The sequence below is a fragment of the Pygocentrus nattereri genome, chromosome 5 (assembly GCF_015220715.1).
Source record: "Pygocentrus nattereri isolate fPygNat1 chromosome 5, fPygNat1.pri, whole genome shotgun sequence".
Taxonomy (NCBI): domain Eukaryota; kingdom Metazoa; phylum Chordata; class Actinopteri; order Characiformes; family Serrasalmidae; genus Pygocentrus; species Pygocentrus nattereri.
In genome coordinates this window covers 18,998,144-19,059,228 of record NC_051215.1, presented here as the reverse complement: position 1 = coordinate 19,059,228, position 61,085 = coordinate 18,998,144, and the positions used below count along the sequence as shown (strand labels likewise).

At 39.4% G+C, this 61,085-nt stretch overlaps 1 protein-coding gene, 1 long non-coding RNA gene and 1 pseudogene across 2 annotated transcripts; all 3 read right to left on the bottom strand.

The window, feature by feature from the left end:
* Positions 1 to 10,247: 10,247 nt before the first annotated feature.
* On the bottom strand, positions 10,248 to 20,731 carry LOC108442652 (annotated as a pseudogene).
* A 4,199-nt stretch (positions 20,732 to 24,930) lies between these two features.
* LOC119263463 lies at positions 24,931 to 25,742 on the bottom strand. The gene is made up of 3 exons (XR_005130285.1): positions 25,637 to 25,742; positions 25,295 to 25,356; positions 24,931 to 24,963 (listed from the first exon to the last, which is right to left on the bottom strand). It is a non-coding gene; the product is annotated as an uncharacterized LOC119263463 (long non-coding RNA).
* An 11,567-nt stretch (positions 25,743 to 37,309) lies between these two features.
* LOC108442659 (protein FAM83H-like) lies at positions 37,310 to 56,625 on the bottom strand. Its single transcript, XM_017722816.2, has 6 exons — positions 56,475 to 56,625; positions 55,268 to 55,718; positions 54,942 to 55,106; positions 42,845 to 42,969; positions 38,197 to 42,772; positions 37,310 to 37,446 (listed from the first exon to the last, which is right to left on the bottom strand). The coding sequence occupies exons 2-6, from the start codon at positions 55,709 to 55,711 to the stop codon at positions 37,438 to 37,440; spliced, it is 5,319 nt and encodes a 1,772-aa protein (XP_017578305.1). The 5' UTR covers positions 55,712 to 55,718; positions 56,475 to 56,625; the 3' UTR covers positions 37,310 to 37,437.
* Between the last annotated feature and the right edge of the window lie 4,460 nt (positions 56,626 to 61,085).

Sequence of the window (61,085 nt, the reverse complement as noted above, 5' to 3'; positions counted from 1 at the left end):
CCTCAAGCACAGGCCAGGCAGCATCTTTAGAAACATTTGCAACTGTGGCAAGTGGCAATTTAGCATTTAAAGTTTTAAAGGGGAATTTCACAGACATTTCTGAATAATTAAATTGGAAAGATATTCATCTTTAAACAAAGTTATCAGACTGGTTTGATGTGAAACAGTGCATTCTAGAAAATCTTACAGAGTCAGAATACTTTACAGCAATGGTAAGGCACACCAGACGTCTGAACAATTTAATGTCTCTAAAAGCTATAATATGTTACTGCACAAAATGGTTACAGATACACTGGCTAAAGCCTAAGACATCGTTTTGCATAGTTTTGCAAGAACGTTTTGGCTTAAAACTTATTTTTTAATCAGTTCATACTGGAAATGTACATGCAGGGCTTTGTGAAGCTAAATAGTCTCCAAAGAAAATTTAATTATAATTTACTTATATTTTATCTTCATTACATAGAAAAGCTTAGAAGAAATGTGAAAGTTCACTGGTGGTTGTAAATATCTATAATTGTGTTATAGACATTGTGACCCCTGGTGTGTTTCTACAATGAAACACTTCATATCAAACCACTCTGAATGGCTCTGTTTACATCTCAACACCTGAAATATGCAGGGATGTTAGTGGAATTTCTCTGTGGGTCAACCTGAAAACAAAATTGAATGTTTTCTCCTGGATGGTTCATGTCTAGTCATAGTTAAGCATGATTCACCATATCATATAATTTAAAAGATAAAATGATTGTTTTCTGATCTTCCCTGAAAATGTAATGCCTTTTTGTGCATGTTCCATGCCTTCAGCAGTTTAAAGTATTAACCAATAGTATTATATCTTCCACCTATCTTTTAATATATTTGTTTTTATTTTATTAAACATATATTTTGATTCACTGGGTTCCACCAATGTCCATAAGCTATAAAGGAAGCAGGAACTGTTCACTGGTTAAAAAATGAACAATAGCCTATATCGTTCAACTTAGCCAATAATCTTGTTGGAATATGCACATGCAATGCTTTATACAAACCAATGCCAAAAACTACATGAGTGTTTTTTGCCAGAATTCACCAGTGTTTTCAAATATGCTTTTGAAATGATAACATGGTTTTCAGGTAGACGTATTTAGGTTTCTGCCCATTTAAAGAGATAGGTGCCTCATTTTTATTGAGCGAAAATACCTTCCCCCTTATAATGCCTTTGGTTAGTAGCTAAATGGACAGTGCAAATTGACTGAGTTATAGGAGTGAGGAATATAAGTCTGGACCCGCTATCAGTTTGTTGGAATGTTGGACTAGAAACAACACTTTTGATTCATGAATAAATTAAAAACAATCTATTGATAAGTTTAAGGAAGGCTTCACTCAAAAAAAAAACTTTTCCAGTTGTAATTTTGTAGATGTTTAACAGTGCATCTTAAAGCCCTTTCACTGCTTACCGGATGTTCCTGTCAAATTCTCCAAGATTTCCAGATAATCAACACTTTGTGTTAGTTAGCAAGCAATACTGTCTGTATTTCTAGCAGATAGTACAAACATTATAAAACTACTTGGAAAATTGTTGTTTCATTTGGTGTTGAAAATAAAACCTAATATATAAAATGCAAAAAAATGTTTTTTTACAATCATTTACAGCCAAAGTACATACTTTGGCAAAGGCAAAATGCACCAGTTTTATATTTTTTTTAGCTTTTATTTCTTTTTCATTACAACATTTATACATAGTTCACTTTCAGTTTATACTGTTGATATAAAGTCAAAGCTTATATTTTTATGTAAAAGTGTGAATACAGGTTAATATAAGTAGTCACTTACATAAAGTCTATAATGTAGGACAGAAGCATAATCATTACACAGCATATTATAATTATAAAGAAACAGACAGGGTACACATTAAAGGACATGTCTGAAGTGAGAAACATAGTGCAGATGCTACCAGCCATAATACAATTAAGCAATCAACATCCTACCATGCTCTAAAGACATGCATGTCTAAAATGTTGAGCAAGCCCAGTTGACCTCGATTTTGGAGAAAGATAGCAGGAGAAAAACATCTCAAACAGCTTTATATGAGGATCCATTATTGGTGCACGGATGGCAGGAGCTTCAGTCACAAAGTCTGTGATTCAATCCAAAATTATTCTTACTGATCACATTTATCTCAGGATGAAACAGCTCTATCCTGATTGAAGTGGTCTGTTCTAGGATGATGATGTCCCCATCTGCAGGACATGAGGTGTGAGTATGAAAATGATATCAATCATAAATTATACGGTCTTCACCATCACCTGATTGTAACTCAAATTAACACTTATGAGAGACTTTAGAGTGATTTGTTAGACAGGAATCATTTAAATACTAATTGAGGGAATATCTTTTGGAAGAATGATGCTTCTCCCCCCCCAATACAATTACAGAGAGTAGATGTCAAGGCACACTGAAGCTATCCTGGCGTTACCCTTTATGTTGGCTTTTGCTTTAACTTATAGGGGATAAGTGGAGCAATGCAAATCACTTGTACTATGTAAACATAAACTTGAACATTTTCCTAAGTTAGTCGATACAAGCTGCATTTATGATGGTAGTTTCAGTGCTTTCTTATCTTCAAGTGGGAAATTATATATTGGGAAAATGCAACCATGAATATTTGTCTGGGTAAACAATTAATAGAGCATTGTTTTTATTGGTTTCTGTTTTTACAGTGGTAGGCATTATTCAGCATTGTGCATGGGCATGCTAGTGTGCGTTACTCTGGTATGAGTGTGTCAGGCACAGCAGCGATAGTGCAGTAACTGCTAACCTTTCATCAGTGGTCATTTTCTGACCACAGTACCAGTGTTGGACACACGCACACACACACAAAACACACAAAGAATCTGTGCTTTCTAGGAGAATCCTATACATTTCCATAGGAAACCACTCTGTATTGCTACAACTGAATGTTTCCTGGCGGCACGGTGGCATGGTGGGTAGCACTGTCGCCTCACAGCAAGGAGGGCCTGGGTTCGATTCCCCTGCCGGGTGACCAGGGTCCTCTCTGTGTGGAGTTTGCATGTTCTCCCTGTGTCTGCGTGGGTTTCCTCCCACAGTCCTAAGACATGCAGTCAGGCCAGTTGGGCATGCTAAATTGCCCCTAGGTGTGAATGTGTGAGTGACTGTCTGTGTCTGTCTGCCCTGCGATGGACTGGCGACCTGTCCAGGGTGTGTCCTGCCTTTCACCCGAAGACTGCTGGGATAGGCTCCAGCACCCCCCCGCGGTTTGGAAAATGGATGTATGGATGAATGTTTCCTTAAACTGTCGTTTTTGATGTGCCTTTCACACTTACCTTTAAACTCACACACATACACATGCATGACCGCACAGACAAAAACACACATACACGCACAAGCCATAGATTAATCTCAAGATTTTTTCCCTCTAGGTTGAACCATTTTCTCCTGTTTTTTAATGTTACCTCCTGAGAAAAAACCCTCAGATTTTGGGTCTTAAGAGCACAATTTTGGACAACTTTTGAGAACAACGTCAAACCCCCTGTGGTACAACTTCACCCCCATTAGCACAGGTACATTTATTTCTGGCCATGTTCATAGATTACAGCTCAGCATTCAGCACAATCATCCCTGCCAAACTCATTCCTAAGCTCACAGACTTGGGTTTGAACTCTCATCTGTGCAACTGGATACTGGACTTCATAATGAGCAGACACCAGGTGGTGAAAGTTGGGAACAGCTTCTCTTCCACACTGACTCTGAGCACAGTGGCTCCCCAGGGATGTGTGCTCAGCCCCCTCCTGTACTCCCTGTATGCTGCATAGCCAAACACCACCATCCTAGGCCTCATCACTGATGGAGATGAAACAGCCTACAGAGACGAGGTCAGCGCTCTGTCAGTGTGGTGCCATGACAACAATCTCTGTCTCAACATCAGCAAAACGAAGGAGATAATTGTGGACTACAGGAAACTGCAGAGGGGTGGTCACTCTCCCCTATCCATCAATGGAGCCGAAGTGGAGAGAGTCAGCAGTGTGAAGTTTCTCGGCATACAACTCGCTGATGACCTCACCTGGTCCCACCACACCAACATTGTGAGATCTGCCCATCAGCGTCTCTTCTTCCTGTGTAGGCTCAGGAAGTTTGGTCTGCCTCCTCAGATCCTCACCAACTTCTACAGGTGCACCATAGAGAGCATCCTCACGGGCTGCATTACTGTCTGGTACAGCAGCTGCACTGCCTGTGACCGCAAGGCTTTAGAGGAGTGGTGAGAACAGCAGAAGCCATCATGGACAACAAACTACCAGCCTTACAGGATGTCTACCAGTCCCGCTGCCTCAGGAAAATCAAAAAGATCCGGTCAGACAGAAGCCACCCAGCACACGGCCTGTTCACCATCCTGCCATCAGGCAGGAGATTCCATAGCATCCAGGCTAGAACAACCCGGATAGTAAACAATATCTACCCACAGGTTGTCAGGCTTCTGAATAAGCTATGAAGCTGTGGGTCTGTCCTCAACTACCATTTTCACTCAGTCACTTTGTCAGCATTATTATTGTATCATATCATCTCTGCTATGGACAATAACACCTTAACACTAAACCACTTTAAAGAACAATAACACTGTCACATAAGTCACTTTAAATGTATACTGTCTCTATGTCTTGTGTATATTGTGTCTATATTTTGTGTATATTTCACTATATTTTGTGTATAATTTTATAATTTCTCTAGATTTTTTGTATATTTAATTATTATTATTTTTTAAATATTATTATATTTTACTTTGCTTATTTACTTTCTGTAGAGTGATTACCTGAGCCTCACCACATGTGAAAATGACAAATAAACTTGAAACTTGAAACTAAATTGTGAATCAAACGGTTGACATATCAATGTGGCCCTTACCAGGTTATTGATTATGTGGATGGTGATGAAAACACAAAGAATTGTTTGCCACAACTAGGGCTGAACAATCACATTTTTATTTTCAAACCACAAGAGCCACAACTTCAATTATATATTACATTGTTTACATTGATTGTCTTACCATGTTTTTGTAAACATGTAAAAGTATGGAAATTTAACAAAATAATACAGAAAACAATCATATTCAAAATGCATTCACAGTATCTATCAGAAAAACGTTTAGCCCTAGCCACAGCCCCTCATGCCAACAGTGTGAGCTTGCATCTTGTTTTTAGATTTACCTTATAATCATGGAAATAGGGCGCATACACTATTAAAAATAAATCATGGGACTTCCGGTTCCGGCGTGGTATGGAGTAGTTGGGTGTTTGGTAGCCTACGCGGAGAAATTTTTACATTTCTATCCTTACTGCACCTTTTTCTTTCCTACTATACTGAATATTTACGTGACTTTATTTTTCAATAAGTGCAAACTCCGAAATGCCTCCTAAGTCGAGCAAATTGACAACCTCCACGCAGTCGCTTATTCAGCCTATGGCGAGCGCTGCATCGTCTCCAGCACGTGCTGCATCACCTATGGCGGGTGCGTCTGCTTCGGCAGGTACTGCCTCTGTGGACATTTCAGCTCTGAAATACGAGCTGATTCGGGCTGTCATCACCGAAATGCAGACAATTCTAGATGACCACCACTCTAAGCTCAGATCTGAGCTTACGGTCATGAAAGCTGAAATAATGTGGGACTTTGCAGCATTAAAAACGGAATTCGGCGGCATTAAAAATACAGTGTACATTGAGCATGCTCTGTCCGCATGCACCGACGAAACGTCTGCGCTTCGGGCTACAGTCGAGACCCTGACCAAGGATGTGACCCGGCTCGAGGATAGATGTGAGGATTTGGAAGCCAGGTCCCGCCGCCAAAACCTTCGGACCTTCGGATTATGGGAATCCCGGAGGACGGCTCTTTTTCACTGACCAACGCGGCAGTTTCTAAGCTTCTTATGGAAGCGTTTAACTTAGAAAAAACTCCTCTTGTGGAAAGAGCCCACCGTTCTCTGGCACCCAAACCGAAACCTGGTGGAACGCCGCGGCCCATCATCGCGAGGCTTCACAACTATGCATACTGTGCCGACATCCTTTCGAAAGCCAGGAGGGGTCAACAGCGAGCTGCAGCCAATAACATTGAATTCTGTTTTTCCGGATTTTACACAAAAAACTGCGAGGGCTCGGCAGCTTTCAACGAAGCTCGTAAACAGCTTCGGGGCATCGAGGGAGTTCGGTACGGACTGTTTTATCCTGCACGTCTCCGGATAACAAGCGATGGGAGGCATCATGACTTCACTTCTCCTGACGAGGCCATTAAGTTCATCTCCAAACTAAAGAAGTAAAGTCGATATGGCATTAGTATAACATCCTGTTTTGGTGACTTTCCATGTTTCATTCTTGTTTATGGTTTTGCTAGTGTTTAGCTAGAATTCATCTTCAATATTTGTGGTTACAGTTTAATTCTATTACTGCTGTGCACCATCATTTTCGTCTGTTCGTTATTTTATACTGGGTGCAGTAACTATTACTACAGTTCCGCGGATACTGCCTGTTGTTCCATACCATGTCTCGGGGCTTGGCTTGTTCAGGGTTGGCTCCTGGTGGAGTCTTGCTGGTCCTCTGTTTTGTTTGGGTCGAGGACATTGGGTGGGTTCTGTTTGTGGGCGGATTTACTCTCTGTGTTTGTGTGTGTGTCTGTGTGTTGGTCCTGTTATGTGTCCTTTCTCCTTCCCCAGCCGGCCGGTTTTATTCTATTCAAACGTTTATTTTCTAACTGTTCTTAGTTAAATGATACGCAAAACGAATGAAAACGGTACCTCTGTCAGATTTCTGAGTTGGAACGTTAGAGGGTTGAATAAGCCAGTTAAACGTTTAAGAGTTTCCACTCATCTGAAACGTTTAAATGCAGACATCGTTTTTTTACAAGAAACACACATGGATAAATCTGACCATCCTAAATTAAACTTTCCCTGGGTTTCAGAGGTTTTTCATTCCAAATATAATTCTAGGGCTAGAGGGGTCGCAATACTGATTAAAAACGGGATCCAACTTAGTATTGATAAAACTATTTCGGATGCTAACGGTAGATATGTGATTGTCCTGGGTTCGTTATACAACACTCCTGTGCTTTTAGTAAATATTTATGCCCCCAACTACGATGACCCAAGCTTTATGAATGGTCTATTTAGCTCTATCCCTTCCATTAACACCTACTATTTGATTATGGGTGGGGACTTCAACTGTATTATGGACCCTATCTTGGATCATTCTAATCCCCGAGTTCTCTCCCAGTCTCTATCCTCACGGTCAATCTCAGACTTCATTACAAAAAATAATGTTAGATCCCTGGCGATATCTCAATCCAAAAATCAAACAATTTTCCTTTTACTCACACCCGCACCAGACCTATTCACGTATTGATTATTTTTTTATTGATAACTTTTTTACTCCACAAATAGACTCCACAGAATATCACCCCATCGTAATCTCAGACCATTCTCCGCTCACCCTAAATTTAAAGTTTTCCTGCCGCCCAACTGTTTTGCCAGCTTGGAAATTCGATTCCTTACTCCTATCAGATGAGACTTTTAATACATTCATCTTTTCCACCACTGATGAATTTTTACTTAACAATAAGAAAAGTACAACCTCGCCTTCGCTTCTTTGGGAGACTCTCAAAGCATACTTACGTGGACAAATTATTTCCTACACTGCCTTTTCTAAAAAACAACAGAGACTAAAACTTCAGGCCCTGATGTTGGAGATTGCCGAGTTGGACAGGCTTAACGCTCTCTCCCCATCACCCGCTTTGTTTAAAAACAGAGTTGCTCTACAAACTGAATACGACCTAATAACAACTACAGAAGCAGAGCGCTTAATACTTCCAAATTTTTCAAAAAATTTGAGAAAAAGCTTGGGCCTCTCCTTCTGGCAGTTTTTGAGGAGTCGCTGGGGGTTGGGTCACTGCCACAGTCTATGACACAAGCTTCAATATCTTTGTTATTGAAAAAAGACAAGGACCCTACATCTTGTGCTTCCTACAGGCCTCTGTCGCTATTAAACACAGACATTAAAATTTTAGCTAAAGCTCTGGCTCTACGTTTGGAAGCTGTTCTCCCCAATATAATATCTTCTGCTCAAAATGGCTTCATTAAAGGGCGACAGCTTTTCTTTAACACACGAACACTTCTTAATGTTATTTTCACAAAGGGATCAACCCTTACTCCTGAGGTTCTTGTCTCTTTGGATGCTGAAAAGGCATTTGATAGAGTGGAATGGAATTACTTATTCAATGTGTTGTATAAATTCGGATTCAAGGACAATTTCATATCCTGGATAAAATTGTTATACTCCTCTTCTAAAGTTAGCATGTGTACTAACGGGGTCAGGTCAGATTTTTTCCCTCTGTTTCGTGGAACGAGACAGGGCTGTCCTCTGTCTCCTCTACTTTTTGCACTTGCTATAGAGCCCCTCTCCATTGCATTGAACTCTCTTGATTCTTTCCGGGGAATTTCCCGTTTTGGTTCCGAAATTAAATTATCCTTATATGCGGATGATTTATTACTATATGTCACAGATCTAGAGAGTTGTTTTCCTTCCATCTTGGTATTGCTTAACAGATTTAGCTCTTTTTCTGGATACAAATTGAATCTGCAGAAAAGCGAATGCTTCCCGATTAACCCAGCAGCAAGGTCTCTTTCACAGGCCTCCACACCCTTTAAATTTTCTCCTTCCGGGTTCAAGTATCTTGGTGTAAATATAACTCGTACTTTTCCCTCCCTCTTTGATGCTAACTACTCCCTGCTCATGGATAAGCTTAAGTTGGACTTTCAAAGATGGAGAGCTCTCCCCTTGACATTAATAGCTAAAATCAATGTAATTAAAATGAGTGTATTTCCTCGCTTTCTTTTTCTATTCCAGACTATCCCACTATTTTTACCTGAAAAATTTTTCAAAGCGCTCGACCAGTTAATTGCATCATTTATTTGGGATGGAAATCCCCCCAGGGTCAGAAAATCTGTGTTACAAAATTTTGTTTCTGATGGTGGCCTTTCCCTTCCAAACTTTTTATTTTACTACTGGGCAACAAATATTCAAAAATTGCTTTATTGGTTTCAGGCTACTGGGCGGGGTTGGTGGGAGTTGGAGTCTCGTTCCTGTCCCTCTTCCTCCCTACTCGTATTACTTACCTCTCCGCTACCAATTAGATATGTTAATCATTCCTCCAACCCCCTGGTAATCGCTACTCTCCAAATTTGGGGTCAATTTAGGCAATATTTTAAATTCTTAGCTCCATCCCATAGGATGCCTATATTGAATAATCATTTATTTCCCCAGAGTTTGCATGATGCTGCTTTCAGAATCTGGCATGATAAAGGTATTAGATCCCTCAGGGGGGATCACATTATGGCTTTGGACAATCACTCCAATGATAAGGTCAAAAGCGCCTGGGAACAGGAGCTGGGTATTACACTTTCTCAGCAGCGTTGGGACGAAGCCTTAAGACAAATTCGCACCTGCGCACCCTGTGCAAAACTCCAGTTAATACAGTTTAAGGTTTTGCATAGAGTTCACCGATCTAAATCTCAATTGGCGAGGTTTTACCCCAATTCGTTCGCTGTGACAAATGCGGCACCTCACCATGCAACTTAAGTCATATGTTTTTTCTCTGCCCATCATTATTTAATTTTTGGTCCCGTTATTTTGACACAATGTCTCAAGTTTTAAAACTGTGGATTGCTCCCTGTCCCTTTATTGCTATCTTTGGCCTAACAACTGGCTTCCCCTCCCTGTCCCGACTTCAACTGACTGTCCTCACCTTCACATCCTTATTGGCAAGACGTCGGATTCTATTAGCATGGAAATCACCAATCTCTCCATCTTTTTCGTTTTTGCTCCAAGATGTTTTACATTTTCTAAGATTAGAGAAAATAAGGTTTGCTGTCAGAGGTAATACTACAGCATTTTACTTGGAATGGAATCCATTTCTAGAATATTTTAATGCACTTCCATTTATGCCGACTGGTTAGTACCCCCCCCCCCGAGTGTTTGTGTTTGTGTAATGTTTGTCTGTTTTTTGTTAGTCTTGGTTTGGTTGAGAATAAACATAAAACTGAGGAGTATATTCTTCTTTTAATATTCTACAAATGTTGGATGTATGTATTTCGCACAATTCTGTATGGGATTTGTTGAATGTGATATTTGATATTACTTCTCAATTAAAAAAATAAAAATAAAAAAAAAAATCATAACACATATATTGTTTCCCACCAGTTCCTCATTCTGTGTTAACGATGCTTACCCCAGATTTTGAAGTTCAAAGTTTGTCCCAAGAAGTACAGCATAATCACTACACATATGTGGGATACGAAGAAGACTATCAAGCCAGTTGTACTGAACAGACCAAGTAAGGGATACACCCAAATGCCAACACTCATGTACACCCATATTACCCTGTGGGAAAAGAAAAATAAACCATAAGCCTGCAGACCAGCTCTATCATATATACAATTTGCCTCTTTACAATTATAGTCTGTAAGTGAGCAAAATGTTCAGGGGTGCTGGTGTGATGGCATTACAGAACCATAGGATGTTATTTTATAGTTACAGTGTTATATGTTTAAAATATCAGAAAACACCAAGTTATCCAATACTTAAAACATGTATTCCTTTTAGGCGACATGGTGGCGTGGTGGGTAGTGCTGTCGCCTCACAGCGAGGAGGGCCTGGGCTCGATTCCCCGGCTGGGTGACTGGGGTTCTCTCTGTGTGGAGTTTGCATGTTGTCTGCGTGGGTTTCCTCCCACATTCCAAAGACATGCAGTCAGGGCAACTGGACATGCTAAATTGCCCCTGGGTGTGAGTGTGTGAGCAACTGTCTGTGTCTGTCTGCACTGTGATGGCGACCTGTCCAGGGTGTACCCTGCCTTCCGCCCGATGACCGCTGGGATAGGCTCCAGCACGAAAGGTGGCTACTCATACAGTGATCGCAAAAAAATACAGTCTAATATACTTGTTGATTTCTTAACAATGTAAGCTACATGATACTATACCATAAATATGCTGTTTAACAGTGAAATTTCTCATGCCAGTTGTAGTATGTAATGTGTAGGTAACAAAATACAGCCTTTCTCACGTAATCACTGTTGATATCACCTACTATGCCTGTAGCCTGAACTGAATGTAACAATATTAAATGTGTTTTACTGAGTAACTGCTACTACTATCCAATATGTAACTTCAGAAGAGAAACAAAGTGCACTTACCAGCTTGAGTAAAGAAATCCAACAACACTGAGGGCAGCTAAACCATTTCTGGTTTTTGGGTAGATGTGTTGCTCAAGCATGACCTCACCAAGCAAAATCGGAAGAACCAGGGTATGCTGTCATACAAGGTAACTGATATCAGTTTTTGATGCTTATCAAATCATATCAACACAAATATATAAAGCAGACTAGATGAACTTGGCAACACAAACCATAGCGTGGTTTGCCCATGGCAGAAAGAAACCATCCAGTGAAGTTGGGTAAATAATTTGCCGATCATAGATAAATATCCCCCAAAACAACAGAACCAGCAACTAAAAAGGGAAAAAAATAATAATAAAAAAACAACCATTATTTTCAGTTTCCTTTAGTGCTTTCAGAAGCTTTACTTTTATTTTTAATAATAAAATAATCATGTTGTGCCTTTTGTCTTTTATCATTTGTGTGTGCTTCTCTGTATTGATAGAGTGTTTGAGGCACTCATGTGTAAGCTGAAGATCCAGCAATAAGACAACAATAACAACAATGTTTCCATAGCATTGCTTTCAGGACAAAACCTTGTATTTCCAAAACAGTAACTTTACATGAGAAGGAAAAAACATCACTAACTTTAAACTAGTAAACTGAACAAGGATATTTGTTATGAAATTTTGAGATGATGTTTGGGGAAACTAGCATTTTACAGTTGTGTGAAAAAAAAGGACAAAAATGGAGATGCGTTCTGATAATGATGAACAACACTGAGCAGAATATGGCCCGGGGGGTTTGTTTTAGGGTGGCATTTCCATTATCATTTTATATTTGTTTTAATATATTTTCAAAATTTACACCACGGTTATAACGTTTATATATGGTATTGCCTATTGTCTCAGTGCTGTGTTTTTTTAATGTAATCTGGTATGTATTTTTGTGCCTCATATCTTTTTGGACTATTGTGTAAAACATGCAGCTCTTTGGTTATCTCTGAATTTGCTTAAAAAGTAGCTTAATATTGTACTTATCTTTCATCACTGTTCTTGTGAGGGCAAAAGAATGACTGTCATTTTAGTAAGTAATGATTAACCTGTGCTTTTTTGTTAGCTTTTAATCAGGAATAAAGTGTGACTGGTTCATCACTTTACTTTAGGGGGCACAAACATTATGAGTATATCATGAAAAAAAACATTATTTAATCCATAATATAGAGTGAATAGTTGATCACTTTCAGAATGTTTCACAAACATTCTAAATTTATCATGGAAAATTAGTAGTTAATCAGTAATGAAGTGTCTGCTTCATTACCTTTCTTGAGGGAGCACAAATACTATGAATTCAGTGCTTTCTTTTTAATGAACAGAGAACTGACTGCATGGTGTGTTATGTTCCTTAATCTGACAAACATCAGTCAGCACAACAGGAGCTTGTAAAGCAGTTGAGTTCAGTCAGGTGTACCAGATGAGGGAAAGCATAAAAATATACATAGAATTAAGGATTCCCAGGAGACCTTAGGACAAAGGCACTGCACTTTCCCTAACAACTATTGCCTAATCACCCCTGGCTTGCTCACCTGGGTTTTTTTTACATACAGGTTAAAACTTTTTCTTTTCTGGAATTCTGTAAAGCTGCTTTGTGACAACATCAGTTGACTTGACCAATTTTCAAATTTATTGGTAAGTGTAGGATAAACCATTCCCTCATGAGGCATTGTCCATCAACAGGAGTTAAAATGTGTCATTGTAAAGTGGATTGAGGTAGCGGATGCGTGTGTGGAGGTAAGTGACTTATTGAGGGCAAATACAAAATCTGGGTCATAATGGTCCAGGGTCACAGAGCCAATACAGATAGATTGTGGGGCAGACATGACAAACCAGAATCAAACCAACTACACAGAGATTGAAACAAAGCAAACATCAAACAAAGACTAATACACCAAACAGAGATTCAAACACAGCAAACAAAGACCAGCAAACACAAGGGGCAAACACAGGGCTTAAATACACAGGAATAACGAGGGATCAACAATCAGGGGCAAAGTCATGAAAGGGAAAGGACATGAATCAAAACAAATGCACATGGAAGACGAAAACAAAAAAAAAGCACAAGGAGTGGGAGGATTTGAGAATTTGGGCTGTGGACAGCTGCGCCAACCTGGAGGAAAAAACAGATATAGAACCCACTCGGCCGTTCTCAAAGCCCACTCAAGGGATTGGCATCTCGCAGTAGCGCTTGAAGATGAGCTGAGTACTACAGTACGGGTTTTCTGCTTGTTCAGTCCGTCTAACCTCGACTTGCGCTGCAGGTCGCGCCTCACTGTTCAAGCCGGGTGGACCAAAGGTGCTTACCTGAGCGCTCGTCGTACAAACAGAAGACAGGATGGTCCTTCGCCTTCTTACGGGACCGACGAGACGCTTGTGTTCCCTCAATCCCAGGGGATTTGCTCTCACTGGCAGGGCGCGTTGGGATGCGGGTAACTCGGGCTGCGTGGAAACAACCGGAGTGTCGTCCCAATGGAACAGCCACAAACCAGTGCATCGCTTACCTGCTGTGTCCTGTGGTGGCTGGTCTTTATGTAACGTGGAGCGAGGTAGCGGACGCATGTGCGGAGGTAAGCGACTTTTATTGAGGGCAAATCCAAAATCAGGGACCTCTGCATTTAACCCATCCGTGCAGTGAAACGCCCACATACATGCACACTAGTGATCACACCACACACCAGAGAACACACCTGCCAGGAGCAGTGGGCAGCACTACACAAGCACAATATTGAGGACAGGTCTTCCGAACACCTGACCACTTAGGATGAACCATCCACAGCTATAAGTGCAGCATTTCACTGGCATATGTAACATTCTGAGCAATGTTTGTTATATTCCTTCAAATTATTAATGTTACACAGGTTTAGGGTGCTGTGCCAACCCAGGTAAAATGAAATAACTTATTTTGGGCATTGAAAAATAAACATAGTTGTTTATGATTGAATGAAATTGCACAACCTTTCAAGTTTTGAGATGTTAGCACTAACTAGCCTAGCAGTGTTCTCTAGGGTTAACTAGAGAACCTGTTTAGTTATGCTGATAATGGAACAAAATTGCTTAAATATCTTAAGTTAGATTACTGTATTAATGTGAAGAAAGTGATTTGGAGCAAAAGCATTCTGTAAACTAGCATGGTGAAAGAGTCTGTTCCAGTAACCAACACCAGCTTTCTGTGAGTATAATATTTTTTTCTTTCTGAACATAGCAATTATTTACTTATACTCAGTGATGGTAAAATATTAATGTGGTTTACATTTAAAAAATGTATCTGAATTTCCTGATGATAATTTTTTAAAAACATACCTTCTGTAAAGCTGTCATGGTCTTACTGACACTCAGAGCTGTGGTAAAGTTTGTTTGATGAAAGTGAATGAGGACGAGAGAGCAAAAAAGTGTGGAGGACTTGGCATCAAAGTTCAGTGGAACCACTTTTTAATGTAGAAAATACAATTGATTTTGCCATGCTTTGCTAAAGGCTAGACAAAACCATATAACACACTCTGCTATGTCTCTCTTTCTCGCTCTCACTTGCTCCACCCCACCACATAAATGTTACAAAAATATCTCTTTTGATCTTTTTTTTTAACAGCAGCCTTAATGACTAGAACAATACAATTATAACAATTGCGAATTGTTGGTCTTACATTACAAACAGACGTACACTGAAATAAGTAACCAGACATTTTTGATTTTGATATTTAATGTACTTTCTGGTCATATATGCACTTTACATTAGTGTTCAAGTTAAGCATAAATGAGATTTCACACAGTAGCAATCATGGCATGTGTGTGTTCATGAGCATAAACAAAGATGTGTTAATTGGTAAGGAAAAAATACACAAATTAATAACAGTAGTCATTTATTGCAAAGTCATTGTTAGCTATTACAGCTTTGAGATGTCTATGGTAAGAAGTAATAAGCGATGAGCTAGCATATATGCACATTCACCTTGTTTTTTTTTTTAGAAACCTTGAGTTATACACTCACTGGTCAATTTGCTAGTAAAAGGTTGGACTCCATTTTTCCTTCAGAACTGCCTTAATTCTTCATGGCTTCATACTTTCAACAAGGTGTTGTAAACATTCCTTAGTTGTAACAAGTGGTTATTTGAGTTACTGTTGCCTTTCTATCATTTCTGCCTACTCACCTCTGACCTCTCACATCAACACGGCATTTTTGTCCACACAACTGCCGCTCACTGGATATTTTCTCTTTTTTGGACAATTCTCTTTGAACCCTAGAGATTGTTGTGCATGAAAATCCCAGTAGATCAGCAGTTTCTGAAATACTCAGACCAGCCCGTCTGGTACCAACAACCATGCCACACTCAAAGTCACTTAAATCACCTTTCTTCCCCATTCTGATGCTCGGTTTGCACTTCAGCAAGTTGTCTTGACCACCTCTACATGAATAAATGCATAGAGTTGCGGTCATGTGATTGGCTTATTATCTATTTGAGTTAACAAGCAACTGAACATTGTACCTAATAAAAGTGGCCGGTGAGTGTATTTGGCTGTATGTTCAGGGTCACTGTCTTACAGAAATGTCCATCTTCTCCTTGCCCTTCTCCTTGATTGTTATTTGCTGTATATTTTTTTCAAGCCAATGACAACATTGTAATTATTTTTTTTATTTATTGTTTTTGCAGCATTAATGTGTAGAACTTTTTAATCAGTGTTGGGAAGAATGGCTGAATACTGAATATACTGCCTTCAGTGGTTTTACTAGCATATTCCACTAAAACATATGAAAAGTAGCATATTCATAATACATAAAAAATGCCTATTTTGAGAAGGCTCGTGGAAAAAAAAACTCGGTGGTGGTCATGTTTCTTTAATTTTCGCTCCTCGCTGTTACTGATTAACATTTTTTTGTGTAATTTCTCTGAAATATGTTGCATGAAAAATGTACTTTGATCAAAGTTACAAAAGTCTTAACTAAGCAAACAATTCACCATATTCCAATAACAAAATCTTGCATAAAGTGGGTAGCTTTGAGATGTTTAACAACATGTGTGCTCAAGTCCAGTACAACACCTATACAAAAGCTCATCACTCATGAATATGTTCAGTACTGAGGAGATCAGTGTTCCCATTCCTCAAAAGAGTTCAGTAATGCCTGGATTAACAGCTAGTTTATAACATTGGTTTATCAGTCTACTCAGACTTATATTATTGAGCTCCAAGCCGTCAGCAACATTTCACCACAGTGGCGATAACTGCGCAACTAGAGCCACTGCTGGAAACTTCAAAAGGATACAAAAAGCTTGGTGGCCAGCAGGCTAACGCGCTCACTCACCACAGAGCACGTTCGTTGCCTCTCTCACAGGAGTTTCAAGGTTAAACACAGAAATCTGAGGGATAGATGTCGAGTGACTGGTTCAGTTAAAGTATTAGTTTAATAAGGTGAAAAGACAGTGATAGTGAATAGCCAATGAAGTGGCCTGCAAAAACCTAGTGGCGTGCAGGCTGTGGAAAATACACTCCAGATGAACACACTGTCATTTTTCTTTCTCATGTATGGTCTCCACCCTTATTCAATGATTAACCCTTCACATACAGTATAAACAGGAGGGAGATGTTAGAAAAATCAGTGTTACACTCTATGTTAATGAGCAAATCAGTATTATACTCTATGTTAATGATCAGCATCATATCAATGTTGTAACCACTTACTAACAATAGTATAATGATCTTTACTGCTTCCCTATTCTAGCCATGCACTTTGTTTCCACAACATTTTGATGGCATTAAGGTGAGGACTTTCACTTGGCCATTTCAAAACATTAAATGTATTCTTCTTTAACCATTCTGTGGTAGAATGACTTGTGTGCTTAGGGTCATATGTCTTGCTGCATGACCCACCTTCTCTTGAGATTCGGTTCATGGACAGATGTCCTGACATTTTCCTTTACAATTCTCTGATATAATTCAGATTTCGTTGTTCAATCAATGATGGCAAGCCTGGCCCAGATGCAGCAAAACAGGCCCAAACCATGATACTACCACCTCCATGTTTCAGAGATGGGATAAGGTTCTTATGCAAGAATGCAGTTTTCCTTTCTCCAAACATAACGCTTTTCATTTAAACCAAAAAGTTCTATTTTGGTCTCATCCGTCCATAAAACATTTTTTTAATGGCCTTCTGGCTTGTCCACGTGATCTTTAGCAAACTGCAAATGAGCAGCAATGTTCTTTTTGGAGAACAGTGGTTTTCTCCTTGCAACCCTGCCATGCACACCATTGTTGCTCCTGATGGTACACTCATGAACATTAACATTAGTCAATGTGACAGAGGCCTTCAGTTGCTTAGAACTGTTACACGCCTTGCTCCCTGACTCTTTTTCTGAGGTCCTCAGAAAATCTTTGTTGGGCCATGATACATTTCCATAAACATGTGTTGTAAAGAGCATACTTTGATAGGTCCCTGTTCTTTAAATAAAACAGGGTGCCCATTCATACCTAATTGTCATCCCATTGATTGAAAACACCTGACTTACTTTGTAGATTTATTTTTGATGCTGTTTACTGTTTGTTCAGGACTCTTTATCCTTATTTTTTGTATGGTGAGTTTATTACTAATTTTGCTCATTTATTTATACATTTTACATGCAGTCATGAGGAGTCAGTCTTTACTTTTATACATCCAAAGGCATAGCCTACCTTACCTCACCCATTAAGTTTTCAAGTTCAAGTTTTAAAGCTTGGGGCTTTTAAAGGTTGCCACAGTCAGGACTGAGTCATGGTTTCTAAAAACTTTACAAGACTGACTGACTTTAGTGATGTAGTAGATGTAAAATATTGAATAAAATGTTGTTCTGCATGACTGGCTTTAGCATGACAGTCTGGTCCAGTTATTCAGTTCGATTGCCTTAACAACGTTTGCCCCGCTGTCTGTTGTCACACACACTTGTTTCTCCTCTTTGAGACACCACGACTGGTGAAACTCCCTTAAACCATCTGCTATAAAAGAAGCTCGTCTCAAGACAGGAGCTGCACAGCTTCCATTCACTGTTAATGTAGTGCACTATTAGGCTAAGATAAGGCTCTGTAGCTCTGCTTGACCATATGTCCATGATCGAGGCGTAGGACTCTGCACATGACAGTGAAGCTGCTACCTTATCATGGCATTTTTCATGCATGTCTGGGAGTGCTGTCCTTGAAAAATATTGCCTTCACCACAGAGCTGTTTTCCACCATACTTCTTCATGTTCCAAAATGACTCGCGTAACGAATGTACGCCATGCGCATGACGTCATTACATCAACAAGTCAGAGTATCACGATATGGATTTTTTTATCGTTTAAAAATTATACCGGTATTATCGTGAATGATACGATATGCTACACCCTTAGACTCTATCCTATGTTGAGCACCTTCTTCGGTTGAGTCTAGACTCAGTGACTCATTATTCTTGATCAGCCAGGGCATGTGACTGATGATTTTCATGATCTTTATTCATTCCACCGTGGATTATCCGTTATATATATATGCTGTATTTTCATCATCTCAACATAGCATTGTGAGCATTCTGGACAAGTTCATCAATATAGTCTGTACCTTGGATTGTAGTGGGTGGTGTTGTTTCCTTTGTAATTTACCATAAGCAGTTGTTGACTGTTAAATCTGTGCTAACTCATTGTAATTCCTTATGGGTTGTACTCTAATTTTCGCAATGAAATTCTAGCAACGACAGCTGCCGGTAATTTACTGTAAAATTTAACTTTGCAATAAAATACTGTAATATGTCATACGGTTGTACTGTGTTTATCACTGATAGACTGTCTTCTTCTTCTTCTTTCGGCTGCTCTCTTCAGAGGTTGCCACAGCGGATCATCTGCCTCCATCTTGCCCTATCCACTGCCTCCTCTACTTTTACACCAACCATCTCCATGTCCACCTTCACTACATCCATAAACCTTCTCTGAGGTCTACCTCTTCTCCTTCTGCCTGGCAGCTCCATCTCCAACATTCTTTGACCAATATATCCACTATTCCTCCTCAACACATGTCCAAACCATCTCAACCTGGCCTCTCTGGCTTTATCTCCAAACTGCTCCACCTTCACTGTCCCTCTGATCTGCTCATTTCTAATCTTATCCATCCTTGTCACTCCCAACGAAAATCTCAGCATCTTCATCTCCGCCACCTCCAGCTCAGCCTCCTGTCTTTTAGACAGAGCCACAGTCTCCAAACCATACATCATAGCAAGACGCACTACTGTCTTGTAAAGCTTCCCTTTCACTCTTTCTGCTATCCTTTTGTCACACATCAGCACTGACATCTGTCTCCACCCACTCCATCCTGCCTGCACCCTCTTTTTCACCTCTTTTCTACACTGCCCATTGCTCTGGATGGTTGACCCAAGATATTTGAAGTCATCCACCTTTACGACCATTACTCCTTGCATCTTCACCTTTCCACCTGCCTTCCTCTCATTCACACACATGTATTCCGTCTTGTCTCTAGTGACCTTCATTCCTCTGCTCTCCAGTGCAAACCTCCACCTCTCCCGATTCTCTTCCACCTGCTCTCTAATCTCACCACAGATTACAATGTCATCTGCAAACATCATGGTCCATGGATCCTCCTGTCTGACCTCATCTGTCAACTTTTCCATCACCATTGCAAACAAGAAGGGGCACAAAGCTGATCCCTGATGTAACCCTGCCTTCACCTTGAAACCATTTAACACTGATAGACTGTAATTATGTTAATAGTATATCTGATGTTTTCTAAATAATTTATTGTATACAGATTTACAATATATGCTTTTTTCACACTAATTAACCATAAACAAACAACAGTTCTCAACAGAGAAATTTATGCTGGCAAAAAGCAAACCTAATGTCTAGTACTTAATGTTTACTTAATTTCTTTTTGCTTAAATTAACTTATTTAATGCATTTTAATCAAAGTTAAGGTAAGTAAAATCTATTGAATTATATTAGGTGTTGCCATATTTTTAATCACATTTTTACAGTGTACTGGAGTTTTTAAGTTATATTAAAAAGTTTTTTGCGACATTTATGATATTAAATATCTAAAACAAAAGTGTCACTCCTCACTGTACATACATACACAGTCCTCACTCCTCACTTATGTACATACATACATTCTGAATAAGGTTGTGGGTCTATTATAGAAAAGTGCCATCCTACCATTCCTAAGGGAAAAGCAAAGACTGAGAAGACCAAGTCCTTTTTGGCAAAGTAGTGTTACTTTTGAGCCTTTTTGCGGTGTCTGTAGATCTTTCAAAGCAGCCAATCCAAAGAACACCATCTATACAATCTAAACACACAATGTTACTCAACAATGTACAGTTTTGAAGAGGCATAATAAAGATTAGACAAACAACTCCATCTTACCAGATTTATGAAAGTGAGAAATTTCCATGGTCCACCATAGAGAAATATTCCATCTGGTAGATCTCAACAAACTCATACCAACCAAAGGCAGCAACATGATAAAATCTCTTTACAATGAGAGCCATATCTTCTGCTCCTTTTTACAGAAAAGATACAAGTCAATTTCACATTTCCACTGAGTGGTCAATTTCCTGTTTGTACTGTGTTTATGATGTTGTTTCTTTGTTCTCGTTTTTGGATTCCCCATTTTGGTACTGCTGTTTCAGACTGTTTGCTGTACTGGCTTTGGCTCACATGTTTTTTACGTACTCTCTTTGACTAGTGCCGATGTGTGTCTTTTTGCACTTCGTTGGTCTGATTTTGCCTGGTTTTAATCACTCTATTGTAAATTCGCTTCTGGTTAATAAATATGCTTCAAACTCCTACATCTGAGAGCATCTGGTTAGTTTGCCAAACATTAACATATGGCCTTTGCAGAAGTTATGGCACAAATAGAAATTGTGTACTAAAATGTGTATTTTATATACTTAGGTTTATTCCCTGTAGAGAATGTGATAAATGAAAGTTCTGCAACGGAGACTCCAATGCTATGTCTCTCATTATGTCGACCAATCACAAAATAACTTCCCACTTTGTTTCCACTGTTTTAATGTTTTATCATTGATTCTTTTGCCAGATTTCATGGTTAGGATTTAGATACTAAGGATTCTGCTTGATGTACTATTTTAATACTCAGGGCTGTGATAGCTACTGAAAAATTTGTAGTTAGCTACTTTGTAGCTACTTTCCCAAAATTTGTAGCTAGCTGCAATTTAGCTACTTTTCCAGAAAAAGTAGTGGCTACATTTGAAAAGTAGTTCGCTACTTTTTAACTATTTTCAAAGCAAAATTGTCAGAATGTTTGTCAATCTCCAGCTGACACACCAAAACAAGCCCAACTGATAGTGTGTACAATACACTGCATTTAATTATTTTCCAGAAAGAAACATACAATTGAAAAGCTGCAAAGATGATATACTAATTGTAATAATGTAATAATAATGGTATAATGATATAAAAGATGATCACCAAAAAGTGTAAGGAACTATCAGACATACACATCCAAAGGTGCAATATCCAACAAAAATTTAGACTAAACTCAGTCATTCCAAGTTTTTCCTAACAAAAATGAACAGAAATAACCGAATACAAACCAAACAATTTTGTGCAAAACATTGTCAACTGTTGAAATGAAACAACTCCAATTTAAACATTTCAGCAAGATATACAGACATGACATTCAGAGTCCTTTATTAAACGTCAGCAACACTTTAGCCTTAAAATTTTCATCAGTGACCCTGGCTCTGCATAGTACCAATAATAATAGTCTATTATGTTTTTTCTGCTTTAGCTAAGTCAGTGATTGGCAATGCATGGCTCTTTTACTACTGCCCTGTTGTGGCACCACTTAAGAACTAGATTTTTAGGTAAAATAACATAATCCTCCTTTGCTATAAAATAAAGCTCTGCTGATCCTTATAACACAGTTTTAACACACTATAAATGTCTTAAATGCTGGAGTTAATGTCTATCCCATGTCCAAAAAAGTTGGGATGCTGTGCAAAATGTAAATGAAAACAAAATGCAATGATGTGCAGATCCTTTACATCCTATATTTGATGATAATAGTACAAAGACAACAAAGTTAAATGTTGAAATTGAGAAATGTTTTTGTTTTTTGAAAAATTTATGGGCATTTTGAATTTGATGCCAATAACACGTTTCAAAAAAGTTGGGATGAAGCAACAAATGGCTGGTGCAGTTACTTAAAAAACACCAGTAACTTGATTGGGTATAAAAAAGTATCCCAGAGAGGCTGAGACTTTTAGAAATAAAGATGAGGAGCCACTCTATGACTGCACAAGCAGCAATTCAAGAATAACATTTCTCAACATAAAATAGCAAAGAACTTTTTGCTTTTCATCATCTATGGTACATAATATCAATAAAAGCTTCAGAGGATCTGGATAAATCTCTAAGCAAGGGACAAGGCTGAAAACCAGTATTTGCTGGCCATGATCTATGGGCCCTAATGCAGCACTGCATTAAAAATGCATATGATTCTATAGTAGAAATCACTGCATGTGATTTGTGTCCTGTGGTCTGACAAATCAACATTTGAATTTATTTTTGGAAATCATGTTCTCTAGACTAATCAGCTTGTTATCAGTGCACAGTTCAAAAGCCAGTATTCATGATGGTATGGGGGCACATTGCATGAGTGACATACCTATCTGTGAAGGCACCATTAATGCTGAATACATGTTTTGGTAGCAAATGCTGCTATCTAGACAACATCTTTTTCAGGGAAGGCCTTGTTTAATGACAATGTCAAACCACATTCTGCATGTATAACAACAGCTTTACTTCGTATTAAAAGAGTCCAGGCACTAAACTGTCCTGCCTGCGGTACAGACCTGTCAACCACTGCAAACATTTGGCACGTTATAAAATTAAAAATGCGACAAAGGAGACCCTGAACTGAAATCCTATAAGCAAAACAAAGGAAACATTTCACTGTTTGTTCTCCTCAGTTCCCAAATGCTTACAAAGTGTTGTTAAAAGAGGTGATGAAACACAGTAGTAAACGTACCCCCAGTCCCTACTTTTTGGAATGTGTTGAATGTATTCAAAATGGACATATATTAAAAAAAAAACAATAAAAATTTCTCAGTTTCAATATTTATTGTCTTTGTACTATTTTCAAGGAAATATTTGGTGTAAATTATTTGTTGATTATTACATTTTTCATAACATCCCAACGTTTTTGGAAATGGGGTTGTATAACTGCTAATTCACTAACCTTTAATGCTGAAGATTGATGCACATACGGCTGGTCACACAGCAGTGCAGAATCTTGCGTAGTAGTTTACAAAAAGGCAAAGAGAAAGATTTAAGAGGAACATGGGTAATTTGGAGACAAACAGACTTTGCATTTATGAGCGCTCCAGCTTGTTAACAAGGGTTAACAATATGCATGTAGATAACACAGGTGAGAACAATCAAGAGTCAAGAAATAAGGTGGCAGGACAGAGAAGAATCAAAACAAAGAAACCACATGGAAAAGACCAAAACAAAACAAAAGCGCATGGAGTACTGGGAGGGGCCAATAGTCACAGGGGGATCTTAAGTTATGTAGTAGTTATTTACTCACAATGATGGTTAATGCTTTGTAGCCAAGTAAGTTATAGAATTTCTTAATCTGTGTAATTATTCATAATAGATTCACATTAGCACCTTACACAAACTTTAGATTCTAAGTTAGATTCTTATTTGCTAGCTTCTTGTTCTAATTTTCCCGTTCCATCTTAAATGGTGCATCAGCCAACTTCAGGCACCAGAAATTGATTGATGCACCATTTAAGGTGGAAGAGGAAAACTCCAACAAGAAGCTGGTAAATAGAAAGCCAACTTAGGCTTTGTTCTTTTTATTGTGTTTTGAGGGGTTTATTTTATCTTTATGTGATTAGAAGTAATTCACACATTGATGGATTTGCTAATGTGTGTTTGATTTTTACTGACTGAATACTAGATTGATATATATCTGATCAAAAGGCAAAATGTATACACCTAGATATGTATATGTATATATATTGTAACAGTGGCAGATGGAACCAGACGCTCACAGCAGAGGCTTGAGTTCAGCAAACACAAGAAAACAAGGATAAGGTGGAAATGATAAGTAATCCAGTGATGCTGAACAGTGATGGATGGATCTGTGTGAGTCTTGGATCATGTGTTCCAGCAAGGGGTTCTGGAAAACGTAGTCTCGAGCAGCAAGGTTGGCTGTAGGCTCAGACAGGTCTGAAGGAGGTGTGACAGTGGTAATCTTTGTTGGAAGCAAAGGTTCTTGATTAATTTAATAATGTTTATAGTTTTGGAGTTTTTCAGGTTCAGTGATCTTGGTTTTCTTCATTAAAAAAGCTAAGATTTTCTTTTTGCTCTCTGTCAAGACTGTATATCCTTTTCATTTACTGAAATGGAAAAAATGGTGCAGATGACAGAAAAACTTAAGGTTACGGTCTCCTGCATATGCCTCAGATACCAAATTCTGCTATACATATACATATCTAGGTGTATACATATTGCCTGTTGATCAGACATCTGACAGACGTGATGCTAGTGTCCCCCATTCCGTATGTATAACACGGTTATACAACATAATTTAATTACTCAAAACAGATACGGGTGAGTGGGTTTCAAGCATTTTTTCAATGTATCACTATGGGATATCCTAAATCCTATACTGCTAGTGTAACGACCACTGTTCGGTCATCAACCAGTCGGACACAAGGGCTCGCTTTCCACTCTGTTTATTCTGAAACGGATTTTACAGTGTATTAATCCTCTCTTGCCTTAGACGGCTGCAGACATCGCAAGCGTCCATCTCAGAGCTCTCACTCGTCTGATGGAGCTCATAGCATTTCTTCCCAAAAGAGCACTCTTCACATTACAATAGCATACATGTGATCGTATAGTTTGTTCATATCATACAAATCCCAAAATGACACAGAAAAGCGTTTTCTTTTTCCTCTTATGGCAAAACAAAGTGAACTTACTGCAGAACAAATACAAAACTAACGCTGCTTAGCTAGCATCAGCGAATTGCACTGCACATTTCAGGAGGGAACAGACTGGGGAGCACATACCTGAAACGGATTTTACAGTGTATTAATCCTCTCTTGCCTTAGACGGCTGCAGACATCGCAAGCTGAACATATGAATATAAAGTAAGAAGGAATTATAAGTTTTTATATTGGAACTTTGCTTCTGAGGGCGAATTTTAGCTGGCCATATAGCTAGCTACCGAGGCTCAGCTAGCTGAAGCACATGTCTGAGCAATAATTCAACAAAATAGCATTTCTAATCAAAACTACACTCTAAGATTGCCACATGCTCATATAATGTGTTAGAACAATGTTTCAAAGTTTTTTCCTCTATATGAACTGAATTAAACTATATATCAATGAGGAACCACAGCAGTTACACACCGTCCATCTCAGAGCTCTCACTCGTCTGATGGAGGTACGGCAGCAGCAGAGGGACATGGTCTGCAGTGATGTCACAGCAAGAAAAGAATAGCTCCCTAAAAATATTTGTAAGGTTTTTTTTCTTTTTATATAAAAATATAAATAACTTTTTACAATTGTTCTTAACCCTTTTTACAAAGATGGAGTCATTTTGGTGAAACTCAATATTTTATCAACTGTTTAATTTCAACTCCGTTACACCAGATGAGCCTTTCTCAAAAATCTGCCACAAACAAACTATGTCTGTGGGCTGAGTTTTCTCATTCCCAGATCTAGCCACCTTGCACAGTGTGTGTAACTGTCAGTACTGTTACATCCAACTTATAAAAGCTGGCAAACGTGAAGTGAGGACCAACTTGTGGGAAGATTCTTCAGAAGACCATCCAAGAGATTACCTCTTCTCTCGTTGAACATGCACATATATGCCAGCTGGAACTGTCAGACCTTTGCTGGAGTATGCAAAAGCAATCAAATCTGTAATCCAGTGCAATAGCTGTTGTTAAGTGATTGCTTTTCCTGTGTATGGCTTGGACCACTACATAAGTAGATGATCACTTTCGCTGAAATGTTTAGCTCTCTCTACATAAATGCACATAACGCATTCAGTTGCTGCTGGTCTGGTGATGTAAAAGGCATAGCATAAAAGGCCTGGAGTTCCAAAGGGAGACAAGACTGGTCTTACCATAACATTTAAAGCTCAATTTGCTCTAGTGGTTCAAAGGGTTCAGCTGCCTTTGTACCCAGCACCAGGGATAAATTCCAAGGTGGGAGCACCCACCAAGTCCTTTTTAACGAAATGGCAGCCCAAGGGGGGCTGTTCTAATGTTATTGCCTAAAAGTCTATATGACATAATGCAGTAGCTGCCAGTTTCCTTATATATCAAGTCCTTTAGGAACAAAAATATCACCGCCACACAACACTGAAAGAGAAGTTCACAGTTATTCTTGCACTACTGTTCAAAAACTTGCCACTTGTATGTATAAAAGGATCTAGTAGAAGAGGCTCTTGTGTTTTGGATAGTTTCTATTACTTAGATGGTAACCCAGTTATGTTCAAGTTAAACCATCCACGGGCCAAGCCCACATAGCCAGATGCTCTGAATGGGGATGATAAATCACTCCACCCTCCACACCTCCATACAGTAGGTCAGTAGGTCCCTGTGCAATTGGAGAAGCTAAGAAGTGCTATGGAGGACCTAGATCAGAAATCACTAATAAGCAGACCGCGGACTGAGTCCGGACCCAGACTCTGTCCTATGCGGACCTGGACCTATAACCAATAAACTATTATTTAATTTTGACAGGGTTTTACTATTTTAAGTCCGGGAGACGCACAGATCAATCACATGCGTTGTAAATATTACACGTCAAATATTACAATCAGATCTGTGCATTACAATAAGACTCGAATGAGTGATGTAAACACAGGGGGACAAGGTGTCAAAGAAGAAAGTGAGACAGGGAAGTTACACTTTATTTCCAAAAGTATTTGGTCGTCTGCCTTCATATGCATATGAACTTGAGTGACATTCCATTCTTAATCCGTAGGGTTTAATATGATGTCAGCCCACTCTTTGCAGATATAATAGCTTCAACTCTTCTGGGAAGGCTCGCCACAAGGTTTAGGAGTGTGTTTATGGGAATTTTAGATCATTTTTCCAGAAGCGCATTTGTGAGGTCAGACACTGATATTGAGAGTATTAAGAGTTCCTTTCACTGGAACAAAGGGATTGAGCCCAACTCCTGAAAAACAACCCCAAACCATAATGCCCCCTCCACCAAATTTACACTTGGCACACAGCAGTCAGACAAGTACTGTTCTGGTAACCGCCAAACCCAGACTCAGATTGCCAGACGGAGAAGCGTGATTCGTCACTCCAGAGAACACGTCTCCACTGCTCTAGAGTCCAGCGGCGGTGTGCTTTACATCATTGCATTTGACGCTTTAAATTGTACTTGGTGATGTAAGGCTTGGATGCAGCTGCTCAGCCATGGAAACCCATTCCATGAAGCTCTGTACGCTGTTCTTGAACTAATTTGAAGGCCACATGAAGTTTGGAGGTCTGTAGTGATTGACTCTGCAGAAAGTTGGAGACCTCTGCGCATTCACTGACCCCTCTCTGTCATTTTACATGGCCTACCATTTAGTGGCTGAGTTGCTGTCATGCCCAATCGCTTCCACTTTGTTATAATACCACTGACAGGTGACTGTGGAATATTTAGTAGCAAGGAAATTTCACGACGGGAGTTGTTGCATAGGTGGCATACCATACTGGAATTCACTGAGTTCCTGAGACTGACCCATTCTTTCACAAATGTTTGTAGAAACAGTCTGCATGCCTAGGTGCTTGGTTTTATACCCCTGTGGCCATGGAAGTGATTGGAACACCTGAATTCAATGATTTGGATAGGTGACTGAATACTTTTGGAGTATTTCACATGGTGTGATTTAAGAAGACAAAACTGATAATAAGTGTTGTTGAAATATTACTGAATTGTACTTTATTTGATTTGCAGTGAACATTATTTATTATTATTACAACATTCAGTTGTTGACTGCAAAATATGTTGATATAACTACTTCAGTATACAGTATATGGCACTGAATCATGATGCAAGTTAGACATTGTGATGTTCCAGACCTTCGCTTGAAGAAATGATCTCAGATTGGATCTTGTTGAATTTTAATTAAATACCCCCTCACCTAGATGATCTTTGTCAGCCAGTGCTTTATTGGCCATTGTGGAGATGACAGGCCTAGCCAAAATGATTTTTCTTCACCTTGGATACAGCAGGGGAGAAAAAGCTGTTGGTGGGAATGCATACAGCAGTATTTGTGACCATTCGTGTGCTAGCACATCTATCCCCACAAGTGCTCTGTGATCATGCAGAGGGAAGAACAGAAGGAACTGTACATTATCTTGAAGTAAACAGATCTACTTGTTGCTCTTAAGTCAGAATTAGCACACTTTTCTCTGTCTGTAATTTGAAAGCCAGTTTCATAATATGTTCTGTGTGCATCGCTGTATACTCTTTCACTGTATATTCTGCCTGAACTGCAATGAGCCACCTCTATATAGTAAGGTGGATACCATTCTACCTTAGAGAGGCTGTAGCAGCCTTGGTATGTTTCACAGATACCTGTGGGTTGAGGCCAGGGGGGAGAGCTAGATATTTTTAAGCCACCCCCATGAAGAAAAACCTCAGGAATTTCCTGTGAGGTTGATATATTCTAATTTGGCAATAAACATCCTTCAGATTGATTGACATGAACCAATTCCTGGACCTGCAAACCTCAGGAAAGTCGAAAGGGTACGCATTCTGAACTTGAACAAAATGTGTTTAGAGATCTAGTGCTTGGGTACCTTTTTTGGAATAGGAAAGTACCTTGAGTAGACACTGTATTGTTCAGGTGGGACCATTCTTTCTCCAGCAGTGAAGTAATTTACTGCTGAAAAATGTTGGCTGATAACCCCCATACTTTGAACTTTGGGGGGGGGGCTAGTGGTAAACAGCAGTCTGTAACTGAACTGTACTGTTTTCAACAAGCTCTTGCAAGCTCTTCAGCTGTCTAACCACAGAGCATAGGCATTCTTCTGTGGTAGCAGAGAGAGGGAACTATTGTTCTGCACGGTGCATGAAGGGGCTGCACAGTGACAGCACTCATGTGACTTATAGCTTAGGAGAGCATGAAAGTTCTCTGATGTGACTTTCTGATGTGCTTTATGTTTTGCAACATTTTCTGCCTTGTTTTGCATTGGGAACACAGACACATTTTGTTATCAGTAAATTCTTTACAGAAATTGTGCTAAACTGTGGTAGCGGTGTGTGGTGGAAAGGAGTAGACTACTAGCACTATCTTTACTTTCTAATGACCCATGCTTCCTGGGCCACTCAGGGTCTATTTGCCACATTAGATGCTGTGGAGCACCATAGTACTGCTCTGTCTGGACACTGGAGAACTGAGGGCTGAAAGCTAGCAAATGTTACCATTGGCTGGTTTTCCCCCCAACATGAAGGCATCCTCAGGCTGAGCTGTCTGCAGTCCCACCTGGGCATGTGGCCTCCTGGGCAGGTAGCCTTAGGCCCTGGGTTTCTGCTTTGATCTGACAGACCTGTATAATAGGACTGGGGGGAGGTTTAGGGGCCTGGGTAAGCCCTTATCTTCCTTATCTTATCTTCCTAGGTAAGCACAGCTGCAGGGTTTTGTTGCCCACTTCTTTTCTTTGCACCCCTTTTACATCAGTATAAAATCGGTGCTGAAAATGCCCCCTGGCACCACAGGTGCATCCAGGATAGACTCTTTCTTTCTTGTTTGTCTGATTGAACCAATGTAACCAGGTTGGTCATTGCTTTTCCACGGAGGACCAAAGTAGGTGAGCCTTTGCTTTCAGTATCTGAAGTAACCCCCATGTCCAGCAATAACTACAAATAAATGTTTCTGGTAACTGTTGAATAGTTCTGCACATCAGCTAAGTGGAATTGTAGCCCATTTCTCTGTTCAGTACAGCTTTAACTGTGCTGTTAGGGGGTTTCCTCCCATGAATTGCTTGCTTCAGGTCCTTCCACAACATTTCTATAGGATTAAGGTCAGGACTTTGATTTGGCCATTTCAAAATTATTAACTTTATTTTCCGTTAACCACTCTTTGGTAGAAAGATTGTGTGCTTAGGGTCGTTGTCTTGCTGAGTGAGCCATGGTCTCTTGAGTTTTAGCTCATGGACAGATGTCTTGACATTTTTCTTTAGAATTTGCTGGCATAATTCAAAGTTCATTGTTCCAGCAATATTGACAAGCTGTCCTGGCCCAGATGCAGCAAAACATGCCCAAACCATAACCATGATGATACTTCCATCATGTTTCACAGACAAATGAGGTTTTTAGAAATTACCCTGGGTTCTTTTGTGACCTTGCAGACTTTCTTCTAAGTGCTGTTATTTCAAGCTAAATTTCACATTTTGTAAACAAGTCATCCCATTCCTTAAATAAGTTTGACAAACTTTTACTGATGCACTGTTTTGAAAAGAACATTTCTATGTACTTTAGTCCTGCAATAACTTGCCTTACATAAAGGCTATGCATTTAAATTTTAAGCACATACTAAAAATGGCAGATGAAGATGGTTCTATAAATAGAAACCCATTTTGGATGGGTTTGGATGGGATCAGACACAGCGTCCCCACAAGTTGGGATGGTGTGCAAAATGTAAATCGCAACAGAATTCTTTCCCATTCTTGCTTGATGTACAACTTCAGTTGCTCAACATCCCGGGTTTCCGTTGTTGTATTTTGTGCTTTATAATGCGTCACACATTTTCAATGGGAGACAGGTTTAGACTGCAGGCAGGCCAGTCTAGTACCCAAACTCTTTTACTATGAAGCCACACTGTTGTAACACATGTAGAATGTGGCTTGGCATTGTCTTGTTGAAATAAGCAGGGACGTCCCTCCAAAACCTGAATGTACCTTTCAGCATTAATGGTGCCTTCACAGATGTGCAAGTTACCCATGCCAAGGGCACTAACACACCCCCATACCATCAGAGATGCTGGCTTTTGAACTTTGCGAACTTTGCGGATAACAATCCGGATAGTCCTTTTCCTCTTTGGCCCGGAGGACACAACATCCAAGATTTCCAAAAACAATTTGAAATGTGGACTCGTCAGACCACAAGACACTCTTCCACCTTGGCTTAGTCCATCTCAAATGAGCTCGGGCCCAGAGAAGCCGGCGGCGTTTCGCTTTGCATGGCAGAGTTTTAACTTGCACTTGTAGATGGATCGACGAACTGTGTTCACTGACAGTGGTTTTCTGAAGTGTTCCTGAGCCCATCCATTACAGAATGATGTTGGTTTTAATGGAGTGCCAACTGAGGGATCAAAGGTCACAGGCATTAAATGTTGGTTTTCTGTCTTGTCGCTTAATTGCAGAGATTTCTCCAGATTCTCTGAATCTTTTGATGATATTATGGACTGTAGATGAATAGATAAATTGTTGGACCATTTGCTCACGCAGTTGTTCACAAAGTGGTGAACCTCACCCCATGCTTGCTTGTGAATGACTGAGCCTTTCAGGGATGCTCCCTTTATACCCAATCATGACTCTCACCCAGGGGCGTCGCCTGGGGTGGGCTTCCGGGGCTTCAGCCCCGAATGATTATCCAGTAGCCCCGAACCTTTTCGCTCAGCTGTACTATTAATGAGGAGGCCAATGCTGCTGTGAGAATAGGAAATCTCTTAACGCCAATCATAGTGCCGCTTCAAGGATAAAGTTCCGCCTTTCAGAAGAAACAGCCAATCAGCTTGCTGGTTTTGCGGGCGCGGATGAGAGCCCACTCCCACCCCCGTGGGGCAGCGCACAAGTGCTCTAGCCATTTTTGGCAGCAGGTTGCAGGTAGCTGACGGTGAAAGAAAATGGATATACGGCGTTTTTTCAAGGAGAAAGGTAACGGTAGTTAACTATGTAAACTGTGATGACATTGTTTGTGTAGCTATCTGATAGCTGGTTAAAAACACACGTCTCCGAATCAAAACACACAGATCAAACCCACTGTGTGCTTAATAAAATGCAGCTTGTCACTAGTCAGCTTCGGAATTAGTTAGATCCTTTAGTGAAAGCTCACTATCTTTAGGTCACCAACAGTCATTTGTGCACAATTTGCAGAATTTGTGCACCCTTTGTTAAATTTCAAATCTGTTGAATAAAAAAATATAACTCCATATTATAGTGTTAAACATTATATATCAGGGTACGTATTGTAAAAAAAAAAAAAAAAAAAAAAAAAAAAAAAAATATATATATATATATATATATATATATATATATTTTACAATACATACCCTGATATATAATGTTTAACACTATAATATGGAGTTGTGGAATGTTACAAACAGGTGTTTTTTTTGAGCATTCCTCAACTTTCCCAGTCTTTTTTTGCCCCTGCCCCAACTTCTTTGGAATGTGTTACAGGCATCAAATTCAAAATTAGTGAATATTTGCAAAAAAAATCAAGTTTATCTGTTTGAACATTAAACATCTTGTATTTGTAGTGTATTCAATTGAATATAGGTTGAAAAGAATTTACAAATCATCGTATTCTGTTTTTATTTATGTTTTACACAACTTCCCAACTTCATTGGAATTGGGGTTATAATTGAACATTGTACAAGGACAGCATATCAAATATTGAAACTAAAAGAAATGTTGAATATATATATGCTCATTTTGAATTTAATGCCAATGACACATTTCACAAATCTGTAACAACAGACCGGTAAAGTTGTGTACTGCAAAAATAATTTAAATTTTAGTACATTTTGGTACAAAAATCTGGTGGTACATCTTCCAACTAATTAGATTTATTGGCAAGAGGTCAGTAACATGACTGGGTATTACAGCATCCCAGAGAGGGAGCGAAATAAAGGTGGGGAGGGGTTCACAGCTCTGTAAAACATTGCACAGGCAGTGCAACAATTCAATAATAACATTTCTCAATGTAGAGAAGTGAAGAATTTGGGTATTTCATAATCTACAGTATATATCATTAAAAATTTCATAGAATCTCGACAAATCTCTAAGGCTGGAAACCAATATTGGCTGGACATGATCTTCAGCCCCTAATACAGACTCCAGAAACCATTGTGTGTGAACATAGTTTGCCACTGCATCCATAAGTGCAAGTTAAAACACTCCCATGCAAAACAAAAACACAAACAGGATTTAAAAACACTGCCACCTTCTCTGAGCCCAAGCTTCTTTTTCATTGGAAATAGTTCTTGACTGTATTACAGATAGTTACAGACATTACAAATAGTTCTTGACGGCATATACACTACATGGACAAAAGGTTGAGACACCTACACCTAACTTTTCTAAATCCATAGGCATTAATATGGAGTCCCCCCTTTTTAAAGCTATAGACTCTTTTCTACTATTCAACTATTCTGGGAGAGTTTTCTACAAGATTGTGGAAGGTGTCTTTGCCCATTCATCCAGAAGAGCATTTGCTAGATCAGACACTGATGTTGGACGACAGGGCCTGGCTTGCAATTTCCGCTCTAGTTCATCCCAAAGGCGTTTGATAGGGTTGAGGTCAGGGCTCGGTGTGGTTCTTCCACACCAAACTCACCCAACAATGTCTTTATGGACCTTGCTTTGTGCACTGGGGCACAGTCATGCTAGAACAGAAAAGGGTGTTGGCCAAATGGTTCCCTAAAATTTTGAAGCATACAACTGTCCAAAAAGCCACGGTATGCTGAAATATTAAAATGTCTCTCAGTGGAACTAAGAGGCATAGGCCAACCCCTGAAAAATAACCACATAGCATTATCCCTCCTTCACCAAACTTTACAGTTGGCACAAACAGTCAGGCAGGTAACATTCCCCTGGCATTTACCAAACCCAGACTTGTCCATCAGACTTCCAGATGGAGTGTGATTGGTCATTCCACAGAATACATTTCGCTGCTCTGGAGTCCAGTGGACTTACTTTACATACTTTACATCACTCCATCTGACACTTGGGCTGGGTGATGTAACCCTTGCATGCAGCTGCTCGGCCATGGAAACCCATGCTATTAAGCTCCTAGTGCACAATTTTTGTACTGATGTTGATGCCAGAGGAGGGTTTGGTGGCTTTTACATGCTATGTGCATAGCGACCCCACTATGTAACTTTACAAGGTCTGCCACTTTGTGGCTGAGTTTCAGTGGTTCCTAAACACTTCCACATTTTTAATAACACCACTCACAGGTGTTTGTGAAATATCTAGGAAGGAAGACATTTGTGCTTGATTGGGACTGAATGAAACCTGTGAATTCAATGATTGAGAGGTATGACCCAATACTTTTGTCCATTTAGTGTAGAGGAGGAACTGCATGAAAGATGGATGGATGACCATGTGGACATTGTCAGTTGCAGACTAGGCATATTCTGTGATTGTTTCAAGCTGAAGCAACTGTGTTTAATTCTTGGAGCTCAAACTGAGTACATGCAACAACGCAATCTTGTGAGGCAGAAGATACTGAGTTATGTAAATATACTGGATTCATCACATAACTACAACAATAAACTTATTCTCATACTTCAATTGTATATAAAGTTCTTGATGTGTTTTACATAACTGGAAGCAACGAATTCATTTAATTCATTTACAATGTCTTATTCCTCATATAATTCTAAACATAGTGTGAAAATAGACCATAGAAATAAACATGGTGTCTTGTCATTCTTGTAAACTATGATTTCATTCTTTCAAAAAAAGTTATATAATGCTGTCTCCTGTGATAAATATGAGTGAAACACCTATACAGAGTGTGTGCAGGCAATGATTAAGTTAAGCTCATATCTGTATTATGAGGAGAAAACAGAACTGAACCAGTGATTTGTATTTCCCATTTTGTTGAAAAGGTCAATCCAAACCTGGATACATTTGTGATGCAAGATGAGCCACTAAGTTTCAGTACACTTATTTTCAGTGCTTGCACCAAATGTGACATGGTCTGTTTCAGATTGACACAAAAAAGTGCCAAAATCTACATTAATATTTTCTGTTCCTAAAGCTAATCTTAGTATTTTAGGGCAACCCCAATCTTTGATAAATAAAACAGCAGTGACACTTGGATCATTGTTTTTTTATGCTTCAAGCAATATAAGGCTCCTGGGAAACCCATCCATACAACCACTTAGTCCAATTCTAAGTAGTTTAAGCGTATCATAGCCATCAGTATGTCAAACAAAGTTAGGAATAGAGGTTTGCAGTTGTTCCCACCTCAGCCTTTCAAGAGTCCATTCGCTTGAACAGTCCCATGCAATTTAGCAAATAAAGTTAGGATTTCATCATTTGTAAAACCACATTTGAAATATTCTTGATTGTGTTCACAACCCCCCTGATAGGCTACTGGCATTATGTGATTAAAAACCCCCCTGATAGGCTTCTGGCATTATGTGATTAAAAATTCTTAAAAATTGAAATTCATAATGATGACTTAGTAACTCATAATAATGAGAATGTTTCTCATCATTTTGAGCTTTTATCTCAATTATTAACATCTGATAATTATGCATTGCTTTGTCATAATTATAACTTGCTCATTACTCTAAATTAGTATGCCATTATTATGACTCACTTATAACTTTCTTATAATTAGGACTTAGTATTACATAATTATGACTTAATATGTTCATTATTATGACACACTAGCTCAGTGACTTACTATTTCAAGAATACTCCCATAAATATGATTTAGCATCTCATGATCATGACTTTGCATCTCATAATTATGAAAAGTTCTCATTATTATGAGGTATTGCCATAATTATGATATACTAAGTTATAATAGAAGCAAGACACTTCAATTACACATGGTTTATATCTTTATTTTTAATAAGGTATATGTAAAGCTTATATATAATAAAGTAATTTGATCAAATAACATCTTTAAAAGTCATTTTGTATTTAGGTTAAATATACATTTCTGTTCAATGGAGAACTCACATAAAAAGTGGATAGTATTCTAAAGTTATAAAGCACAAAATAAAAGCTTAAGTTTTGTATGTGTTTTCGCTTAAAATTACTTGTGAGGCCTACTATACAACTAACAAATCTGACTATGCAAGCACTGTCTTAGTACAGATGTATGGCAGTGTATATGTATTATACATACACTCACTAAGCACTTTTTTTAGGAACACTATATTAGTCCTGTGTAAGGCTTTGAATTTCAAAACAGCCTCAATTTTTTGTGGCTTGGATTCCGCATTCCTTTGAGATTCTGGTCAACTAGAAGATGGGTAAATTGTGGCCATGAAAGGATGCACATGGTTACGGATTCATGCTGTTGGTTTCAAATTCTTACTCTAGCATTCGTGTGCCTCAAAATTGAAATTTATCAAAGCGAACTTTTTTTTCATTTTTCCAGACTTAAACTGTTATGTTTTGTTGTGCTTGGTCCCACTGCACCTCAGCTATCTGTTCTTGGCTGACAGTGGATCCAGATTTGGTTTTCTGCTGCTGTAGCCCATCCACCTCAAGGTTTGATGTTGTGCATTTTGAGATGCTTTTCTGCTTACTACAATTGTACACAGTGGTTGTCTGAGTAACCTTAGCCACTCTGTCAGTTCTAACCACTCTGGGCATTCTCCCCTGACCCACCTCATTAACAAGGCATTTCCATTCTGTAACTGCCGCTCATTGGGTTTTTTTATTGCATCATTCTGAGTAAACTCTAGAGACTGTTGCGTGTGAAAATCACAGGTAATCAGCAGTTACAGAAATACTCAGCCCGCGTCTGGCACCAACAATTATGCCATAGCCCCCATACTGAGGGTTAATGCGAACATTGCTTGAAGCTGTAGAGCTGGATCTGTATGTTTTTATGTTCTCCACTGCTGCCACACAGTTAGCTGATTGGATAACTACATGGAAGTGTAGGTGTACAAGTGTTCCTAATAAAGTGCTCATTGAATGTAGATACCTGGATTATGTCGGCACTTGCAGTTAGTGGACACTATTGTTCAGAGCAACATAAAGACAGCCCCTTTTGAGGTCAGACCCTAGTTAGTATCTAACTTTTTACACATTTTTGGTTTATAAGTGGCCTGTGAACATTTTAAAATACAACATCAAAAGGCACTGCAGCTGTTAGTCATAAATTTTATCTGCATAGTTCAATATTATTTTACATAGGCTGAAATCTCTGAAGCAATCTGATACAGTTTTCTGAAATAGAGTTTAGCTGTACCATTCCTCTTCATTACTTCCAAATTACGGTGCCTAAACATGAAACACATAAAATATATATACATTAGTAGGCACGACTGTAGACCTACTCTACACATTATTTCATGCCACCATGTAACAGTAATGGGGTGAGTTTCCCTAAGATGATGAATTGTGGTGAATAATGAATAAACTAATGGTGAATGTGAAGTCAGTTCTGCAAGAGATTCCTGAAGGACTTTGTAATCCGAAACTTAGCAAAAATAAACATTTTAATTATAATTGGGCAAAAGGGAAAAGATACCCTACTCGAGGACAACATCCATTGACTTTAAATGAAACCAAGTCCATTGTTATAGCATAACAAAGAAAGTCTTAAAACCAAGCAAGATGCCCCTCTACCCAGAGAAAGGAGTCCCCAATAATTGTTGCATTTGTTTTCCATCTTTTACACAATGTAAAATTTACATATCAAATCATTCCTAGTCATTGCGTTTTTTTAATAAATATTTTGTGATTAAATTTAAAACATGAAAACAGGTCTGTATCAATTTGTGACAATTGTGTTAATTATTTCACTTCATTTGAATAATTTATGACAAAAGACAAATGAAAATAAAATATGACAAATTCTAATTTTAAAGCTACACTGTATATTTTTTATTGATTTGGAGACTTCTTTGGTGTAACTGCTCAGAGTCAAAACTTTGTGAGCTTTAGCTTTTGGGAAACGCACCCCAGAACAGTAGCTTTTGGCATAAAATTTTTATATTTACTATGGAAAGTATGCAGTATATCAGTTACCTCAAAACGGCTGTAAACTTTTTTCTCTTTCCGCATGCTCTCCATCCTTTTAAGCAATTTTTCCCGCTCCTCGGGTGAAGCCGTGGAGTACCGAGTCTGGGATCTACTTTGTAGATGACTGGATATCTGTTTATCTGTCTGAGTGTTCCCATTAGCCCCATCACAAGTACCAGTCATCTTTGATGCTCTGCCCTGGTTCTTTGCTGATATCTGCTCCAAAAGGACCTTGGTGTCATCCCTAAGGTTGCTGCATGAGAGAACATTCACAGTGGAGGACTGGTGGGTAGGCTTTTCTGCAGAAGGAGGCTGCGGATTCACCGCATCAGTGCATGGTTCTAGTTCCTTAGACTGCTCAGCATTATTGGATCCAGCACTTTTTCCAGCTGCAGTTTCTTTTATATTATCTACTTTGTCATTACCCAGGTCAATAGGAACCTCCATAGCCATATGCCTCACAGAGTCAATTGATGCCTCTTGCATCTGCGTTTGTTCTTTTGTGAGCTTCTTGTTCTGGTCTTCATCTGGCCTTCCTTTGGATTCAGGGTAATGTGGTAAATGTGCAGCCGACTGGGTGATGTCCAGAGTTGTCTGGATCTCTGCTGCTAACTGATTTAGAGGCTGGCAGACCTCTGATGAAGTATGGCTTAGAATGTCTGTCACTAAAGGTAGACTTACTAAAGAGCTAGGGTTAATGTCATTATTAAGTGGAGCTGTGTCAACAAGGTACTGTGTGGGGGCTACTGTTTGGATCTCACCTGACCCCAGAGCAGAATTTTTTTGAAAAGACTGAGCAATTGTACTACATTCTGTAGGGCTACAGTTTGTAAAAATACATGAGCTAATGTTTGTCAGGATATTATTTTGAGATGTCCTGAAATCTTTATTTTTACTGTTTGTTGTTGAGCCAGTTTCTGGAAACACACTTTCTGTTGAAGTAGAGTCAGTAGGTGATGAAGTCATTTTCATACATGAACTAGTTTCTACTGGACTGTGTTCTGTAGATGGGCTTGTGTTTGTTTGAATAGGGCTGGCAACAGAAATAGTCTCTATTGTAACATTTGTACACAAGTCAGTTTCTGATGGCATACTGCTGTTAGGTGAGTTCACCTCTGATGAGACTGTGTTAGGTGGTAAAGGAAACAAGTCAGATGCAGTATGCCCAGAGCATTTTTCTGTTTGCAATGTGCTTCTAGCTGGGGTAGTTTCTGTTAAGGACAGGCTGTTTGAACTAGTTTCTGGCAGAGAAGTTGTAACTGAGCCAGTGTTCAGAGCAATTTGCTTGGTTAGATATAAAATATTTTGTGATGGTGTGGTTGCTGAGTCCATGTCTTTTTGAGTGACGTCAATGGGCGTGGTGTTGAGTAACATATTTACAGACAAGCAGTTATTTGTTGTGGACGATTCAGAAATAAAGTCATTTCCTGTTGCAGTGGCATATTGGGATGAACCAAACTCTACTCCACTGGTGTTACTAGGTAGGGTAGTCTCTAATGACAGAAGTCCTGTGATAGGCATGGTATTTGTTTTGTTGGTTGTGGATGGTGGGTTTGCCACTGCAGTAAGAGGGTTAGAATGTTTTATGTTAGAACTAGAAGAGGAGGTAGAAGCATGTGGCTTAGATATGGGGAAAGTACTTGATGTGTTTTCTCCTGCAAAGCCCAACACAGCTTGCATTTGCACAGATTGTGCTGGAGGGCTAGTGCTTAGTAAATTAGTGCAGAAATGGAGGCAAGGTTCTGATGAATAAATGGAAGAATCTGATTTGGAAGGACTTGTCACCACTGAAGAGAGATGTTGAGAAGGCCCCATAACAGTGGGATGTTTAGCAGGGTCTGCATTGAGGGGTTCGGAACACTCAGTGAATTGTTGAGAAAAACCAATGTCTTTCACAGTGCGATGTTGGAAAGTCTCTTTTGAAGTGGCATGTAGGAAAGAATCAGACTCCTTTGCAGAGTGATGTTGGGAAAGTCCAGTCTCTTTTGCAATGGTATGCTGAGAAATGTCTGTCTGTTTGGCATAGCCTGTCTCTGCTGTAGTAGAAAGCTTGGAAAGTCTGCCCTCTGCTGGAACAGGCTGTCTGGAAAGGCCTGTCTCTGTTCCAGTGGGATGTTGACAAGTGCTTGTGTTCGATGCAACAGCATTTGTTGGTGACAAATCAGTAGGCATTTTATCTGTGCTGCTAGGTTGAAGGGACACATGTGCACCTGTCACAACCTGGGAAGAAATGGAGTCTGCTTGACTGAGTTTTACATTTTGTGTGTTCACAGATGAACTGGAAGCACTTGAATCAGTAACTTTGGGTAATTTAGCCTGTGGAGATACAAGTTCTGGTGAGGAGACATTTTGAATGGGACTCAACTGGCTTGTAGGTTTGGGATTTGTACTTAACTGTACTCCTGAACTTGCAGCAGAGGCAATTTTGTCTTCTACTGTATTTGAGAATGTGTCAGTTAGTTGTTGCTTTAGCTTAATTTTCTCAGCATCTGTGGCACTTGTAGGTATTGCTCTACAAGAACTGTCACATTCTTGTGTCATCTTGCAATCAGAGGATAGTTTGTGCTTCAGGTGTTTATCAGGTAAGTTTTGTGAGCCAGGTGCCTTAGTTTTAGAGTCCTGAGAACTGTCCACAGCCAATTTTTGTGGAGAAGTAGGTAGCATGGCTGTTGTAGCCTGTGGAGTTTTTGAGGCCTCTAAAGCAAGCTCTCTTCCAACTGTGTCACTTGAGAGGGAATTATTTGGCTTAACAGACTCTTTGGACGGTTTGTCTTCAGTAGACAATTTTGCTAGCGCAAATTCAGCTTTGCGTTTTGCGGCTAATTCCTTGAAATATCTCAGTCTACATTCAGGGTCATTCATGTCTATGAAGGATGCTGACCTCTGCAAAGCAACAGATCGGCACTGAGTTGTTTGTGCAAGGGCATCTTGAGGTTGAATCCTCTGAGAAGAGCTTCTTTTTTGTTCAGAATCTATTAGAAAAATGTCAGTAGTTTCACCTTTATCTCCCTCAGAAATTTCCTCTTTGCTGGGTCGGTCTTTTGAGTCTGTCCTCAGAGCAGAATCAGTAGATGGTTCACAAGATTTAACAAGACTATTCCGTTGAAAAGGTTCCTTTGTGACAGGTCTCTTTTTCTGTAGGATATTAAAAACTACAGGGGGATGTTTCAATTGGTTATCCCCATCATCCTGACTCAATGGATTTCTTACATCTTCTGAAGAGTGCTGTTCTAGATTAGAGTTAAAAATGAGTGAGTGCCTTAATCTTGAACTCCTCTGGAGAGCTAGATTGGGCCTCCTTCGGAAAAATTCTTCACAAATTAAATTACTTTCTTTAGGTTCTCTGTTTTGCATCTCTTCTAGTTTGTCACCTTCAGTATTACATGATGATTCTGAAGTTGTTGGTGGGGTTGGTCTGGTATTTGTCAGTAACGTCTGGTAGTCTACTGGATGATCAAGTGACTTCTTAGGCAGTGTTAAAGGGTTCAAGGGCTGAAGAGGTAAGGGGCCTTTGAAAGTAGGAGCATTGGTAAACTCCCTATTGTTTTTTCTTGTCTCTGAAATTTCAGATTCACAGGGTCTTTCCTGTATGACATAGGTGGCATTATCACAAAAATCAGTTCTCTGAAATTCTGCCATATCTTCCTGTTCTGGGTGCTGAAGTGCAGTGAGATATGAGCTGATCCTCCAATCTCGTAATCCTTCTTTTTGGTCTTGTCGTTTGTGGTGTACATTAAAAAAATATTTCCGATCTGGTAGGTTTGGCTGAGTTGGTGAGGTCTGACAAGTGTAGCTTTGGCCCATACTGTGTCTCCTGGGAGTCGATTGAACAGGCAATAATAAATTTCCAGCAGGTGCTGCCTCCATATCAGGACAAGAATGTAAGTATCTCTGGACATGATCATAATCACCTGGCAGTTCTGCATCATCCATCTCATGAGGAAAATCAGGTCCTGGAAACGGATCTACTTGATGGAACTTGTGGTCTCTCAATTTTCCATATGCATCATTCCCAGGCTCTAGACTTGTCCTCTGATTGAAAAACTGCTCCCTTGGAAAGTGTGCACTCTGAATCTCTAAACCCTCAATATGCTGCTTCTCTCTGTTTACTGCATTCATTTGAGGATAACTTAGTAATCCTGTGTACCCATGCCTTCTAAAACTACCCATTTCCTTTGGGCCTTTCATCAGTCTTCTTTGGTCCATGTAAGAATGCTTTCCTCCAAATTGCTGTGCTTGTGCTAGAAGAGGAAGACGCTCGTCTGTGGAACTGTGGATTGATTCAACTCTCCTAAAGGCTAACATTTTGGGGTGTACATTCATTTCGTCTTCAAATGAACATGCAAGCCATTCTGCATGTTCTTCAGTGGGTGGATATTCTCTCTTAAATATACGAGTGTTTGCTATATTTTGTCTTCCAGGTAAATTGCCATAATCTTCTGCATATGTCTGGGGACTTTCAGTTACCAGCGGCTCGGATTGGGCATACAGAATTCGAAACTCTTCATCAAAGGTTGCCACAAGCTCTCCAAGAAATACATGGGCTATGCACCGATGAATCTTCTCGAATGACCACGTAAAGCTGCAAAAAATGTCAGATTAGGAAAATGTGTAATCTAACATAATTCCACAAATCAAATTCAAATCATTTTACCTGTAGTTGCCACTCAGAACAATTTTACAATCCACCAGCACAAAGCGATTAGTCATCTGACCTTTGAAGGACATTCCTGTGTGGCAAAAGTAGGTGCTGCCAGAGACAGTTCTAACTCTCAGGAACTGTATAGAGAGCAAAGACAGTTAGTTGAACCCTACTCCAAATAATATTACATCTTTTATTGCAACAGGTACAACTAAAAACACAGCATGAATGTACAATCTCTACTCTAAATTCAAGAGCAATTAGTTCAAACTGGAAACTCTGTCTGATACTTTTTAGAGTGCAAAAATATTTAATATAAAAATTTGTTCATGACTTAGCATTGAGTGAAATTCACAGTACATCTCAAATTCCAGATGACAAACTAGACAAGAACCAAACATACCCTCTAAAAAAATTTACACAAGACAGAATAGTCTCTGGCTTACTACTGAAATTTGCTCATTCCTTAAAGTAAGAACTAAAGCATGGACTGTTGCCAGACATACCGGGTATACAGACTAGTGACTATTGTTTAGACAGTTAATCCTTGTATTTTGATTATTAGAAGTGCCAAGTCAGATTATCTTTGTTTCATTACTAACTCTTCTAGCCAAGTCTTTTAATACTCAATGTCTGTAAGGTAGTGATCTCTCTTAAAAACATCTTGCTCCAGCTTTCACGTTGTATCATACTGTCATTCTGTAGCCAGTCATATACCTGATAGCACTGACTTGAGATTGCAACTAAACAAACCAGATACAACCGCTTTTGCTAACCATGTTCAAAACTACCTACCAGGTAGGCAACAATATATGATACTGGGTAACTAACAACAAATCAAATTTATTGTCTGTCATTAAAGGGGTCCTACAACATTCAATGCTTGCAGGCATGGGGGAGTAGCTAAGTATGGCACTACTTTCTGTAGGTCGCTACAAATTTCAGTAACGAGTAGCTGTAGCCACTACAGTTTTATGAAATGTATCTAATAGCTGTAGCACCTACAGATTTTTCTGTACCTGTTGCAAAAATTTTCACTACACGCTTCAGGCAATGCACGCAAAATGTGAACCACATAACGCAGTTGTTCACTGGACTGGCGGCCACTTTGCAATCCTGACTAAGCGGCAGACAGCTTGAGCAAACAGGCACGTGCTCACCTCACATGCTCACATAACGCAGGGGTCGCAACCGACATGTTAAGAATCAAACCATCTTGGAAGCCACAAACATTTATGTCCATTTTACCTTCTTGGCTGTAAGTATATTTCAGTATGTGCTGATAGTACAGGCTGAAAATATAAACGCAAACACAGACTTGCTTTGTTCTACTTTATCCTTTACCTCAGCTGTAGCCACTTTTCTCGCATCTCGGGAAACTTTTCCACAAGTTTCTTGTAAAATGTAAAATTACTTTAGCTGAAGGTTGAAGACGCTTCTCATTCTCCAGCTTCTCATTTGAATTGTTCCGTTCCACCTTAAATGGTGCCTAACGTGCCAGATTTTACTGCTGCACCTTTTAAGGTGGAACGGTAGAATTCAAACGAGAAATAGGAGAAAAAGAAGCTGAAGTTTTGCGAATTGCTGCAGATTAAACTTAGCAGCAAACCAGAGTGATTTATAAATGCAAGTCAATTCATCTCCAAATTGCTTTATTGCGTTGCTGTGTGTTCAGCAGTCTGTGCGTCAGTCTTCAACACTAAAGGTTGGTAAATTAGCAGTTATGCGTCAACTCCAGCGTTTAAGACCATTTATTGTGAAAACTGTTAGAACTGTGTGTTAATGATTTTACAGCAAAGGAGGATGCTATTTTACCTAGCAATCTAGTTCTGCTGTTGAGCTGCAACAGCTCTGCAGCAGTGGAGAGATTATTCAGGCCTGATTCTCACCCCATACAGAGTCAAAGTCAATGATGAGGATGTTGAGGCTGAAGTCTTTCTGAAATTTAATAAAGACTCTGAATGTCACGCCTGTACACACACCAATCAGGAATAACATTATGACCGCCTCCTTGTTTCTACACTCATTGTCCATTTTATCAGCTTCACTTACTATATAGGTCACTTTATAGTTCTACAATTGCAGAGTGTAGTCCATCTGTTTCTCTACATAATTTGGTAGCTTCCTTTTACCCTGTTTTTCAGTGGTCAGAACCCCCATGGACTCCCAGAGCAGGTAGTATTTGGGTGGTGCATCATTTTCAGCACTGCAGTAACACTGAAGTGGTGGTGGTGTGTTAGTGTGTGTTGTCCTGGTATGAGTGTATCAGATACAGCAGTGTCGGTTCACCTTGTACATGTAAATCCAGAGAAACATATTTTGCTGTGCAGTATAAGCTAACCATACTCTAGTCCTTCATCTGTGGTCACAGAGCACTGTTGGCTGGATATTTTTGGTTGGTGGACTATTCTCAGTCCAGCAGTGACATTGAGGTGTTTAAAAACTCCAGCAGCACTGCTGTGTCTGAGTCACTCAGACCAGCACAACACACACTACACACCACCAACCAAATAGTACGTGCTCTGGGAGAGTCCATGGGGGTCCTGACCACTGAAGAACAGGGTAAAAGGGGGCTAACAAAGTATGCAGAGAAACAGATGGACTACAGTCTACAAAGTGCACCTATATAGTAAGTGGAGCTGATAAAATAGACAATGAGCGTAGAAAGAAGGAGATGCTCATAATATTATGCCTGATCATTGCATGTACAGACATTCACATTCAGAATATTTATTAAACTTCAGCAACACTTTGGCCTCAAAATCCTCATCATTGACTCTGACTCTGAATCAGAATCAGGCCTGAATAATCTCTCCACTGCTGCAGAACTGTTGCGGCTCCACAACAGTCCGGACCTGTCTCCCATTGAAAATGTGTAGCGCATTATGAAGCGCAAAATATGACAACGGAGACCCCAGACTGTTGAGCAACTGAAGTGGTACATCAAGCCAGAATGGGAAAGAAATCCACCTGCATAGCTTCAACAATTAGTGTCCTCAGTTCTCAAACGCTTATTAAGTGTTGTTAAAAGGAAAGGTGATGTAACACAGTGGTAAACATGCACCTGTCCCAACTTGTTTGGAATGCGTTGCAGGCATCAAATTCAAAATGAGTGAATATTTGCAAAAAATAATGTTTATCCTTTTGAACATTAAATACCTTGTCTTTGTAGTGTATTCAGTTGAATATAGCTTGAAAAGGATTTGCAAATCATCATATTCTGTTTTTTTTTTATGTTTTACACAATGTCCCAACTTCATTGGAATTGGGGTTGTAATTGAGACAATGTCTGTTCCCCAAATCAAACAAAATTTCAGAACTAGCTCAACCATTCTACTTCTTTGGTATAACACTACAACTGCTTACACTCTTACATTTAAAGCATTTTGAATAAAAGTGATGATGATGAATGAATAAAAAAATCGAAAAATAAAAAGAAAAAATACACAGTTAACTGCTACAAACCTGCAACCATACAAAGCAAATCTAGATCTTGACTACAGTGTTACTGCTGCAAAGAGGCTGGAATCCTTACCTTACTTCAACAAATTCTAGCTGGTTAAATTTATTTCCTCATCAAAATGTTCTACATACTAGATCCAGTTCTGACAAGTTTACTCAAAGAAATTTGACCAGCAATAAACAAGCCATTTTATCAGTTACAAACTCTTCTCTTTGCCTTTGCTATATACTAAAAGCACTTAAATTAGCATTAATTAAAATTCTGATTAGGAAACCTAATCTTGATCCTTGTGAGCTATCAAATTATCTCTCAATTATCTCTCAAATCTTCCCTTTCCAACAATGATTTTGGAGAAAGCTGAGGCACAATAAATACATTCTATCCAGCTTTGCTTATTCGTATAGAATATTTCAATATTCAAAATTATAGTAGTTTTAGTTGTTTCTACATATATCTCAGCAAATGCAAGCCATAGTTTAACCAGGTTTCAGATATTAGAAACAGAAAGCAATGGATAACAACTCTGTCAGGACTCTTTAATGAAGCAGTTTTCATTGATTAAATGTAACTGTAATGTTTTTCAATCCCTGTTTAACTTTCTTGGCTACACTATAAATGAAAATCATCCTCAGTGAACTTTCTGGTTTAAATAAAGGCTGAATGACAAACTGTTTCAGTAATAAACACAACTGACATTTCAAATGTTTCTATTTTAGTCTCTTTGTCATTGAACACTGTCAATAAAATGAAATGGAATCATTAAGACATAAACTGACATAGGATTTCATTTTAAAATATTGGCTAACAATTTTCATGTTGTTGCTTATGAACACAGCTTTTGGGGGAAGAAAAACTAAACATGTTTTTTTTCATAAATTAAGCATTACTTGAAAATGTCAACAGTGAACTTAGATCTAAATGGGACTCTTTCCCCACCATTGCCCCATTGTAAGATATTTCAGAAGATGGCGGCGCCCTGTTCGGCTGCTACTGCTTGCAATAGTATCAGAGATTTAATCGCTTATAAGTTGAATACACTGTATTTTTTTTTTTCCCTTTTCTCCCTGATCTACTCTGAGCCAATGCAATGTAATTTCGTTATAATGCGCTCTGTACAGTGTAAATTGGAATGACAATAAAGCCTACCTAAGTCTAGGTTTTTGCGATCATGATATCCCTTTCTTCCTGACAATGTTATCAATCTACTTGAATGTAAACATGTAAGGACTGCTGCTTCATCAAGGACTGCTGTGACACCAGTTACACAACATTGCTGCGTGACTAAACATGGTTGAGGGAACCCTGTTATTACTTGAGTTACTGTGGCTACTTTTAGACATGTAGTAAATAGATTCTCTCATTTTTCCTTTTTTATTGGTGACCATTTAAACAATTTCAGTGTGTGTGAGTAAATAAATTAAATTAAAAATATTCAACTTATAAACAAAGAAAAAGCATAAGTGTTAGTCACATATAAAAAATAGCAAAGTGGCTAAATGATCTTATAATCTGTTATACTGTACATGATCATTGCCATGATCATTACCTGAAAGGCAGCTTAACTAGTGCAGCTTTAACTCTGGTCAAGTCACTTACATTCTTTTGTATTTATGTTATCTTTCAGTACCTTACGAACATAAACAGTATTGTGGCACTGTCTTAGGGGCGGGTAATAAATTTATATCACAATAACTATTTGTAAGATCTCATGATATGCATGATAGTAAAACTGCTATGATAATAATAATAATATTAATAACTCTGCCAAACAGCTATTTTCTTGCTCTCTCCACTTGATTCCTTTCTGCTTTGAGCTCAGCAGAAAACTGACTTTAACCGGACTAACTTCAAAACTTTCTGTCCTACACTTTTCCAGCACATCACATGTCTCACGAGGAAAGACCGGACACTCGATCACTGCTACACAAACATCCGGGATGCCTACAAAGCCCTCCCCCGACCCCCGTTCGGCAAATCAGATCACTCCTCCATCTTACTCCTGCCAACCTACAGGCAGAGGCTGAAACGGGAGCCGCCCACCATCAGGGAGGTGCGCCGCTGGGGTGACCAATCAGACGCTACACTTCAGGACTGTTTTGATCACGTGGACTGGGAAATGTTCCGTGATTCGTCAGACAGCACTGACGAGAACGCAGATGTCATCACCTCCTTCATACGCAAGTGTGTGGATGACGTAGTGCCCTCCAGATCAGTCCGCGTATACCCCAATCAGAAGCCCTGGCTGAACCGTGACGTGCGCTCCGCTCTCAGCGTATGCAGCGCTGCTTTCAGATCTGGGAATACGGAGGAGTATAAGCAAGCCAGCTATGCTCTCCGTAGAACCATTAAAGCAGCCAAGCGCGGGTACAAAGAGAAAGTGGAAGCACAGCTCAACACAACCAACACCCGGAGCTTGTGGCAGGGGCTAAACAACATCACAGACTACAAGAGAAGCTCTCGCAGTCTGTCCAACACCAGCGCTGTTCTGCCAGACGAGCTGAACCACTTCTACGCTCGCTTCGAGGCAGATCACGCTGTGTGCCTGGCGAGTGCCCCGCCCACCGCTGATCCCAACCCACCCTCTGTCTCCGAAGCTGATGCGCGCAAAGGTTTCCAACGGGTGAACCCACGCAAGTCAGCTGGTCCAGACGGTGTACCCAGGAGAGTGCTTAAAGTCTGCTCTAAGGAATTAGCAGGAGTGTATGCAGACATTTATAACACCTCACTCTCTCGATCGTGCCGGCAAGCTTCAAACTGGCCACCATTGTGCCAGTTCCTAAGACTTCCAGCACTATCTGTCTGAATGACTGGAGACCTGTTGCCCTAACCTCCATCATAAGCAAATGCTTTGAGAGGCTGGTCAGGGATATCATCTGCTCCTCACTGCCTGCCACCCTGGACCCACTCCAGTTTGCGTACAGGCGGAACAGATCTACGGACGATGCGATCGCCCTGACCCTGCACACTGCCCTCTCCCACCTGGACAAGAGGGATACGTATGTGAGAATGCTGTTTGTGGGCTCGACATCAAGCTCCGGGATCTGGGTCTGAACAGGACACTGTGCAGCTGGATCCTTAACTTCCTGACGGGTCGACGGCAGGTGGTAAGGATGGGCAATATCACATCCTCCTCTCTGACCCTCAACACTCGAGCCCCTCAGGGCTGTGTGCTCAGTCCGCTCCTGTACTCCCTGTACACCCACGACTGCACAGCCAGACACAGCTCCAATGTCATCATCAAGTTTGCTGACGACACAACGATTGTAGGCCTGATCTCCAACAACGATGAATCGGCCTACAGAGAGGAGGTTAACATCCTGGAAAACTGGTGCCAGGAGAATAACCTCTCTCTAAACGTCAGTAAGACTAAGGAGCTGATCGTGGACTTCAGGAAGCAGGAGAGAGTACACCCCCCGATCTCCATCAATGGGACTGCGGTAGAGAGGGTTAGCAGCTTTAAGTTCCTTGGTGTTCACATCAGCGAGGATCTGACATGGACAGAACACACTACACGGGTGGTGAAGAAGGCCCAACAACGCCTTCACTTCCTCAGGCGGCTGAGGAGGTTTGGTCTGAACCCCAGCATCCTCAGGACTTTCTACACCTGCACTGTGGAAAGTATCCTGACTGGCAGCATCACCACCTGGTACGGGAGCTGTACCGCCCTCGAGAGGAAATCCCTGCAGAGGGTAGTACGCACAGCGCAATACGTCACCGGAGTTCAGCTCCCAAACCTTCTGGATTTATACATCAGCCGCTGCCTGAGGAAATCCAGAAGGATTATGAAGGACCCCTCCCACCCAAGCCACTGCCTGTTTTCACAGCTGCCGAGTGGAAGGAGGCTTAGAAGCTTGAAGACCAGAACTAACCGGTTACGAGACAGCTTCTTCCCCCAGGCGACCAGACTGTGGAACAGACAGTAGAACAGTGTTCTGCCCTACCCACCCCATTGCCACCCCATACGAACTCAATGCACTCCACTTTACTTTACTTTATACTGCACATTCGGACTCATTCTCTACCATGCACTTTACTCTGAGTTACTCTAAGTCACCTACTGGACTATCTCCGCACTCACACACATACATAGATTATTGCACATGTACACAGCATTGCAGTATCTATATTTTATGACTTTTTACCTAACATTCAGTGCAATAAGATTATGTATATAATGTATGTCTGTGTATATTGTTTAAGTTAGTTTATTGTATATATATATATATATATATATATATATATATATATATATATATATAATTTTTATTTTAATTTATATGTATGTATATATATATATTTTTCTTCTTCTACTTATTATTATGATTATTACTATTTTCTCTCACCATTCTACTCCATGTTGTAAATACTGTCGCTGCATTCAGTGGGAACTTGCACCCAAGTTTTTCACTCACCTGTACTCCTGTACTCTTGTGATGTGACAATAAATCTGATTTGATTTTGATTTGATTTGAGCATGCTGCAGCAGATATGCAGGGTCATGCAAAGTTCAAATGCTTTCAACTTTTGCACGACTCTGGACAAGTCAAAGTAGCCTTTTGTTCATGTTGGATGGAACTACCAGAAATGCCAGCTGCTCTTCTATTTACTGCATTGAGAATTAGCCAAAGGTTTTTGAGGGAGGCTGATAACCAAAAAACCTCTTATCCTGCTCTGTTAGATGTTGGAGGCAGAAGTTCAATAAAATTACTATTGACAGTCAAATGTGATGATGCAGTAACTATGAGAAAGGTCTATTTTAATAGGTCCCCATTGCAAGTTTGATTTGGGAGGTTTTTTTTTAGGCTTATCTCGATAGCCACCATATGGTAAAATCCAGTAGGGAATCGTGTTTATTAGCACTAGGCCTACATGTGATAGTGCTAATTATTGTTAGCACCCCCATTCTAGTAGTATGTGAGCACTGAGCAAACTGTAGCTCAATAAAACATTTTTTGGTCATTCTAATTTAATGAACATCAGAAACATTTGAATTCGTTGTTTTATCTTTAAGCTTTTAACAAGCATGCTAACATTTCACCTTGTGTGTGGCAGTTTTACATTGATGCTTCATTAAAGAGTCCTGACAGAGTTGTTATCTGTTGCTTTTCGTTTCTAATATCTCAAACCTGGTTAAACTATGGCTTGCATTCTCCGAGATATATGTAGAAACAACTAAAACTACTATAATTTTCAATATTCAAATATTCTATAAGAATAAGCAAAGCTGGATATTCTATAGGAATAAGCAAAGCTTAGATATGTGTTTTCCCCCGTGTCTGTGTGGGTTTCCTCCGGATTCTCCAGTTTCCTCCCACAGTCCAAAGACATGCAGTCAAGCCAATTGGACATGCTGAATTGCCCTTAGGTGTGAGTGTGTGAGTGACTGTCTGTGTCTGTCTGTCTGCCCTGCGATGGACTGGCGACCTGTCCAGGGTGTATCCTGCCTTCCGCCCGAAGACTGCTGGGATAGGCTCCAGCACCCCCCCCCCGCAACCCTGACGGAGAAGCGGCTTAGAAAATGGATGGATGGATGGATGAATAGATATGTGTTTTGCTTTATTACTATTATGACTATTATGCTTTATTACTATTATGACTATGTATGTTTTAGATTCTCTGTGGCAATGTTTGTAAGTTGCTTAAAAATCACTTTGAATCCAGGCATATCCTAAACTCTGCTCTGGACTGGCAGCTTGCCAGCTGGAATGCTCAATTTATTCTCTGAAACAAATGCAGTAGAGTGCACCATTTGATCGATATGAAAAAGGGAAACCCATAAATCACATTATTATTGCGTGTATGTAGATGTATGTAGATTGTATGTAGATTATCTTGCTCTTTTTAGAGCTCACTGTTCCTCTTGGACAAAAAAGAAAGCACTGAAAGAGATGCTTTCAAAAAAAAGGCTAAAGGTCCCAAGTTATTCTAATTGCTTTTGATTACTGAATATTTTAATTATTTGAATATCAAATTTTATCAAATATTGCAGCCCCACTGGACCGATGATTGGAAAATCTTTCTGCTGCAACAAGCATCTAGTAGGGTCATAATTTGGCAAGACAGCATGAATCCATGGATCCAATCTGGCTTGTGCCATGTATCTCTACTTTTTTTTCCAAAAATGTTATTTTTTCAGCTGCAGTGGCCATTTGTTTAAATACGCACACCATACATTTGGACAGTAAATGTGGATTATAAACCCATCTCTTCCTGCAACTTTTATTAGACCACCCTCCACCCTGTCCATCACAGAAAGCTATCACCATGAAACCATCACTGACCAGATTTTGTCTGTTTTTGCTGGTGCATCAAATACAGCAGTGTTGCTAGGGTTTTTTAAACAACATGCTTGTAATACATAAGGCAAAACAACAGTCTAACAAATCTACTCAGTCATGCTATAAGAAAGAAGTTTTTTGATTTAAAAAATGGTGCACAAGAATTACTACACCAGGTTGTTTATATCACTTTTGGAGACTTTTTTTCTAAGACTGTTTGAAAGGTACATCTATTATTTATGTCTTGAATTTCAAACAAACAGTCATATACAAAATTTTAAACACCTTGTTAAATTACAAATTAAAAATCATAACATACTCTACAGGGAAAAAAAACTTTAATATGGCATTTTCTGCAAATTTAGGGTGCTTTTTCTATAAACCCAATTCCAATGAAGTTGGGATGTTGTGTAAAGCAAAAAAAAAAACAGAATATGATGATTTGCAAATCCTTTTCAACATATATTCAACACTACAAAGACAAGATATTTAATGTTCAAATGGATAAACTTTATTGTTTTTTGCAAATATTCACTCATTTTGAATTTGATGCCTGCAACACATTCCAAAGAAGTTGGGAAAGGGGCATGTTTACCACTGTGTTACATCACCTTTGCTTTTAACAACACTCAATAAGCGTTTGGGAACTGGGGACACTAATTGTTGAAGCTTTGTAGGTGGAATTCTTTCCCAGTTTTGCTTGATGTACAACTTCAGTTGCTCAACAGTCCAGGATCTCTGTTGTCGTGTTTTGCACTTCATAATGCGCCATACATTTTCAATGTGAGACGTGTCTGGACTGCAGGCAGGCCAGTCTAGTACCTGCACTCTTTTACTATGAAGCCACGCTGTTGTAACACATGTGGCTTGGCACTGTCTTGCTGAAGTAAGCAGGGACATCTGAAAAAAGACATTGCTTGGATGGCAGCATATGTTGCTCCAAAACCTGTATGTACCTTTCAGCATTAACGGTGCCTTCACAGATGTGCAAGTTACCCATGCCATGGGCACTAACACACCACCATACTATCGGAGACACTGGCTTTTGAACTTGCGCTGATAACAATCCGGACAGTCCTTTTCCTCTTTGGCCTGGAGGACACAACGTCCATGGTTTCCAAAAACAATTTGAAATGTGGACTCATCAGACCACAGGACACTTTTCCACTTTGCGTCAGTCCATCTCAGATGAGCTCGGGCCCAGAGAAGCCAGCGGAGTTTCTGGGTGTTGTTGATACATGGCTTTCGCTTTGTATGGCAGAGTTTTAACTTGCACATGTAGATGGAGCGACGAACTGTGTTCACGGACAATGGTTTACTGATGTGTTCTTGAGCCCATGTGGTAATATCCGTTACAGAAATTATGTTGGTTTTAATGCAGAGCTGCCTAAGGGATCGAAGGTCATGAGCATTCAATGTTGGTTTTCTGCCTTGCTGCTTACTTGCAGAGATTACTGCAGATTCTATGAATCTTTTGATGATATCAAAAGATGTAGATGATGAAATGCCTAAATTCCTTGCAATTATACATTGAGAAACATTGTTCTTAAACTGTTGGACTACTTGCTCATGCAGTTGTTCACAACATGGTGAACCTCGCCCCATCCTTGCTTGTGAACGTCTGAGCCTTTCAGGGATGCTCCCTTTATGCCTAATCATGACACTCACCTATTTCCAATTAACCTGTTCACCTGTGGAACAGGTGTTTTTGAGCATTCCTCAACTTTCCCAGTCTTTTTTTGCCCCTGTCCCAACTTCTTTGAAATGTGTTGCAGGCATTAAATTCGAAATGAGTGAATATTTGCAAATAACAATAAAGTTTATCTGTTTTAACATGAAATATCTTGTCTTTGTAGTGTATTCAATTGAATATAAGTTGAAAAGGATTTGCAAATCATCATATTCTGTTTTTATTTATGTTTTACATAACATCCCAACTTCCTTGGAATTGAGGTTGTAATAGCTTGCTTTCCCCCAAAATATATTCATTAAATAACCAGGAATTTGTGCGTAAAACATAACTTTTTCCTCTGTACAAAATATATTCTTATTTTTACTTAGTAAATCAACAAAACATGTATGACCAGGCTGGCTTAATGATTTGCATAATACTGTAAGCAATCTAATTCTAAATCTAGCCAAATTCTTGGCTTCTATATTAAATGTTATGGTGACAAATATTTCAAAACATTTGTTTTATCTCTCAAAGTGGCATTGCATTATGTTAGGATACAGTTCTCTAAAGCTCATTGCTTGATCACAAGACTGTCAGGGTGAAATATAGTACAATACTTTTTTAAATCCACCCTCTGTGCTGCACACTAATGAGTATTATTTAAGATGCAAGGATTACTGTAGAAATACTTACTTTAACTTCATCCAGATTGACCCTACAGTTGTTCGCCATTGCAACAAAGTGGTCAGCATTCAGTTCATCCAGGAGAACATAAACAGCCACATTGCGCATTGCTGCATTGAGGATGTCAGCAAAGATGTCAACATCTGTAAACATGTCCATTGCCACAGCAATCACCTTTGGTAAACACAAAGAAACGCACCCCACTCCTACTCATTACAGAATACTACAATGAATCAGCTATTTGTTAGTATGATTCAACATCAGTAGTATACTAGTGGTACACATTAGTATAATATTCATTACTGTAGCATAAGCAAAATTAGTATAAAACCCACTTGTTGTGCATTCTTGATCATTCTGCGAACTTGCTCCTTGATACTTGGCATTTCAGGAACAGAAGGGTTGACTAATGTAGTGATCTCTGTGGGTCCAACAAATCTGTGTGGTTGTGGCCATCCCAAGTCAAGGCCTGGGGCATCAAGGTCTGACTGAATCGGCCAGTAAGTGTCTGAGGAGCCATCTCCATCTCCAATTATGTACCTCCTATCCAGTTGTGCTACTGGCTGTGGCCCCTGCACCATACATCTGATGTACTCAATCTCTGGTTGGGATAAGAAATCCACCACTTTGGCTTCATGTAGGAACCCATAGTAGCCCTCTAAATCTGCCTCGATTAGGGCATTAATAGCTAAGCGGTATTCCTCACGGTAGTGTGGAGGCAAGTAGCTGGGGTCCAGAGGGTTGTCCCCAGCTGAGGAACACTGAGAACGGCGAGCCATATCCACCCTAGAATATGAGAAAACTATAAAGTTATTTTCTCTGTTGTTATTTTTCACAACATGATTTTGACACAAATAAAACAATAACATTGTTTATTCTCCTTGTATAAATGTATGCATATAAATAATAGACAGGCAATCGGGCAGATTTTTATACTTAAACTAATACAAAATACATGGAACTGAAGCAGACTTCAGACTGAACAAAACTGTTGGCTCAGAGACTGAAGTCTTTATTGCTGAAAACGCACTGACTACCACATTACGTGTAAACTAATCAAACCGTTTGGATAAGATTAAAACTAAGGGACTAAAAACTTTCTCCCTGTAAGTTCGACGTGCCATTTCGCAGATATTCTGTGAAGTTACGCCTAGTTGGCTAGCTGAAGTGTAATGGGTGTGTCTCTACAGACAAACAATGAAACTACTGAAACCCACAATATATCAGCTAAATGTGTGCTTTTGGTATGTAAATAAGCTAAATAAGATATTAAAGACACTCTAGAACACCCCCGTATCCCCCACCCCACCCCACACAAAAAAGGGGGTTAGACTGTTAGACTCGCAACCTTTTACCCATGAAACTTTCAGCGGCTTTTTAAATTCCAGCATTAAACAATGCTAACATTGCGAAGACCATACCAAAATTCCAATTTAGTCTCCCTAGCAATCCAAAACATAGCCTACACAAGTACGTCATATTAAGGACCGCCTAAAATGCAATAAAGGGTAGTATAACAAAAAGAAAAAAGTCATCACTTACCACCGGGGCGATTTTATGTTTCCTCTGGATTACACAGTATCATTATCTGACGAAATGTTACATTCCGGTCGCAGGCAGGACAGGAAAACACGTTTCAATCGCTGTCTAAACCAGTTTGTTCGCGAAAGCACAGCCGCGGTACGTCAGAGGAAGAGGTGAAACGTCTTGGCTGTTTTTCAATCTCTGTTCTCGCGTGCTCTGAACGCACCAACTCTCGGTTGAGGTGAAAAAAAAGTTTGCTCGGGACGACAAGTGTAAAAAGAGCTCAACTCTCACAGAGGGCGACTCTCTTCGTTTAAAAAAATAAATTGGCATTGAAATATAGCGTGAACAGTTTTCCTGCATGTGGCAATTCTAGCTGTTTTACAGTGTTATACTCATAATGTACTCCCCAGACAGAACACATACAGAGGCGAAACGTCGGTAAAACATTGAAGTGGAGGAAATTCATCGCCTTCTATTTTGAGACGTAGGATATTGGCCAGGGAAAAAGTGGAACTCTCGAATATACATCTGCGGAACGGCAGATGATCGCGTTTCTATCCATATTCTGGCTCATTTATCTTGATCGTGTTTATTTGAAACCACACATAGCAACAGTTTTAAAGCAACAGAGACTTCAAAATCCATTAATGATTAAGTAAATGCGTCGTAAGACAAAATGTTACCCATAAGAGAACAGATTTGTCACTTTATCAGCTTAAGTAAGCTCATGCAAGTTCACTGGTCATTGTAGACTCTGGGACTCCTGACTCTAATCGCCACTGTTTAATAAAAAAAAAAAAAAAAAAAAAAAAAAAAGCACGCAGTACAACACAACATAAGACAGAGTCAGTTTATTGTGACAATTAGAAATACATTGGCTTTAATAAAAACACCGTTTTAGCAAGAACAATAAACCAAACACATTTACAATATTTAACAATTTTCAGCACTTCCCCATTGAGCCTCTCAACTGGCAAGACTTGTTCTTTTTTTTTTTAAAAGTAGAGGCACATAGAGGGAGGTTCACACTTAAAAGAGTCAACCTGCATGTAGTTACAGCTGTCACCTTTAATGTTAAGGAATAACCGTACTGAAGGAAATGTTTAGACACTACCACAATTAAGAGAATCACGTTTAAATACAACATAAGTCTAACTGGAGTTCCAGTGGCTACAGCTGGGTAGATCTGATACATTAAATTGATTGGTATAGCACTTTTCACAAGGCACTGACAAAGTAGCTTTACAAAAACCCAGGTCCAAGCCTTATGTGACAAAGAAGACAGTGACAAGAACAACTTGCACAGAGCCAGAGGGAAAAAACTTAAGAGGTACCCATACTCCACTGGTCAACACCAGAGAGAAAAACAAGCAATAAGAGTAAAAAGTGAAGAGGCATCTTAGAAATATTCTAGTGAATAAAGAAGTGAGCCTAATAAGGCAATCAGATTCAGTAATCAGATTCATTATTGTACAGGTTTCACCAAAGTTCATGATTTAGTTCTCTATGTCATAAAATGTGATTTTAGTTCTATGACATATCAAGTGTATTTTATGTCAGAAATGTCTGTTTAAAGTCATAGTAAAGTTTTCACTTCAATAAAACACTTCATAGCGTTTCTAGCCTTTCTTAAGCATGTGGGCAGTTCTGGCGTGCTGGAAATGCCCTTTCAGAATATGTGAGCGTATAGAACGTCGGTTTCATTATTGTACAGGTTTCTCCACCCAAGTTCATTATTTAGTTCACTATATCATAAAATGTCATAAAATGTAATTTTAATTAAGTTCGGTAACACTGTAGGGCATGGTAACAAAGGCTACGTGACACCTACGTAAGCACTTCATGACAACCGACACAAACATACAAAAACATTTATATAAACACATTCCAAAAGGCATCAACTGTCATAAAGACTGCTTTTGTCAACTTTGATGTCAAGTTGACATAATTATCTCAAGTTGACCTAATAACTATGTCAAGAGACATAGATTTTTGGTGACATTAGGTTGTGTCATGACATTTTCTGAGGTGAAATGACATAGCATGTTATGACAATTGACTTTGTGGCTTTGTGTTTGGTATGTCAAATTCACAAATATTTACCATTAATTTAAAAAATATTTTATCCCTGAGCAGTATCTAATAATTACCAGCAATTTTCTGAATATTGTTTTTGTTAAGCACACACAAGCCCTGCAAGCTATATATGCTTTAGCGGATTCAGTGAAACTGAATATTAAATAATACGTAAATCAACATCTTTTTTATAATATACTGCTTCACGTAATGGCTCTCTACTCACATAATGGGCACAAGTGAATGTGTGTTGTTATTGATGTAAATTTACTAAATATTTTCATTTCAAAGCAACACCTGACAATTAATTTGGTCGTAAAATATTACTTTGAAATTCTAAATGTAATAAATATACAATTAAAGTATTTCTATAAACATGGCCCGCAAAGACTTAATTTTGGCTACCAGATACATTGAGGGCCCGAGTGCCCAATACGAATTTCTTATTATCTGTCTGCCCTTGCAGGAAAGTACAATAGTTACTGTGGTCTTAATGCTGTAGAAATATGAAGATAACAGTAAAATGTCTTATAGTCCATTGTTGTTCTTTGCTTGCAACTAAGCTATTATTAATTTACCATAAATGTTACAGGTTTTTTTTTCAGTGCACTACCTCTAGTAGATAGTAGTCCAGTAATAGTAAATAGTAAAAATCTAGTAATAGATTTTTTCCTCCTCTAGTACAATCGAGGACAATTTGGCAACAGCTGGCGCTGCAAACGGCAGTGGTTCTTCGGTATGGTTGAGGTCGGGATAACTACTAGAAGACCAATCTTCAAACTTGCGAAGACACGCTCACACTGTGTTCTTCTTTGTGTGATCAGATGCCATGTCAAACAAAGAAGTTACATAATGAGCGATGAATGGCATGCTTATAGCTGTCAGCTCAGTCAGTATGGATATCAACATTTATCTGTATGCCACAAATACAATTTTGTTGATGCCAGGACAGGCAACCACACTATTGAACGCACTTGGCAGACATACAAGGTGGACATATGGCGTTAGCCATAGTACCACCTTAGATTAATTGAATGGCAGTTCTGACTTGAAAATAAACACCCTGTAGGTGTGTTGGGTAGACTGATCCATGATTTGAAAAAATTGCAATGATAGATGAAGGTTAGGATGATTTGTTAATGTGTATCACTATTTGGATACTGACACTACTGTTTGTTTTCTCAGTAAAGTCAGTTTTGCAACAGGTAACAATTGTAGAATGGACTCTGGTCTCACTCGAAGTGATTGTTATTGCAGATTTAAAGATGGAATGGTGTTCATTTACATTTTCTCAGCATGAAATGAGTACATAGTGAATTACTAATAAACTGAAGATTATTGAAGTGTAATTTCAGTCATGTTACTACTCCAAGTGGCAGATGTATCTGGGGAAAGAAACTTGTAAATTTATACTAGTTTGGGAAAAAAAAGCCACCCAGCTCCAAATTTTTTTCTGTCTGATATGTAGCATTCTATGTAAAAAGTGTAAAAAGGACTTGCCCCAGGTGGAGGAGTTTAAGTATCTTGGGGTCTTATTCACAAGTGATGGGAAGAGGGATTGTGAGATCGGCCGCAAGCTGGGACAGGTGGCAGCGGTAATGCGGTCACTTTACTGGACTGTATTGGTGAAGAGGGAGTTGAGCCATAAGGCAAAGCTCTCTGTTTACCGGTCGGTCTACATCCCGACCCTCACCTATGGTCATGAGCTGTGGGTAATGACAGAAAGAATGAGATCGCGAATACAAGCGTCGGAAATGAGCTTTCTTCGCAGGGTGGCGGGCTACACTATTTGATAGAGTGATAGAGCTCGGCCATCCGGAAGGAGCTTGGAGAAGAGCCGCTACTCCTTTGCATTGAGAGGAGCCAGCTGAGGTGGTTCAGGCATCTGATTCAGATGCCCACTGGACACCTGCCTGTGGAGGTGTACCAGGCACAGCCTACCAGGATAAGACACCGGGGTCATCCTAGGACCCGCTGGAGGGATTAAATCTCCAAGTTGGCCTGGGAGCGGCTGGGGGTCCCTGGGAATGAGCTGGAGGAAGTTGCGGGGGACAGGGTCATCTGGGATTCTCTGCTCTCCCAACTGCTACCGCGACCCTATCTGGATTAAGTGGTTAATGATGATGATGATGATGATGAAAAATATTATAAACTGTGAAATGGAACTCACTTTGCTTAAGGGCCAGGGAGAACATACATAAGAGTGTCACGGCATTTGAATAAGGATTCATAAAAATATTATAAACTGTAAAATGGAACTCACTTATTTAAGGGCCAGACAGAACATACATAAGAGTGTCATGGCACTTGATTAAGGATTCATAAAAATATTATAAACTGTAAAATGGAACTCACTTATTTAAGGGCCAGAGAGAACATACATAAGAGTGTCATGGCACTTGAATAAGGATTCATAAAAATATTATAAACTGTAAAATGGAACTCACTTATTTAAGGGCCAGACAGAACATACATAAGAGTGTCATGGCACTTGAATAAGGATTCATAAAAATATTATAAACTGTAAAATGGAACTCACTTATTTAAGGG

What these genes read in the sequence shown, in the direction of transcription:
- LOC108442659 (XM_017722816.2), bottom strand. Translation starts at nt 55,711, where the DNA reads ATGGCTCGCCGTTCTCAGTGTTCCTCAGCTGGGGACAACCCTCTGGAC. An exon ending in TGATCAAGAATGCACAACAA is followed by an intron (nt 55,107 to 55,267) that starts GTGGGTTTTATA and finishes TGTTTACCAAAG; the next exon opens with GTGATTGCTGTGGCAATGGA. An exon ending in GTTCTGAGTGGCAACTACAG is followed by an intron (nt 42,773 to 42,844) that starts GTAAAATGATTT and finishes CATTTTTTGCAG; the next exon opens with CTTTACGTGGTCATTCGAGA.